Below are 72,089 nucleotides of genomic sequence, written 5' to 3'. Positions count from 1 at the left end.
CTGCAAAAGAAAAAAAGAGTTAGAGAGAAATTTGAGAGGAGTCAGCCGTGAAGTTTAACGGACCACCGTCGGAATCCACCTTCGGAAGAGACTTGTACAAGGATTGAGAGGTTAGTGAGGCCGACGCTCCGTCAAGACCCAAGAACATTTCGCGAGGTAAGGTTATGAACGACATTTCTCAGATCTGAGCTTTTCCTATGTGAATCAAGTCCTAAAATGCTGAAATATTCACCTAGGAACAACTCTATGCACGATCAGTGAAGAAGTTTGGCCAAGACCTCAACCCGAAGGCGGAGATCTGAGAATCGTCTGAGAATGGTGAGTGAACTTTCGACGCTCTTAACTCGTCCGGTAGTCAAGAAAAAATTACAAAAAAAATACTAGGATGTACCCCGTAACATGATCTAGAATTTTGCCTAAGAAATCATATTGATCCGATCTACAGATTGAAAGATATGAAAATCGGAAAAGGGGACTGTGTTACGGATTACATCTCGAGAAAATTCTCGAAACCGAGTACATCTTAGGAGGCATGAAATGGATTACATCTCCAGAAAAAAAAAAAAAAAAAAAAAAAAAAAAAAAAAAGCAAGAACCTCTTAAACCGATTTATGTAATGTTCCATGAACAAGATTTGAACCAAATTTTTTAGTATGAATTTGACACCCAATGGCTCTAGCATTTTCGTGACATCTTTTGGAATATGACCACATTATTTACTCCTCATGAAGTGTTTCTAAGCAGGGTGATTATTCTTACCGATCAACATGAGTTGTTTTTAGCATATTTTGTCTTTACCCACATGTTTGTTAAGAAAATTTCAAGAGGTAGCCAAACATAATATTGTTCGAAACTAAACACGTTTAACTTTTGAGTCTTATGCTTGAAGCACCAAAGTAGGCAACATGATTTTTAGAGATAGTTTTCACTCCTAGGAGCAATTCAAAACAAGTAACTAATGTGACCATATCATTGAAGATGCAAGAAATTGTGGGGGCCATCAGATGCCAAATTTGGATTCCCAAGGTCCAAATTTTAGGTATGAGATTACATCTTAGGAGGCATGTGAGTAAGGAAAAAGCATGCTACAAAAAATGGTGTTGGTTTGTGTGGATAGTTTTCACTCTTATAAGCAATTCAAGATAAGTTGGTAATGTAGGTATGTCATGGTAGATGCAGGGGAACGTCAAGGGTATCAGTTGCTAGTTGCTGAATCCAAATTTGAAATCGTGGTCCAAATCTTAGCAGGGGCATTTGCCATTTCCAAATGGCTTAGTTCCCTTTTTTTTTTCTTTTTCTTAAGATTTTATTCTAAACAATAAAATCAAAAGATTTAATTATGTAGTAAGGGTTGTTTCAGTTGAATAAATTTATGATCCAATTAATTGCGTTAGGTCTAAAAATATCTCAACTCAACCCAGCTAAACTCATGAACAACAAATATCTTAAGACTTGAAAAAAGGAAACATAGCATCATCGATCAAGACCAAATTCTGTTTTTATTTTCTCTCTTTTGTGATTTCTGTTATTTTTTGGCCTTATTTACCATGGATTTGGGCAAATTTTGATGAGTTCTGGTACATTAAACTCCTAGAACATTTAGCTACTTTTGATATTTAATTTTTTTAGGACTATCGACATTTTTCCTATAACTAAACTTGGTCGGGATAAATAGGTAGATAATTCGATATTAAATGTAAATTCCTAAAATACATATTAATACTTGTCACTTAATTTTCTAATCTGAAAGCTAAATTTTAACAAGTCATATCCAAAAGTTGCAACCAAAATTACACCATTGACGAAAAAGATAGATTTAAGGACACGACTTGTTGGATTAGTCACCTCAAATTTTAATTCTTCTTTAACAATAATGATGGATCTGTGCAATATGGGAAGTAGTTAGGAGATTCAATCTAACTCATCCATTCTGTCTAAAAGATTTCTAATGGTAATTGATTTGTTTAGGGTAACTAATTGAAAGAGGAGTTAGATATTTTTGTTGGTTAAAGATTCTTTTCTTGAGTAATGGATTAGTTTTTTTTTTAATAATGGTTGTTACAATTACATTGTCTTATTTCCAATAAAAAACTAGAACAAAAAAACAAGACTTGGAACAATTTTATTATATAAGGTGGTGGTAATAAAAACATTAGGTTGTTCACGACACAAAGTCTCCTTCAAACAGTCGACCATCTTATTTATTTCGAAAAGTACAACAAAAGAAACTCAAAAGAATGAGAGTCAAATGGATAGAGGCGGTCTTCTTTTTTAATTAAGGTTGTCTATTATATTTGAAGTTCTATGGCAATGAACAATCCATTGGACAACATAAGGAGAGGAGCATATCTTGGGGTTCGGTCTTCCTGAAATGATAGGTTTCACATTCGTGCATTGGGAGGAAATAGGACCTTTTATTCCATTGTAAGTGAGGTCAATGTTGCTTACTTTTACATCGTCACATGGTAAGTGACGGCTGCAAATAAGTTTGATTGCCAGCAGAGTTGCAGAACTTCCTCTAATGTTCTTGAAGCTCACTGTACTAATCTTAATTTTTGAAGGAATCTAAAAATTAAAATGAGACAACAAATGGTTTATTTGTTAAGTTATAATGAAAAAAAATGAATGAAAGGTTCGAGAATGCGATCCATACCTGCCGATTGCACTGATTCCACGGACAATACTCTTGGTCTATTAGAATAGGGTTGCTAACATTGACCATTATAATGTCCAAAAAGTGCATATTGGTGGCGGTGCTGCTAGCAGCAGAAGCTGGCCACGTTTTGATCCTAACACCATTAGTGGTGTTAATTAACGTGCAGTTCTTTACGATGACACCTTCAACAAGTTCTTCGTTAGTGTATCTTCCAAGACTTCCGATGCTTATTCCATGTCCTGGTCTGCACGTCACGTTGGTGACTTCAATTAGTTTGCTTCCATCTCCAAGAGAAATGCAATCATCTCCAGTTGCAATTTTGGACTTTGTGATTGTGATCTTATTGGATGGACCGATGTGTATTCCATCAGAGTTTGGACTGTTTTCTGGTGCCATTATATTGATATTATGGAATGTGAGGTTGTTGCAGCTGAGGACGTTGATATGGAAGTTCTTGCTATCAAGTGATGTTATTCTCTTAACGGTTGAATTGGTGATGAAGTTGAACCTCAAACTCTAAACATTTTGTATAATCAAATAATATTTTGTGAGAGTCGGTAATGAAGCTAAAAATTTGAACAGAACCCAATAAAATTGAAAACTCAAAAAAAATTCACTTCTTTACTTGATTGTTTAAAGATTATCCTCTAGAAAATGAAGAACATTTACCAAATCGTAAATGTCAGAACATTAGAGAAGACATGTAAGAGGCCCTTTCAAAAACAACAAGATGCATGAGATTGAGAAGGAAAAGGCATATTACAACAGGGAGTTTGGGCACAATTTATGCTTTGTGGCAATCATTCCTTTTCCAAGCTGCCTTTCCTTGGCCATCAAAAACTCCTTCACCTGATAATGTCAATTTATCAACACGTGCAAAAGTGATCCAATTATCTCCCTGAAGACTTTTTTGTGTCTGCAATGTTCCTCCAAGTTGAAAGTCAATTGGGCTATGACAAGGTCCTTCAAACTTCCCTTGCTTTACTTTAAATATCCCTTTCGGAATAAAAATTGCACTAGAACGATTGGACGTGCATGCATCCTTCCATGCATTTCCTAAAGCCTACATTTCACAAGTAACAAAAACTTATATCAAACAATTGATCAGCTCAACTAGTGATAATATTGATGTTCATATTGTATATTTACCTTCGTGATGTCAGTACCAGACACTATGTTACCATATCTTTTCAAAGGAAAAACAACATCGGCACTAGATTGAGCATCGACGGTAAGAGCTAACAATAGTAACATCAAAATTGTAGCAGCCAAGAAACTCGATTTGATCGTACTCATGAAGCCTGTGCTTTCTTTTCTTTTTTATGTATATGGTTTGAAAACTAGTGAGAGACAATGATATTTCGTTTTAGATTTGGAACTTTTTATTTATTTAATACAAATTGAAAAATAGGAATAAGTTGGGATGGAACTAAAAGAAGTTATGGATCCATTTCCCTCTCTTAATCCAAACATAAATTGATAACTAAACGCTGTTTATTGTTTCTGTAAGTTGTTCATTAATGGGTGTGTTGTAATATCTCTCTCACTAGCCTTTGAATGGTTGAATCTCAAAGAAACTGGGCATTGGCCAAACCCAACGAAGTACTAGCTTTGGGGCCACAAACATTTTTATTTATGACTACATTGGTTAGAGACTGTTTTCAACCTAAAATCGTTAGAAATAAGACTTGTACAAAGGGGGGGAAAAAAAAAGCAAGAACCCGTTAAACCGATTAGTGCAATGTCCCAGGAACAGGATTTGAACCAAATTTTTTAGTATGAATTTGACACCCAGTGGCTCCAGCATTTTTCGACATCTTTTGCACTATGACCACATTATTTATTCCTCATAAAGTGTTTCAAAGAAGAGAGATTATTCTTACCGATCAACCTGAGTTGTTTTTAGCATGTTTTGCTTTACCCACATGTTTGTTAAGAAAATTTCAAGAGGTTGCCAAACATAATATTGTTCCAAACTAAACATGCTTAAAATGGTAGGCATATTATAGGCATATTATAGTAGGCATACGCATAAAATGACTTGTATGACTATAATAAAGCAACAAAATGGCTTGTCTCAAAGTATGGTATGTCCCTCAAATGGTAGGCATATTGAATGGGCTAAAAGAGTCATACTCACCCATGTAAATTAAAGGACAATCTCTCACATGTAGGAGTTCATAACTCACTCAGGATTAAGTTTGAGTCGCATATGATCATAATGTGAAATATTAATCTTCTCAATTAACGGATTTATAAAGAAAGATTAAATATTTCTTAGTTCAGTCGTATACAAACTCATTGTATAGTATACTCCCACTTACATATCTCCATAGGAACGATTTGGATCAAATCATTTGTAACCATTACAAAGTGAGCCATATCAATAGTGTTACCACGATAAAGCACCTAACTTTATTCATATACTATAGACTCTTTAGGTTATTACTTGAACACAATTCTCTTGTATGTCAACCACATACGGTTCAAGATTATATTAATAATGTTGGATTTTGATACCATGGATAACAATTAAATTACAAATAAAATAATAAAAATTATAGTTAAAAAGTAAATTAATTACCGGGCTTTAGGGCATAAATCCCAACAATCTCCCACTTACTCTATACCCAACATGTTCTCTCACTTGCCCTATTGAAGATGGGACATGTCTCGTAATCCTAGACATTCTAGATGACCCTCAAACACTTTAAACCTAGAGAGTCATTTTATATAAAACAAAATAATTATCATTAAAAGTCATTTTGGTCATTACCAATGATGCTTTCTCTCTCAATATCATTCTTTATAGATTGATCTTTTATAATTTCCTTAATATTAGTCTTTGTATCACTATCATCACAATGAGAGTGACAAACTAAATCACATGTGAAACACCTTCCAAATGTTTAAGAAATTATTATAGTCATACCAGTCATTTTGTTGCTTTAAAAGTAAAAAATGTTCCGTATACCATACTTCACAATCTAAGGTAAAATTGATCTTAACCTAAATTTTCTAAATTTATGTAACTAGTGTATCACTTAAAGATCAAATCTTTAACTCCATACACAATAAAAAAATTCTCATTATCCATGGATACTTTGAGAAAACTTTAATTTTTCAGGTCATACATTAGTTTAACTAATATAATTTAATTAACTATATATTTAAGGTTAATTCTCATCTATGCATTAATTATCTCCCACTCAGGAAAAATAATTAATTATACTCTCAACATTTGAGGTTACTTACGATACTCTTCCTCTTACTTTATATTTCAATGATCATTATCATTCTTTGAAGTCTTGCATCAAATATTTGACAATTTTGTCAACATAATATATATGAGACAATATTGACATTTATCCTTAAATCTCTATTTTTAGGAGATACAAAATTATTCCAAATCTATTTATGTTAGAGTGAAAGATCACATCAATTCATAAGGAGTAATATGTCTCCAGCCTAAAAAAAATTGAAAAAATTCACTCATCAATTAGTAATTTTCTTGTTTTCACAAGCTCATTACAATTTATTTAAAGTTAAAGGTTATCAAACCTTCTATTCAAAAATCTATAGGTTAAATTCATTTCATAAATTAACTTTTACTCCTTTAGCAAATATTTTGCTTTTGAATTTTAATAATAAATCCATATAATAATATGTGCAGATGTATCCTCTTAGATTTCTTTTCACAAAAAGAATTCTAAATATTTATTTAACATATCTTATATATACAAAAATGAATTAGAGAATAATAATAGACTCTAGAATTACAATAGGAGAGAAAGTCTACTTCTAGCTACTTTCTCCCATTAAGTTCAACTCTTTGTCATGAGTCTTGTTTTGAAGATCTATATCTTCTTATCTATACATAATTTTCCTTTTGTAGGTCAATTCATATCGTATGAGTTTAACCTCATCAAGAATATCTACAAATCTCTGGATTTTATGACTTTAAAATATTTATCCTTCGTCATCATCCCTCATAACTATTTTGAGGGTAATAAGTCCTTAAATTGGTCATCTAACATGACAATTTGAATTTTAGTAGGATTGAATCATCTCATAATTCCCCCACTACGATGAGACTTATCGAATTAATGACTAGGATCCACTTGACTCTCAAGCGAAATTAAATTGTTAACAACTTGGAACTATTTAATTAACACTATCTTGTTGGATGATGGGACTATGATGGAAGTCCCACATCGACTAATTTAGGGAATGATCATGGGTTTATAAGTGAGGAATACTAACTCCATTGCTATGAGGCCTTTTGGGGAAGCCCAAAGCAAAGCCATGAGAGCTTATGTTCAAAGTGGACAATATCATACCATTGTGGAGAGTCGTGTTCGTCTAACATATCTCACCTTATTATAAGTGAATTTCCACATATCTAGAGTCGCCACTAACGTCTCATGCTCATCTCTAATGCAGAATAAAAATCTAAGCATGCTCACCTTTATTAGCGGAAAAATTTAAAACTTCAGAATACATTAAACATTGGAAAACACTGCCGGACTTACGTGTTTCAAACATCGTGCTGGAGTTCACGATGTCACGATGCCACCGTCAACCGTACATGGGAGCCTTGCCTTTACCTGAAAAACAATATGGCACACGGCCTGAAAATACTCAGTAAGTGACCCCACTATAGGGGCCATGCTAATGCAAACACATGCAAACGATGCCACCGTCAACCGTACATGGGAGCCTTGCCTTTACCTGAAAAACAATATGGCACACGGCCTGAAAATACTCAGTAAGTGACCCCACTATAGGGGCCATGCTAATGCAAACACATGCAATCATGAATAGGGACCTATCTCTAATCATCTTAGGGGTGGCCTCCAGTCTCGGACAAATTGGATGTGTAGTACTTCCCTACACACGACTCACACGTGCGAGTGTGAGTCCCCAGGGCGCTCGCACACCCCCTGGACCCTCTGGTCAAGCTAATTTGTAGCGACGTCCGGAGGTCAGCGGAACCCCATAGTGTCATGCGCCTCATGAACACCCTCATCTGTGTGCTTTTGCACCTGTGCGCATTCGCGCTCATCATAAGGTGCGCGTCCGCACTCATCATCTCTAGGGGAAGTAGCCCTATGCTTATGAACATACAAAATGCATGAGGTCCCTCTAAATCCATCGTAATGTCTCTTCTGACACAACCCTCTAGTCTCATCTCTTTGTTACTCTAGGTAACGCATATCGTGGATATTTATATTAATATCATTTTCATGCTCTTAGTGTTGTGTCCTACATCGATCTAACGACATGATGCAATATGGCACTCATCATCATCTAGCATGCTCAATATGGAAAACATCATCATATTAAGGTAAAAATCATGCAATCATCATGCTCATCATAATGCCATAACGTGCGTCAAACATATTAAGCGTCACTCAACAAAATATGTATAAACTGGCACATATCATCAAGCATCATACAATTTATTTAGCCTATCCTATAGTAAGGCCACTTACCTGGTTGGCCTTAACCGAAGTATTCCCTAATTTAATTAACATAAGCTCCCGTTCCTCGAGAGCTGCTCCAAAGGTTGCTAAGGTTTGATTCTTATCGCATCGTTCGTCACCTTTTGTTAGTATTTCACATTTTAATTAATAATCCAACTAACAGTATAAAATACCTAAACGGCCTCAATAAAATATAGATACAAATATAATAATTTCTCATATCTTCCATTCTCATTCTCTAACTTTATGTTATATTTTAATTCTGTTTACAGTGCCACCTAAACAGTACGTTCTCATATCTATATCTTCCATTCTCATTCTCTAACTTTATGTTATATTTTAATTCTGTTTACAGTCCCACCTGAATAGTACTTGCCATTTTCAAACAGTTCTAATTTTCTTTTCTTTCCTAAAATTTCTCTTTTGTTTTTTTTTTCTTTTAACTCTAATTGTTTTAAGCCGTTCAATTCTACCTCCTTATCTCGTTATTTTAAGCAATTTAAATCTAACTCTTTTAATCAATTTGAGTTTAATTCTATAATTCTTTTATTACTTTCTTGCCAGAAGTTTAACTCTACTCCCATATCTAAATCATCTAAATCGTTTAATTCTCTAAATAGTCTACTCCCATATCTAAATCGTTTAATTCTCTAAATCGTTTAATTCAATCCTGTTGAGCAGTTTATTCTGTTCTCACATATATATATATTTTTTTTGGCTTTACTATTTCCAAATCTAATCTTCTCCTCCTTCCATGTATTGTTTTTATCTTCTTCTCTTCCCATGTATTGTTTTTATTATTATTATTATTGGATCTGTTTTCCTAATCTTCCCCTCTCTCTCTCTTTTTTTTTTTTTTTTTTATTATCCTGTTTTCCAAAACTTCATTTTTTTTTATTTGGATATGTTTTCCAGATCTTCCTTTTCCATCTCTTTTTTCTTATCTATCTCTTTTTTTTCGTGCTAAGGACTCTTACTACATAGATAATTTCTAATTCATATCATTCCAACAGTTAATTTCTAAATTTCTAACCCAGATCTAAATAATTGCTAATATCCTTCATAAAAGTAAAAAGTAAAACTACTAACCTGAAATGACATCTATCTTTGTTTATCTGCCTACCATCTCTCCATTATCTGCCTTCTTCTGATCTCTCCATTATTGTCTAACCATCTATCCGTCATTATTGTCTAACCATCTCTCCATCATATGCATTTGTTTCCTCGAGACAATATTTTCTTTCTGTTTCTGTTTTGTTTGATGAAGTAGGGAGGGGATGAGAGATTAAAGGAGAGGTGGGCAGTTTTTTTTTTTTTTTTTTTTTTCTTTTCCTTATTTTGTTATTTTTATTTTAATATATATATATATATATATATATATATATATATATATATATATATATATATATATATATATATATATATTAAACCATCTTCTCTATTTTGTTATTTTTATTCTAATACATATATATTAAACCTAGCGGGGCGTTACATTATCTACCCCTAAAAAGAACTTTCGTCCTCGAAAATCTCCAACTCTTGTACTAGTTCGGAGAGTTTTTCGCTTATTTCAACCTCACTCTCCCACGTGGTCTCTTTGGTGTGGTGATTTCGCCACAACACCTTAAGGAACGCAATGTTTCTGTTGCGTAATGCTTTTACTTCTCTGGTTAAGATTCTTATTGGGTTTTTTTTTTTTTCCTCGTGACTCAGATCTTTATTAAGTTGGAGTGGTTCATAGTCTATTACGTGGATAGGGTCCATAATGTACTTTCTCAGCATCGACACGTGAAATACATCATGAACTCCTGAGAGGTCGGAGGTAGGGCTAACTTATACGCTACTGGACCAACTCGCTCTAGGATCTCGAATGGTCCAATGACTTTAGGACTTAACTTGCCCTTACGTTCGAACCTCAAGACACCTTTCATAGGTGCCACCTTGAGGAATACTGGGTCCCCTATCTCAAACTCCAGGCTTCTACACCTTACATCGGCGTAGCTTTTCTGTCTACTTTGAGCAATACGCATCCTTGCTCAAATTTTCTAGACAGCCTCATTGGTGAGTCCAACCAGCTCGGGTCCTACTAACTCTCTCTCGCCTACTTCGTCCCAGCATAGTGGGGACCTACACCATTTTTCGTATCAGGCCTCAAACGGTGCCATTCCAATAGTTGCTTGGAAGCTGTTATTATACGAGAATTCCATCCGGTGGAGTTTGGAATCCTAACTTCCCTTAAAATCTAGTATGCAAGCGCGTAGCATGTCCTCTAGAATTTGGTTTAAACGCTCCATTTTTCTATCTGTTTAGGGGTTAAAGGCAGTACTAAATTCGAGGCGGGTACCTAGCGCTTTTTAAAGTCTGCGACAAAATGCTACCGTAAAGTGTGAATCTCGATCCGACACTATAGACACTAGGACTCCACGTAGTCTTACTATTTCTTTCACATACAGTTGTGCCCATTTGTCAACTGTATATGTAGCTTTCCTAGGTAGGAAGTGTGCCGATTTGGTCAACCTATCGACAACTACCCAGATCACTGTATATGCTTTGTGCGTTTTGGGTAATCCTACTATGAACATTGCTATGTTTTCCCACTTCCACTCTAGTATGCTTAGGGGCTACAACAACCCCACTGCCTTTTGTTTAGGAACTTTCACTTGTTGACAAACTAAGCACTCGCTCACAAACTCGGCCATGTCCCTCTTCATGCTCTTCTATCAGAAATGTTGTTTAAAATCTTGGTACATTTTTGTACCTCCTGGGTGCATGGCAAATGGCGAGTTGTGAGCTTTCATTAGTATCTCCTTCCTTAACTTCTCTGGGACACATAGGCATCCCTGATACAATAGTCCTTATCTAAGGACTTCGAGAACCTGTCTACTAGACTTTTGTCTAGCTTGCCCAGGACTTTCTGTAGGCTTGGTTCCTCTCGTTGGGAGGTAACCATTCTTTGCCTAAGTGTAGGTTGCACTGTAAGTCGGCCAGCTGTGCCATGACTCTCTCAGTCGCTACACTATGTTGGCTCCCTCGAATTTTCTTTGTACCCTTACTTCCCTTGTAATGAGGGTCGAAGAGTGGGTCACCTTTCTACTCAAAGCGTCTGCGACCACGTTTGCTTTTCTAGGGTGGTACTGGATATCTACATCGTAGTCATTCACCAATTCTAACCACCTTCTCTGCCTCATATTTGACTCTTTCTGGGTGAAGAAATATTTAAAATCTTGTGGTCGGTTAAACTTTGAATTTTCTCTCCATATAGATAGTGTCACCAAATTTCAGAGTGAACACTACAGCGGCCAACTCCAGGTCGTGGGTAGGGTAATTATCTTCGTTTTCTTTTAGTTGACAGGACGCGTATGCAACAACTTTACGGTGTTGCATTAACACACATCCTAGTCCATTCTTTAACGACGTCACTATAGATTACGTACTCTTCTGAGATCTCGGGTACCGTGAGTACCGAGACGGTTACCAATCTCTCTTTTAGGTTTTGGAAGCTTGCCTCACAAGCATCATTTCATATAAATGGTACCCCTTTTCTCGTTAGCTGTGTCAAAGGCGAGGCTATTCTAGCGAAGTGCTACACGAACCTTCGATAGTATCTTGCTAGTCCCAAGAAACTCTGTACTGGTGTTACCGAAGTTGGGCGTTCCTACTTCGTGACCGCTTTGATCTTAGTAGGATCTACGGATACTCCATCCTTTGTTGCCACGTATCCTAGGAAAGAGACTTATCATAACCAAAATTCACACTGTGAGAACTTGGCATACAACTTGTTCTTTCTTAGGGTGGCTAGGACTTTTCAGAGGTGTTTCTAGTGTTCCAAGTCTATTTTCGAGTACACTAGGATGTCATCAATGAGCACAATCACAAAAGTGTCTAGATAGTCTTTGAACACTCGGTTCATTAACTCCGTTAACACAGTTGGAGCATTGGTGAGGCTAAATGACATACCACGAACTTATAGCGATCATACTTTGTCCTAAATGCTATCTTTGGTGCGTCTTTTTCTTTACTCTTTATTTAATGATAACCTGACCACAGGTCTATCTTAGAAAATATTGTTGCTTCTCTTAGTTGATCGAATAAGTATTCTATTCTAGGTAGAGGGTATTTGTTCTTTATGGTTCTCTTATTTAACTCTCTGTAATCGATGCACAAACGCATCGATCCATCTTTCTTCTGAACAAACAACACTGGCGCACCCTAGGGGAATATGCTAGGTCGAATGAACCCTTTTTCCCGTAGGTCTTGTAGTTGTGCCTTTGAGTTCTTTCAACTCTGCTAGCGCCATGCGATAAGGTGCTTTAGGAATAGGCCTAGTTCCCGGCTCGAGTTCGATGATGAAGTCGACCGCTCGAGAAGGGGGTATTCCTGGTAGGTCATCCGAATACACATTTGGGAACTCATTAACAATGGACATGTTTTCTAGGGTCTTTTCTTTTCCTCTTACATCTACGACACATGTTAATATAGTTCAACCGCCTTGTTGGACTAATCTCGTTGCTTTCATCATCGAGACTACCTTTGGGGTAGCCCCGGCATTTGTGCCTTTAAATTTAAAGCTAGGTCCCACCGATGGTGAGAATATCACTTTTTTTTGTTTTGTTTGTTTTTTTTTTTTTTTTTGCGACATTCTATAATATCATGGGTTGCAGCTAGTCAATCCATGCCTAGTACTACGTCGAAGTCGGTCATCTTTACTACTATTAGGACTACGCTTAGAGTTTGGTCGGCTACTATTGCTTGGTCATTCTTTTCTCTATCCTTAGTTACTACGTCTACCCTCTCAGGGCTGTTTGCCGACCATACATACAATAAGGGTTCTAATTCAAACCCTGTCTCTAATCCCTCTCGAGGTGGGCTCTCTTCAGCCTCACCTCGTCCTCTATCTCTAATAGGAGGTAGTCCCCTTCCTCGTCTTACTCTTTCGCATGGTCTAGGCAGCATGGTTCTAGAAACCAAGATATCATCTCTTAAATTTAAGGCTCATTACCTATGAAATTATGCTATGCATCACATCTACTAAGTTCAAATCATATTGCAAACAAAATCACTCATCATGCAACGCATCACATCATGCTCTTAAATAAATACGTGAAATATCAAAACAATTTCAGTAACATTAACATAAAAATGCATGCGAGTTTGAAAACGTTTCTCTTTTCTTATCTTGTGCAAGACGTACCTGACGGTGACGGGGCATCGACGTTGGGACCATGGAACGTGTCAAGCCTACATTGTAGGCTAGTCTACAGAATCTAAAACCTAGAGCTCTGATACCAACTGTAACGACCCTAAATTTCCACATATCTAGAGTCGCCACTAACGTCTCATGCTCATCTCTAATGCAGAATAAAAATCTAAGCATGCTCACCTTTATTAGCGGAAAAATTTAAAACTTCAGAATACATTAAAACATTGGAAAACACTACCGGACTTACGTGTTTCAAACATCCTGCTGGAGTTCAAAAGACAAAATAAAACGATTACAAATTAATTAATATAAATGAATGAAATGCAAACGCCCTATCCTAACCAAGACTAGGAATTTTAAATATGCAACTATCCTATGCACGCGCCACAGTCTCTGATCACGATGCCACCGTCAACCGTACATGGGAGCCTTGCCTTTACCTGAAAAACAATATGGCACACGGCCTGAAAATACTCAGTAAGTGACCCCACTATAGGGGCCATGCTAATGCAAACACATGCAATCATGAATAGGGACCTATCTCTAATCATCTTAGGGGTGGCCTCCAGTCTCGGACAAATTGGATGTGTAGTACTTCCCTACACACGACTCACACGTGCGAGTGTGAGTCCCCAGGGCGCTCGCACACCCCCTGGACCCTCTGGTCAAGCTAATCTGTAGCGACGTCCGGAGGTCAGCAGAACCCCATAGTGTCATGCGCCTCATGAACACCCTCATATGTGTGCTTTCGCACCTGTGCGCATTCGCGCTCATCATAAGGTGCGCGTCCGCACTCATCATCTCTAGGGGAAGTAGCCCTATGCTTATGAACATACAAAATGCATGAGGTCCCTCTAAATTCATCGTAATGTCTCTTCTGACACAACCCTCTAGTCTCATCTCTTTGTTACTCTAGGTAACGCATATCGTGGATATTTATATTAATATCATTTTCATGCTCTTAGGGTTGTGTCCTACATCGATCTAACGACATGATGCAATATGGCACTCATCATCATCTAGCATGCTCAATATGGAAAACATCATCATATTAAGGTAAAAATCATGCAATCATCATGCTCATCATAATGCCATAACGTGCGTCAAACATATTAAGCGTCACTCAACAAAATATGTATAAACTGGCACATATCATCAAGCATCATACAATTTATTTACCCTATCCTATAGTAAGGCCACTTACCTGGTTGGCCTTAGCCGAAGTATTCCCTAATTTAATTAACATAAGCTCCCGTTCCTCGAGAGCTGCTCCAAAGGTTGCTAAGGTTTGATTCTTATCGCATCGTTCGTCACCTTTTGTTAGTATTTCACATTTTAATTAATAATCCAACTAACAGTATAAAATACCTAAACGGCCTCAATAAAAATCGAGTTCCATGTTTTCATTGTTTCTAAATTATATAGAATAATAAAACTTAAAACTTAAACTAAAGATATGTCAAGATTATTAATATTTCAAGTGGCTTGGATAGTTCAACATTTAATTTTATATCATATAGATACAAATATAATAATTTCTCATATCTTCTATTCTCATTCTCTAACTTTATGTTATATTTTAATTCTGTTTACAGTGCCACCTAAACAGTACGTTCTCATATCTATATCTTCCATTCTCATTCTCTAACTTTATGTTATATTTTAATTCTGTTTACAGTGCCACCTGAATAGTACTTGCCATTTTCAAACAGTTCTAATTTTCTTTTCTTTCCTAAAATTTCTCTTTTGTTTTTTTTTTTCTTTTAACTCTAATTGTTTGAAGCCGTTCAATTCTACCTCCCTATCTCGTTATTTTAAGCAATTTAAATCTAACTCTTTTAATCAATTTGAGTTTAATTCTATAATTCTTTTATTACTTTCTTTCCAGAAGTTTAACTCTACTCCCATATCTAAATCATCTAAATCGTTTAATTCTCTAAATAGTCTACTCCCATATCTAAATAGTTTAATTCTCTAAATCGTTTAATTCAATCCTGTTCAGCAGTTTATTCTGTTCTCACATATATATATTTTTTTTTGGCTTTACTATTTCCAAATCTAATCTTCTCCTCCTTCCATGTATTGTTTTTATCTTCTTCTCTTCCCATGTATTGTTTTTATTATTATTATTATTGGATCTGTTTCCTAATCTTCCCCTCTCTCTCTCTTTTTTTTTTTTTTTTTTATCCTGTTTTTCAAAACTTCATTTTTTTTTATTTGGATATGTTTTCCAGATCTTCCTTTTCCCTATCTTCATCTCTTTTTTCTTGTCTATCTCTTCTTTTTCGTGCTCAGGACTCTTACTACATAGATAATTTCTAATTCAGATCATTCCAACAGTTAATTTCTAAATTTCTAACCCAGATCTAAATAATTGCTAATATCCTTCATAAAAGGAAAAAGTAAAACTACTAACCTGAAATGACATCTATCTTCGTTTATCTGCCTACCATCTCTCCATTATCTGCCTTCTTCTGATCTCTCCATTATTGTCTAACCATCTATCCATTATTGTCTAACCATCTATCCGTCATTATTGTCTAACCATCTCTCCATCATATGCATTTGTTTCCTCTAGACAATATTTTCTTTCCGTTCTCTTTTGTTTGATGAAGTATTGATACAGGATGAGAGAGGTATTTTAGGGGAGGGGATGAGAGATTAAAGGAGAGGTGGGCAGTTTTTTTTTTTTTTTTTTTTTTTTTCTTTTCCTTATTTTATTATTTTTATTTTAATATATATATATATATATATTAAACCATCTTCTCTATTTTGTTATTTTTATTCTAATACATATATATTAAACCTAGCGGGGCGTTACAAAAATACTATTTTGTTTATCTTTAGGAGTAGCCTACACTTAGGCATAATTTTGAACATATTTGTCTTAGCATATATGCTTGATTACAATTATTGAAGTGTTGTACACTAAGTTTACTACATTTCCATAATTCCAAAAATTGTCTCATAGACAATTTTGAAGGCAATCATGTTCACTATGCAATCTCGGTTGCATATCGTAACAAGAGTTCAATAATAGTGTATAATTTTTTTTTAATACGTGACTATATCTAATATAGTATTGTTTTCTCCTCTTACATCACAATTTTACAAAATTGTATTACGTTGAGAGTTGGAAATAAATTCCACCTTCTATCAACTAATTTTAGTACACAATGTTCTCATACTATTGACAGATGTCCTTCTCGTACTATCAACTAAACCTTAAACCCTAAACCCTAATACCTACCACAAATATAAACTAACTAAATCTGAGAATAAAATAAAATATACTACTATTCAAATTTAAAATATCTAATATATATTCCATAACTAATATATTCTTCAAATATTAAATGATTACATATATTCCATAATTAATTCAAACTAGAGAAGTTTGCACTAAATTCTGACATCTACCTCATCAAGTATTTTTCAAGAATTACATATCAAGTGTAATGAAAAACAAATCTTGGTAGTAGATCTTATATCAGCTATAAGGGGTGTCATCTAGTCTCCACAAAAAATCTAGTAAATCATTTAGTTTTTTTTCCATAGAGTAATTTGGAAAATTTCTTTCACTATAAGCTAGGAACTATTTCCTATCAATAGCTTTGGTCATAAAATTTTTCTTAAATTTTATAATACTTAATTTGGAGATCATTTAAATAATTATCTAAATTTAGCTTCTATGGACTTAAACATCTCATATGTTTTTGTCATTTTCTTATCTTTTAGTCATGACATCCAACCTATCAACTAGAAGATATGAACAAAGCTTTCTCATCACCTTTGATTCATCAATCATGTGCTCTTCGAATAATTCGATTTACATTGACAATAGGTCTTGAGAACATTGCAAAATAAAGACAAAAGAAAAAAAAAATCATACACTTCCATCATAGTGCTAATATTATTTTTTCAAGTATTAAAATTTTCTCAATATGACTTATCAGTAGTGAAAATTAAACAATGGAGATGTTGAATATTATATTTGAAATATATAAAATATTATTTAATTACAAACAATCAACTATCCATTCAATTTGAGCATGAGAACAAACAATTTTATAAAATGAACCCTATAAACAATTTCTAATGCTATGGTACTTTAGTGATTTAGAACAAGTGCAGCCGTAGGGTAGGTCAAGTGTTCCTTCACTAAACTGAGACAATCTCAACCAAACATTATATCAGAATAACTCTTATTCCTATAATATTTAATTACCATTAGTTCGGTCAAGAACATCATTAACAACCTTAATGATCTATTCGTAAATGTAACCCATCATTTTAGATCTTGTAATTTTATACCAACAAGTGCCACCGTAGGGTAGGTCAAGTATTGGAAAATTACTATCTTATCCTTCTCAAGAGTTCACCCTGATATTGACCCATGCAAACACCTTCCGCATGGGGACGGTCCAAAAGCCGCCATGAGTCCCCGCATGGATCTCACGTTATGAACCAATGATGGAGACCATAGGATATGTTGACACATTTCCTTCTCTCATTTACTATAAATACTTTCTCAAGATTCACCTTGATATTCACTCATGCAAACACCTTCCGTGGGGGGATGGTCCAAAAGCTGCCACGAGGTCCCGCATGAATCTCACGGTGTGAATCAATAATAGAGAAGGTAGGATATCCTGACATGTGTCCTTAATATCTTTATATTGACAGATGTCCTTCTCCACCTAAGTATTTTGAAATAGGGTTTTCTATTACTCAGAAAAAGTAGACTAATCTCATTTATCTAAGTTTCCAATCTACCCTTTCATAACCCTTATGTTGGGTGGATTGCTTTTAATGTGAATTGCCAAGTTTTTAAACTATTAAAAAAAACTAATCACATCGTGAGCTTGCTTAATGAAATTAAATAAAATTTGACTAATTCAACTCCCAAGTCGGTTCGAGGTATAGGTGTTCCATTTCTGTCAGCTTAAATACCTCAGCCTAGTCAGAACCTTCCTTAGACAGAGTTCCCTTGTAGTCAATTTTTTATTTAAAATTAATTCCTCTTTAATTAACTATTAATTACAAGATTAATGAATGAATTAAACTGTCTTTAGGATCCTATTGAAAACTAATCCCCTTGGGGAATAATCTTAAAAATCTAGCATTTTAAACTCTTTAAAATTAAATTTAATAGATTACTCAAATTCTAATTATATTAGAACAAACCATTATGGTATTAGGTAAATATCATGCATTCAATTTAAGAAATAAATATCCTAATTTAATTTCTAAGCATAACAATTATACTCAAATGCATATAGAAAATACATCCTAATTAAGAAATCATCTTATTTCTATAAGAAAACAACCTAATAAAAAAATTTCAAATATAACATTTATATTTAAAAAAACAATTAAAATGCATGATTATGCTTAACCTATAATAGGATTTTAAACTAAATGACATACCAGATGCATTTAATCAATCAATTTAAAACATAGAATATATGCATAATTACATTTAAAAAAAAAAATCAAAATTGATCGGACATGTCAGGCATATCCTAGAAATTTAAAATGAATTAAATTCCAATAATTTAGATGGAAGACATATCTTGATTTTCAAGATCTTTTATGTTTGGAACAATTCCAAATATAATAAAACTAGATTTTAAGATCTTTCCTATGGTAACCAATTCCAAATCTAATAAAATTAGGATTCGAGATTTTTCTGATTGATGGTGTTAATATAACACATGCGGAAGCAATTTGGATCTTAGGCACTTTTAGAACATCAATTATAGTAAATAACTAGCATGTTCATAAGTATTAAAACTTAATGAGTTTGAATACTAACCTTTTGTAGTTCAAATTTCTTTTTCCTCACGAACCGGTTTCGAACCACCACTAGTGTCTTCTCCACTATCCTACGGCCTTAGAACGGGATTGTGGAATCCGGTGAGTGACTAAACTTGGGAGGGATTTTTTATATATGAAGAGAGTGTTTGTGAGAGGTTTTTTCTCAAGGTTTTTCACCCAGAAGAAGAAGATCTTCCATGTACCATGATCACTCTATTCAAAGAGTCATGTTTGCATGTTCATGCAAATTTGAGATCACCAAATTTTGACACTCAAAATTCCACTCAAATGTTTGGGATTATGTGGCAAGCATGCATATTTGAGTTAACCAAATTTTGACACTCAAAATTCGACTCAAACGTGTGGGGTTTATTTGGCAAGCATGCAAGTCTGGTTAAACCAAATTTTGACACCTCAAAATTCCACTAACATATATTTTTCCATTAAATGAAGTCAACATTTTGACTTTCTTCATTTTAATTTAACAATTAATTTGAATAATTAATTTCAAATTAAAGTAACATTTAAACTATTTAATTAATATTTAATATTAATTCAAATGCCAATCCCAATCAATTCAGACACATAATTGATTAAGATATTTAAATCTTATTTAAATATCTCATATTCTCTCTTTTTTGTTCAATTCGTAAATAAAACAAAAATGCGGTTAAATATATCGTATATATGTAGCGCATATTCCCTAATTTGAATTCGAACACTTCGAACTCACTCGTCATACTGTTCTATGGTTTAGTCCGATATGAGCTAGCAGAGGGACCTAATGGACCTATAGATCATGGGCTCCAACGATCCAAGATTAACCTGTTAAACTCATTAACCTAGTTAACCAACATTCGTTAACTACCAGGACACTCCACTATAGCCTAGTAGTTGCACTCCCCTCAGTATAGATATATTTTTGTCCATTTGATATAACCATGATTAGTAAGTCGATCCTTCACAGGTTGTTCGTAACTAGAGCTGGGTCAATTTACCGTTTTACCCCTAAAGTTACTTCTTATTCTTTATGCCTCACTGATCCTCTAATGAACAATTGGTTTGTGGTCCAACCAGTAAACCGAATCCCTCTCAGGCCAATGAGAGGGTGGGGCCCCTTGTTCAAGACCTAGAGTCAGTGCTTAAGGGAACTACCTCTCTTCTATCCCTAAAAGTGGGTAGGAGTGAATTCCATCTTGCACCCCACGTCCCCAACCATTCACCTAGTCTTACCCCTGAAATGGGAGGCCTATTGAGTCGGCGAACTAGAGCCACTCTCACCCATGCAAATCTAAGGATAATTCCGAATAAACAGGAGTTCATGGTTAGCTCAGGATTAAAACCGAGTTACCTAGGTTATCGAATGAAAAGAAAATCAGTCTCAACAGTAAACGACATTATAAAGTGAGAGTGGTTTTCTTCATGGTCCGATCTTATGCAATACTCTTTGCATAGGACGCCCCCACTCACATGTCTCCACATGTACAATTTAGTGATCACATTGTTTATATCATATACAAAAGTGGGCCGCATCCATAGTGTCCCCAGAATAAAGTACTCAGCCTTATCCTTATACTATAGATCATTTTGACTATATACTTGAACTTGATCCACTCTTATGTCTCTACATATAGTTCAAGTAATCATACTATAGCCAGAGTGTTCTTAGTTTATTGGATTTAGATTAATGATAGTAAAGTTCACTTTATTCAATGACAATCTTTATTGAATAAACAACAATAATAACTTTATTGAAAATAGAATATGTTTTTGTTTACAAACTATGAGTTTTAGGACATAAAACCCAACATCGATATGTAACTATTCCATATGTAATAAAATTAGGGTTTGAGATCTTTCTCGTATGGAACTATTCCATATGTAAAAAAAATTAGGATTATTTCCTGGTTGGAACAATTCCAAATAGAGAACTTTTCCTATTCAAACAATTCTAAATATACATATTTTACTTTTAGAATAATTCTTAAGGTAGATTTTTTTAAAAAAATTTTTTTGGAACAATTCCAAATGTAGTAAAATTAGGCTTTCAAAACTCTAAATTGTACCGCAAATGGATGAACGTCGTCATGGCCACCGCTGTCACTTTTCAATTTACAATGAACCTAACCGTATACATTTGTCTAACAAATCGGTAAATCTAATGCCAAAAACAATCAATTTTACAAAACAATATTACATATATCTTATATATGAGAAATCAAATACCCACTATACTATTTTTAATTCAATATAAAAATCAATAGGCTCTATACCAATGGAAGGGAACGAACTCTTCAATGTTCCCCCAATCTTGTTCACTCGTTACATGAACTAGGCATATTTAAATATACATTTTGATTCTTGCTCCGAGTTTATCACATTGCTTGTAAAGTTTTAAACTCGCACAAATTTTTTTGTAACTGTTTTTTCTGTTAGTTGTTCTTTCATTTTCATGCATTGCATAGTGTATTTGAGTCACTCTCGATCTTTCGATGCCTCAAAATTCGGGGTGTAACAAAATAGGTCTCTTAGGTATGTATTTCATAATACAATTTTTCATACAATGTATATGTATATCCTAGTCGTTTTTCTTTTTTCCTTTCATAAAGTTAACATGGAATCAAAAACCTAAGATATAGTGTTCGAGTATTTGTTTGGTTGTCGTTTTAGTCTTCGATACATATTTATTTCAAGTTGCACTCGTAACTTAGTTGGTTAGAGCACTTGTTTCGCAAGCGAGAGGTCTTGAGTTCAACTCTCAAAAAGAGCACAAATAAATTCAATGTTGTTAGACTGAATTCTAAAAGTTTAGCCTAAAGAGTCATTTTATATAAAACAAAATAATACAATTTTAATATTAGATTGAATTCCAAGAGTTTCATAACATATCTATTTCGTAATACAATTTTATTTGATTTGGGTTTACATTATAAAGACAAATTAGTATTTTGCTTATTTTTCTCATTCCTATAAATATGTCTCTTTGGTTTGTATTTTATGATACAATTCTATGTACAGTGTATTGTAGTAGTCTTTTCCGTTCTCTTCCCTAGTTGCTTGGGTGTTTATTCGTTTTGGCAATTCAAGAATTAGTATGTTTTTAGTTTCAAGTAGCTCTTGTAGCTCAGTTGGTTAGAGCACCCGTTTAGTAAGCGGGAGGTTTTGAGTTCAACTCTCAACAAGAGCATTATTGCCGTCAGGATTATCCAAAATGCTATTTTAAGTGAAAGATAACACATTATTTTAGTCTTCCATACATAGTTTTTCAAAGTCATTTGGTATAAGAGCTTTATGTTCTAGGTAGGCCAGCAAATACAGTATACAAATTATATGTTGCTCAATGGCCATTAGAGACAAAATACTTTTCGAAGTGGCTCTTGTAGCTTAGTTGGTTAGAGCGGTCATTTCGTATCCGAGCTTTAGGTTCTAGGTAGGCCAGCAAATACAGTATACAGTTTTTTAGGAGAACAATATTTTGTATACCAAAGGTACAAATACTTTTCGAAGTGGCTCTTGTAGCTTAGTTGGTTAGAGCGGTCATTTCGTATCCGAGCTTTAGGTTCTAGGTAGGCCAGCAAATACAGTATACAAATTATATGTTGCTCAATGGCCATTAAAGACAAAAAGTGAAGAAAATGAAAAATAAAAAGAAATATTTGTCGTGGGTATAGAGACTAAAAAGAAAAATGATTCTAGATTTTTAGGAGAACAATATTTTGTATACCAAAGGTACAAATACAGAAACTTGGAAGTAAAAGAATTTTCTTTCTAAGGGGAGCACTCAATCTATGTGTATCTACCTTTTCGGTTGAATTCTTGTCGAAAATGAAAATTCTTATTATAAAGCAAGTTTGAATAATTAATTTCAACTCGTGCCAATATCTAACTCATGGAAAAAAATAAGACCAATGGGCTGCATAGGAAGCGGCACTCCCATTTCACTTTTACATCCATGCATGACCTAAAGATAAAAGGGAAGACCACGACAAGATTAAAACAACGGAATGAAAATAATTTTAAGTTTGCATTACAAGGAAATCAATTGAATTCGAGGACGAATCCTCTTGAAGAATGGGAGAATGAACAAATAAGGTGCCTTAATTATGCCACAAAAACTTCTTGGTGGATAATAAGATTGTAGGGTAGGTGTTTAAATTTAGAGATGTTTTATAGTATTTTTTTCACTTTAGAATATTATATTAAAATTCTAAGTTAAAATTAATTAATGGACGTTATGGTCACATTTACAACATTTGAATAGACTATATATTACTTTAAAGGTTTATTTTCAAGGTTATAAATAGTCATTTATGTTATTAGTATGATACAAAGATTTTGGATATTAGAATGAAAGTTGAATAGTATGCTTCTTTACCCATGAACTTGTTCTTTTGCATTTCTTGTGTTTAGATTTACGTGCTGAAGCGATTCGAATCATGAGTTTATAAATGAGTTTTTTTTTTTTTTTCTTTTTACTCTTTATCTTAATCATTGAGGTAATCGGTTCAAAAACTTTCTCTTGGATTGATTGCTTATCGTTTTGTGGTTTCTTGGATAATTTAGATCTAAACATCTTGTTCTTCAACAGTAATATTAGATCGAATTTCAAGAGTTTCATAACATATCTATTTCGTAATACAATTTTATTTGATTTGGGTTTACATTATAAAGACAAATTAGTATTTGGCTTATTTTTCTCATTCATATAAATATGTCTTTTGGTTTGTATTTTATGATACACTAGCTTGGGTGTTTATTCGTTTGGTGATTTAAGAATTGGTATGTTTTTTGTTTCAAGCAGCTCTTGTAGCTCAGTTGGATAGAGCACCCGTTTAGAGCATTATTGCCCTTTAGTACGTATTCTCCATGATTGTGAGCTAATACATTGAATAGAATAGAGAATATTTCTTTCCGTCAACAAAAGAGGATCGTTCCCCAAATGTCCATTTACAACATGAACGTTATATGTCGTAGGTACCTGTTTATATGTTGAATTCTTGTAACAACTTGAACCCCAACAAAAGCTACAATTAACTTTATTATAATATAAGATTAAAGCCATTTTCGATCTTGCTTCTACTATTGGTACAACAATTGGTATCATAGTTTTGTGGTTGTAGCATTTCGGCACACAACAAGTGGTATCAGAGCTTTGAAGGTTGTATTAACTTTATTATAATATAAGATTAAAGCCATTTTCGATCTTGCCTCCACTATTGGTACAACAATTGGTATCATAGTTTTGTGGAGCATTTCGGCACACAACAAGTGGTATCAAAGCGTGGTTGTCGTATTTCGGAAATTCTAAAAGTTTTGACCCCCATCAACCATGAAACGTGCTCACAATCGTGTTATGTAGTATGCCATGTAATGTGGGTCATGTGAGACGCCATGTAATGTAAGAAACATATATGCGATGTTAGCACTACTTATGTAATGTCATGTTAGATATGTTAAGGGACCTCATGATGTATGTCACGTGCATCGGGATTCTTCCCCTTTATGTTACGAAAGAATGAAATACGATATTTATGTTTGTCATGATATCATGCAGGCCCTTTTCTGTTCTGTGGTGTTCGGCTACGTGTAACATGTTGTGCTCGACCAAGTCAGGTCTAGGGGGTATGTTTACGAGCTCGCCTGGTGGGTCCATGTACACGTACATGGGTCGTGTGTGAAGGAGTGCCACACACCCAACCCTACCCAAAATAGGAAAGCGCCCAAGGCTATGAAAAGTTTATGAAAAGTTAAGGTCCCGCTCATAAAATACCTGAAAAGTTAAGGTCCCGCTCATAAAATACCACCCAACCCTACCCAGAATAGGAAAGCGCCCAAGGCTATGAAAAGTTTATGAAAAGTTAAGGTCCCGCTCATCAAATACTACATTTTTTTCAGGTAAATGGATGGCAACAATGTACGGTTGACCAAGCTTGAAGCTGAGAACAACATGTAAGTTGGAGATGGATATTTTTAGGAGTTTACCATTGGACTGTTTGAAGTTACAGTAGTATTGCTTTATTTAGATTCATTTTTAAATTCATTTAGCTTTATTTAGATTCATTTTTAAATTCAGTTATTTGAAGGTGGAGATGGGATATTTTTAGGAGGTAAGCCAATGTACGGTTGAGGAAGCTGAGAACCCATAAAAGTTGGAGATGGGATATTTTTAGGAGTTTACCATTCGATTGTTTTAAGTTACATTGATTTATTTTTAAATTCAGTTATTTGAAACTCTAATTCATTCTTAAATTCAGTTATCTGAAAGTTTATTTTTGGAGATAAGGTTGTTTTGGAGTGGATTCATTTTTAAATTCAGTTATTTGAAAGTTTATTTTTAGAGTTAAGGTTGTTTTAAATTCAGTTATTTGAAAGTCTACATTCATTCTTAAATTCAGTTATCTGAAAGTAGGTTGTTTTGGAGCGGATTCATTTTTAAATTCACTTATTTGAAAGTTTTAGAGATAAGGATGTTTTGGATCTATGAATTATTACGAAATGATGAGCTTACGCTTAATAAGTTATGTATGCATGAGTGACATCACTAATTAGGTTAAAAAAAAAGTTATGTATGCATGAGTGACATCACTAATTAGGTTAAAAGAAAATTAGGGTCGTTACCGTTGTTCTAAAAAAAAGTTAACTCTTAAGGTTAAATTGGTAATCATGTCCACGGATTAAGCAAATTATGAACTTGTTGTAAATTGTTATAAATTTTTTTATTTAATTTAGTTATTAACTCTCATCCCATGTATAGCAGTTTTGGTTAAATAAAAATATTAATTTGGTTATTTAATCTTTAACCATTTTAATTAATATCTTATTTATTTTGGTTATTAATCCTCATTTAGTATATATATAACATTCATATTGTGTGTCACATTGTATTTTGAGTGACATTTTGGAGAAACTTTTTGGTAAGAGACTTTGTAGCGTGAGAGTAAAGTATTCACTTGTAAACACTTTGATTATTAGTGATTGGTGGCTATACGTGGATGTAGGGAAATTTCTTGTCTCTGAACCACATAAATCTTTGTCTTTTTGTTTAAATTTCATTAGTTGGTGTTGTGAGTACATTTGATCTTGCTTCCACTATTGGTACAACAATTGATATCATAGTTTTGTGGTTGTAGCATTTCGGCGCATAACAAATGGTATCAAAGCTTTGAAGGTTGTATCATTTTTGTACAAGTGGTATCAAAGCCTGGTTGTGGTATTTGGGGTATTCTAAAAGTTTTGACCCCATCAACTACAAAACATGCTCACAATCGTGCTTATTTTCTTGAAAATCAATTTTCAAGAATTGTAATTTTCTACTTTCATCCAGATTACTTGTTACAAATGGCAGAGTCATCTGATATTAAATCAGGATGTGGATCGAGAATTTTGAGTTTTAATCTTGAAGTAGAAAAATTTGATGGAATCAATAATTTTGGTGTTTGGCGCAAAGTTACTGATTTGTTGGCCATGCAAGACCTTGGTGCTTCTCTCGTAGCGGAGATGCCTGAAAACATAATGAAAACATGACAAACGCATAATTATGTATGACTCAAATTTGATCTTGGTTATAACATATGTGAAGATGGAAAGCTCAAAGATTGGAATTGAGAAGTTCAATTGATCCAATTTTGGTTTCTAGAAGATGTAGATGGAAGATTTTCTGTACCAGAAAGATCTCCATGAATCTCTATTGGGGTGAAACCGAATATCATAACCACAGAGCAGCGAAAGCTCAAGGATCGGCAGGCCTTAGGGTTGATTTGGTTGACACTGTCCAAAAATGTGGCGTTTCACATTATCAAGGAGAAGATAATGTAAGTTCTATTGAAGGCGCTATTAAATAGGTACGAAAAACCGTTGAGTATGAACAAGGTGTATTTGATTCGAAGATTTTTCAATCTACAAATGTTTGAAGGTAGATCTGTTGTGGATCATATAAATGAATTCAATATGATTTTAAGTCAACTGAGTTCGGTGGAAATTAATTTTGAAGATTAAATTAAAGAACTGATTTTGATGTCCTCTTTACCGTTGTGGGATACTGTTGTTGTCGCGAACAACCGTTCCCAAATATCTAATAAGTTGAAGTTTAATTAAATTTGAAATTTAGTTCTCAGCGAAAGTATTTGAAAACGGAAAATTGGAGATTCTTAAGGCAATGCTCTTAGTGTTGATCAAAGGGGAAAAAGTAAATGAAAGAGCCCAAACAAACAAGGACGATGAAAATCAAAGAACCGAAAAAAATCTCCAAACATGCTAAACGTAACGTGTTGCAATAATTCTTATTGTGGACAGCTCGATTGAATCTTGGATTTTGGATTTAGGCGCATTATTCCATTCTACTCTAAGTAAGAAATTGGTTCAAAATTTCAAATCCGAATTTTTTTTTAAGGTGTATCTTGCCGACAACAAAAATCTTGATGATTGAAATGAATGGAGATGTCTGCAAACAAACTCGAGTAAGAAATCAGGACATTAAAGAAGTTTAGATATATTTCTGGTCTCAAGAAGAATATAATCTCTATGGATTAGTTGGATAGCACATGTTATGCACCAGAATTTGGAAAAAGTTCGTGAAAGATTGTGAAGGGTTCCATGGTCCGCACATGACACAAAATTTGATATATACGTAGAGTGCATAAACATGGTTGTCGTAAAGTGGAATCATGAGGGATGATTAGACGGTGAGAACCTACAACCCTGAACCATGAAAGACTCAAGGAGTCAGGAATTATGAGAGTGGAGACTTGAGTCCCTACCAAGACCGCCTAACCACCCTTGAGACCTAGAAGGCCACCTTAGTACCTCAGGATGTAGAAGAAAGATTTCTAAACCGATAGTAGCTGGTATGGCGTTCAACTAGTTTCCACTCACCTTTCCACTCTTGTACGATACCATCAAGCAAGGTGTTACATTGGTTAGGATTGTGATACTCAGTGGTAGATTGACTATTCTGCATGGTGGGTCCATCCTATGGTAGAACATTGAACACGCAAGTAGTTAGAGGTTAACCTGCACATAAGATTCTTCCTATGGGAGGATGTTGATCATGCAGGTTGTTGGGTTTTATGTCCTAAAACTCATAGTTTGTAAATAAAAACATATTCTATTTTCAATAAAGTTATCATTGATGTTTATTCAGTAAAGATTGTTATTGAATAAATATGTATTTTACTATCGTTAATCTAAATCCAATAAACTAAGAATACTCTATCTATAGTATGATTACTTGAACTATATGTAGAAACATAAGAGTGGATCAAGTTCAAGTATATAGTCAAAATGATCTATAGTACAGGGATAAGGCTGAGTACCTTATCTTGGGGACACTATGGATGCGGCCCACTTTTGTATATGACATAACAATGTGATCACTAAATTGTACATGCGGAGACATGTGAGTGGAGGCGTCCTACGCAATGAGTATTGAATAAGATTGGACCATGAAGAAAATCACTCTCACTTTATAATGTTGTTTACTGTTGAGACTGATTTTCTTTTCATTCAATGACCTAGGTAACTCTATCTTAATCCTGAGCTAACCATGAACTCCTGTTTATTCAAAATTATCCTTAGAATTGCATGGGTGAGAGTGACTCGAGTTCGCCGACTCAATAGGTCTCCCATTTTAGGGGTAACACTAGGTGAATGGCTGGGGCGTGGGGTGCAAGATGGAATTCGCTCCTACCTACTTTTAGGGATAGAAGAGAGGTAGTTCCCTTAGGTACTGACTCTAGGTATTAAACAAGGGGCTCACCCTCGCATTGGCCTGAGAGGGATTCGGTTTACTAGTTGGACCACAAACCAATTGTTCATAAGAGGATCAGTGGGACATAAGAAACAAGAAGTAACTTCAGGGGTAAAACGGTTAATTGACCCAGCTCTAGTTACGAACAACTTGTGAAGGATCGACTTACTAATCATAGTTATATCAAATGGACAAAAATATATCTTTAGTGAGGGGAGTGCAACTACTAGGCTATAGTGGAGTGTCCTAGTAGTTAACGAGTGTTGGTTAACAAGGTTAATGAATTTAACCGGTTAATCTTGGATTGTTGGAGCTCATGATCTATAGGTCCATTAGGTCCCTCTACTAGCTCATATCGAACTAAACCACAGAACAGTGTGACGAGTGGGTTCGAAGTGTTCGAATTCAAATTAGGGAATATGCGCTACATATATACGATATATTTAACCCTTTTTTGTTTTATTTATGAATTAAATAAAAAGAGAGAATCTGAGATATTTAAATAAGATTTAAATATTTTAATGAAATATGTGTCGAAATTGATTGGGATTGGGATTTGAATTAATATTAAATATTAATTAAATGGTTTAATTAATCATTTAATATTACTTAATTTGAAATTAATTATTCAAATTAATTGTTGAATTAAAATGAAGAAAATAAGAAGGTTGGCTTCACTCGATGGAAGAATCCATGTTTGAGTTAGTGGAATTTTGGGATGTCAAAATTTGGTTTAACCAAACTTGCATGCTTGCCAAATAAACCCACAGACAAATTTAAATATTATTTTGAGTGTCAAAATTTGGTGAACTCAAACTTGCATGTTTGCCACATAATCCCAAACATTTGAGTGGAATATTGAGTGTCAAAATTTGGTGATCTCAAATTTGCATCAACATGCAAACATAACTCTATAAATAGAGTGATCAAGGTACATGAACTTCTCCCTTCCAAAAACCATGAGAAAAACTCTCACAAACTCTCTTCATATGTACTAAATCCCTCCCAAGTTTAGTCACTCACCGGATTTCACAATCCCGTTCTAAGGTCGTTGAATAGTGGAGAAGACACTAGTGGTGGTTCGAAACCGATTCGTGAGGAAAAAGGAATTTAAACTACAAAAGGTTAGTACTCAAACATCTTGAGTTTTAATACTTATGAACATGCTAGTTATTTACTATAATTGATGTTATAAGAGTGCCTAAGATCCAAATTGCTTCCTCATGTGTTATATTAACATCATCTATAACTTTTCGAGCTGGCTTGTATCAAAAAGTAGCACGCCCCAACCTTGGGCGATCTCATGGCCTGTGCGACGGGTTTGCCAGTTCACTCCTCCATCGACGACAAGCAGGCTGACACTCACCATGTTCCTCACCTGGTACAAAGTTATATGTCGTAGCGCCTCATCCTTAGATGTCGGATACCGCTATGAAGGTTAAATCTTCTGCCCAAGTGTGTGTACCAAGACTGTGAAACTCTAGAGCCTATAGAGTAAGCTGGTGGTTCCCTACTCTGACATGGATGCGATAAGAGCCTATAAGTATGTTGCTTATTGAATATATTTATACTCATTCCTATTTACATTTCTTTTTCAGGTCCGTGAAGCTACAGATCGTGGCGATAGGGTTCTCGGGAGCTTAGAAGTCACAGAGGAATTGTCGACTTGAGGTGTTTTTGATATGAACCAAGAGACATCAATCATACAATATACTTCAATGTAGCATGAACTGAAACATCTTTTGATAATTTTGACAACCTAAGGCAAGAACACTTGATTGAGATTCGAATCACTCCACAAGCAAGATCGATCATGTCTAGCTTGAATGACTCTTGTTGATCAAATATCTCAAACACTTATTTGAGATTCGAATCACTCCACAAGCAAGATTGATCATGTCGAGCTTGAATGATTCTACATGCAATCTAAACTACATAGAATTGCAAAGAAACTTAGCCATTGGCTAAAGAAAAGCACAAATGCTTCTTTCTATATTTCCCAAGTCTACTTACAAATACAACATACATGGCTTTATATAGCCTCAAAATGAAACTATTAAAGACATTCCAAGAGTTGTAACATTCATACTTAATGGCCATAATTAACCATTATGTAATTGTAACCTAAAGTAAATTAAAAGTCTTAAATAACAATCAAACTTCATTCCTCTTCAATGTGGCATGAATTGCTTGATAATTTTGACAACATTTTCTTCATATCTTCATTGAAGTATATTGTATGATTGATGTCTCTCGGTTCATATCATTCTCTACTTCTTCAAGAGGATTCGTTCTCGAATCTATTTGTGAAACTTTGCTGCAAAAAAAAAAAAAAAAAAAAAGATATGGAAATATAGACGACCTCGCAACACTCTCTCACGTGTATACACTCAAGGAATTTTAGGCCACTCTGTTTGCACTCATTTACACAAATGAAGCTCTCATTCTCACCTCTCAAATTTTTTTAGTAGAGCCCAGATTGGATTTTTTTTATTTTGGGTCGATTAAAAACTATAAAGATAAAAACAAATTGAAAATAAACGCAAAGGAAACATATATCCGATCTTGAGCCTGAAGCTCTTATACCAAATGATATGATAAGGAATCAACTACAAGGGGAGTAAGATTCGGATTACCTTGTTGATCGAATATCTCAAGTCAAGAACACTTTGTTTGAGATTTGAATCACTCCACAAGCAAGATTGATCATGTCTAGCTTTAATGATTCTTGTTGATCAAATATCTCAAGACAAGAACACTTGATTGAGATTCGAATCACTCCACAAGCAAGATTGATCATGTCGAGCTTGAATGATTCTACATGCAACCTAAACTACATAGAGTTGCATAGAATGATATGAACCAAGAGACATCAATCATACAATAACTCTAAATTACTCTAAATTGCAACCCACCCAAAATTTACAACAATCAAACTTCATTCTTCTTCAATGTAGCATGAATTGAAAAATCTTTTGATAATTTTGACAACCTTCTCTTCATATCTTCATTGAAGTATATTGTATGATTGATGTCTCTTGGTTCATATCAGTTTTTCTAGACTACGTACATATAGTTGTCACTTAATACATGTCATATTTGTTGGAATTTATGCCCTAAAGCCTCGTAATTAATTATTTAGTTTTTAACAATAATTTTTATTAGTTTATTTGTAATTTAATTGTTATCCATGGTATGAAAATCCAAGGTTATTAATGTAATCTTGAACCGTATTTGGTTGACATACAAGAGGATCGTGTTCAAGTAATAACCTAAAAAGTCTATAGTATATGGATAAAGTTGGATGCCTTATCTTGGTAACACTATTGATACGACCCACTTTGTAATGGTTACAAATGATTTGATTCAAATCGTTCATATGGAGACATGTAAGTGGGGCTACCCTATACAATGAGTTTGTATAAGACTGGACCAATAAATGTTTAATCTCTCTTTATAAATCCGTTAATTGAGAAGATTAATATTTCACACAATGATCATATGCGAGTCGATCTTAATCCTGAGTGAGTTATGAACTCCTGCCAGTGAGGGCTTGTTCTTTAATTTACATGGGTGAGAATGGCTCTTTAGGCCAATTCAATGTGCCTACAATTTTAAGGACTTGACCAATCAGGGAGTTTGAAACATAATATCATGAGATGAAATTCACTCTTTTCCAGATGAGGAAACTAGATGAGTTGTTCTCTTAAGTACTGATTTCGAGACTTGAACAATGGGGCCCCACCCTCTCTCTGGCCCAAGAGGGACTTGGTTTATGATTGGATCATGAACAAATTGTTTATTAGAGAATCAGTGGTACTTAAGTTGAAAAATGTAATTACAGGGGTAAAACGGACTTTTGACCCAGCTACAATTATGAACAACTCGTGAAGGATGACTTGCTTGTAATGATTATATCAATGGAAATAACTTGTCCTACAGTACATAAGAGTGCAACTCTAGGTCTATAGTGGAGTCACCTATAGTTAATGAATGGAAATTGATTAATTAAAGAGTTTAATTAATTAATTTTGTATCACTGGAGCTTATAATCGGTAGGTCCATAAGGTTTTCTTGCTAGCTCATAGCAACGTTAAAGGTTCAATTTATTTGAAAGAATATTTGAAGTGTTCAAATTGATATTTAAAATAATTAAATATATTAAATATAAAGGGGAAAATAAATTTAATTTGAAGTGTCAAACTAATATTTATATATTAAATATTAAATAAATTGAGAAAATATATTTAATTTGAAGGTTTAAAATTAATATTTAATATATTAAATATATTTAAAAAGAAAATATATTTATTATATATGATACCATTAAATATTAAATTATGATACATTAAATAAAAATATATTTGAAATTTGAATCAAGTTCAAATTAATTAAATATTATAGTTTAGATGAGGTATTATATCCTAATAATATTAAATATGTAAATATATTATTTGCAAACATTCTCACAGTCATAACAGACCAATCTCTCCCCCTTTCTTTGGAGAATGAAATTACATCTGGAGAGATTTTTCCAAACTGATTACATCTTAGGAGACATGAACAGGATTACATCTCGAAAAAAAAAAAAAAAAAAAAAAAAAAAAAAAAAAACAAGAACCCCTTAAACTGATTAGTGTAATGTCCCATGAACAGGATTTGAACCAAATTTTTTAGTATGAATTTGACACCCAATGGCTCCAGCATTTTTCGACATCTTTTGCAATATGACCATATTATTTACTCCTCATGAAGTGTTTCTAAGAAGGTAAATTATTCTTACAGATCAACATGAGTTGTTTTTAGCATATTTTGCTTTACCCACATGTTTGTTAAGACAATTTCCAGAGGTAGCCAAACATAATATTGTTCGAAACTAAACACGCTTAACTTTTGAGTCTTATGATTGAACCACCAAAAGTAGGCAACGTGATTTTTAGAGATAGTTTTCACTCCTAGGAACAATTTAAAACAAGTAACTAATGTGACCATATCATTGAAGATGCAAGGAATTGTGGGGGCCATCAGATGCCAAATTTGGATCCAAATCCTGGTCCAAATTTTAGGCATGAGATTATATCTTAGGAGGCATGTGAGTAAGGAAAAAGCATGCTACAAAAAATGGTGTTGGTTTGTGTGGATAGTTTTCACTCTTATAAGCAATTCAAGATAAGTTGCTAGTTGCTAGTTGCTGAATCCAAATCTTAGCATGGGTACCATTTGCCATTTCCAAATGGCTTAGTTCCCTTTTTTTTTTTTTTTTTTAAGATATTATTCTAACCATAAAAATCAAAAAGATTTAATTATGTAATAAGGGTTGTTTGAGTTGAATAAATTTATGATCCAATTAACTTACTTAGGCCTCAAAGATATCTCAACTCGACCCAGCTAAACTCACGAACAACAAATATCTTAAGACTTGAAAACACAAAACATAGCATCATGGATCGAGACCAAGTTTTGTTTTTATTTTCTCTCTTTTGTGATTTATGTTGTTTTTTTGGCCTTATTTAGCACGGATTTGGGCCAATTTTGATGAGTTCCTGTACATTAAACTCCTAGAACATTTAGCTACTTTTGATATTTAATTTTTCTAGGACTATCGACATTTTTCCTAAAACTAAACTTGGTCGGGATAAATAGGTAGATAATTCAATATTAAATGTAAATTCCTAAAATACATATTAATACTTGTCACTTAATTTTCTAATCTGAAACCTAAATTTTTTCAAGTCATATCTAAAAGTTGCAACGAAAATTACATGATTGACGAAAAAGATAGATTTAAGGACACGACTTGCTAGATTAGTCACCTCTAATGTCAATTCTTCTTTAACGATAATGATGGATGTGTGCCATATGGGACGGATATAGTTAGGAGATTCGATCTAACTTATCGATTCTGTCTAAAAGATTTCTAATGGTAATTGATTTGTTTAGGGTAAACCGAAAGAGGAGTTAGATGTTTTTGTTGGTTAAAGATTCTTTCCTTGAGTTATGGATTAGTTTTTTTTAATAATGGTTGTTACAGTTACATTGTCTTATTTCAAATTCAAATCTAGAACGAAAAATAAGACTGGAACCAGTTTATTATATAAGGTCGAGGTACTAAAAACATTAGGTTGTTCACGACACAAAGTCTCCTTCAAACATTCGACCATCTTATTTATTTCGAAAAGTACAACAAAAGAAACTCAAAAGAATGAGAGTCAAATGGATAGAGGCCGTCTACTTTTTTAATTAAGGCTGTCTATTATTTTGAAGTTCTATGGCAATGAACAATTCATGGGACAACATAAGGAGAGGAGCATATCTTGGGGTTCTGTCTTAATGAAATGATAGGTTTCACATTCGTGCATTGGGAGGAAATAGGACCTTTTATTCCATTGTAAGTGAGGTCAATGTTGCTTACTTTTACATCGTCACATGGTAAGTGACGGCTGCAAATAAGTTTGATTGCGAGCAGAGTTGCAGAACTTCCTCTAATGTTCTTGAAGCTCACTATACTCATCTTAATTTTTTAAGGAATCTGAAAATTAAAATGAGACAACAAATGGTTTATTTGTGAAGTTATAATGAAAAAATGAATCAAAGGTTCGAGAATGCGATCCATACCTACCGATTGCACTGATTCCACGGACAATACTCTTGGTCTATTAGAATAGGGTTGCTAACATTGACCATTATTGTTAAGGATATTTAGTAATAAATTATAGTTTACCATATATATTATATTTGATATTTTATTATAAGGCAAATATCTAATATTTGCCTTATTGTCATAGATATCTTTCCATTTATTGTTATTTCCATTTATTACTATTTCCATATCCTTGTAATTTATTTGATTATAAATAAGATAACTTTCACACCATTTAGGTGTGGTGGATTAATCAAACATTCACATGGTATCATTGCCACTTCGGTTTAACAATCCCAAATCTTTTCTTTTCAATGGCTTTTGAAATCTTCTACTGTTCTTCTCCACCACCCCTGCTGGCTTTGACGCCGCAGGAGCAGTCTTCATGGCTACCGTAGGCGGAGCCGATTAATTACTCTTCGGCTCCACCCTATTGACCTCCAAATCATCCTTCACCATACTCTGTACATACAACCTTACCTTTTCCAAACATAGTCTCTTTCATTCTCTTCTCAATTTTTCCTTTATCCTTCATCCTTCACAGAAACCCTAATCTTAGGATCTTCATCAGCATTTCTTTCGGAAATATACAGAATCTCGATAAGCCTATCGACCTTTTGCAGAGATTCACCTTTGGAATCTAGGCGCCGCACTGGCATCTTCGCCAACAAAGTTGCTGCCGCCCTTCTCGCCAAAATTGGCTCCTTCGCCCCAATGTGGCGACTCTTCCGGCTGCCCTTTTTGCCAAAATTGGCTCCTTCGCCCAATGTGGCGACTCTTCCGGCTTCAACATTGTCTTTGTCCCTTGCTCTAGGTTTCCCCTTCTACTTCTTGGGGTTAGACATATTCTCACCAGAGCCAAGGTAGCATCGTCGCTAAGCGACAATCCCTGTTTATGGGTAGACATATTCTCGTCGAAGCCAAGGCAGCATCGCCGCTGAGCGGCGATCCCTCTGCAATTTTCGATGGCCAAGAAAGTGTTTCTTTACGCCTCCTCTGAACCAGGTTGTTGACATCTTCACGAAAAGTGTTTCTCAACCACTTTGAATTTTTCAGATCCAAGCTTCACGTTTGTTCAAATCCGACGCTCAGCTTGCGGTGGGGTGTTAAGGATATTTAGTAATAAATTATAGTGTACCATATATATTATATTTGATATTTTATTATAAGGCAAATATCTAATATTTGCCTTATTGTCATAGGTATCTTTCCATTTATTGTTATTTCCATTTATTACTATTTCCATATCCTTGTAATTTATTTGATTATAAATAAGATAACTTTCACACCATTTAGGTGTGGTGGATTAATCAAACACTCACAATTATAATGTCCAAAAAGTGCATATTGGTGGCGGTGCCGCTAGCCGCAGAAGCTGGCCACGTTTTGATCCTGATACCATTAGTGGTGTTATTTAACGTGCAGTTCTTTACGATGACACCTTCAATAGGTTCTTCGTTAGTGTATCTTCCAAGACTTCCGATGCTTATTCCATGTCCTGGTCCGCACGTCACATTGGTGACTTCAATTAGTTTGCTTCAATCTCCAAGAGAAATGCAATCATCTCCAATTGCAATTTTGGACTTTGTGATTGTGATCTTATTTGATCGACCGATGTGTATTCCATCAGTGTTGGGATTGTTTTTGGGTGCCATTATATTGATATTATGGAATGTGAGGTTGTTGCAGCCGATGACGTTGATATAGAAGTTCTTGCTATCAAGTGATGTTATTCTCTTAACGGTTGAATTGGTGATGAAGTTGAACCTCAAACTCTAAACATTTTGTATAATCAAATAATATTTTGTGAGAGTCGGTAATGATGCTAAAAATTTGAATAGAACCCAATAAAATTGAAAACTCAAAAAAAATTTACTTTTTCCCTGGATTGTTTAAAGATTATCCTCTAGAAAATGAAGAACGTTGACCAAATCGTAAATGTCAGAACATTAGAGAAGACATGTAAGAGGCTCTTTCAAAAACAACAAGATGCATGAGATTGAGAAGGAAAGCTAAAGGAATATTACTTACAACCGGGAGTTGGGCACAATTTATGCATTTGTGGCAATCGTTCCTTTTCCAAGCTGCCTTTCCTTGGCCATCAAAAACTCCTGCACCTGATAATGTCAATCTATCAACACGTGCAAAAGTGATCCAATTATCTCCCGGAAGACTTTTTAGTGCCTGCAATGTTCCTCCAAGTTGAAAGTCAATTGGGCTATTACAAGGTCCTTCAAACTTCCCTTGCTTTACTCTAAATATCCCTCTTGGAATAAAAATTGCACTAGAACGATTGGACGTGCATGCATCCCTCCATGCATTTGCTAAAGCCTACATTTCACAACTAACAAAAACTTATAGCAAACAATTGATCAGCTCAACTAGTGATAATATTGATGTTCATATTATATATTTACCTTCATGATGTCAGTACCAGACACTATGTTACCATATCTTTTCAAAGAAAAAACAACATCGGCACTAGATTGAGCATCGACGGTAGGAGCTAACAATAGTAACATCAAAATTGTAGCGGCCAAGAAACTCGATCTGATCGTACTCATGAAGCCTTTGCTTTCTTTTCTTTTTTTATGTATATCATTTGAAAACTAGTGAGAGACAATGATATTTCGTTTTAGATTTGGAACTTTTTATGTATTTAATACAAATTGAAAAATAGGAATCAAATTGAGTTGTTTTTAGCATATTTTGTCTTTACCCACATGTTTGTTAAGAAAATTTCAAGAGGACGCCAAACATAATATTGTTCCAAACTAAACACGCTTAAAATCGTAGGCATATTATGGTAGGCATACGCTTAAAATGACTTGTATGACTATAATAAAGCAACAAAATCACTTGTCTCAAAGTATGGTATTGTAACACTCAAAAATGAAAGGAATTAGATCTAACAAGAATAAGCCGCCCATGTAAGACCCAAATGATCAAAAGGGGTGGAATTAAAGGATTAAGGAAGGATGATGATCTCAAGCAAGTCATTTTTATACCCTAACAAGTAATGTTAAGGTGTTTAAGACCTATGGAAAAAGGATTGGAAAGTAAAAGTAAGTGAAAAGGGCAAAAAGGTCATTTTACTAATTATTAAGGACCTTCGCGGATTTTTAATTGCTTATCTAGAAAGAATTTAGAGATGCTCAAGCAAAAATGACCAACATGAGATAAAGGATTTTTAGAAAAATTATGGATTTTTCAGGAAATATAATATTAAAATATTCAGAAAGCGGGAAATGACCCAAATACCCCTGGAAGAATGTATAATTACGAAAATGGCCCTCTGATCAGAAACAGAGCATCTACAGTGACCATCTGAGAAATATCTCACGAAACTCAAATCCCAGCTGTTGGATCTTCCCCAAATTTGGATATGATCTAGAAGATGGATAGATCATCACATCAAACGGCCATTATGCAAAACCAAAGTCGGTGAGGCTCTGACTGGAGTAGATATTTCGGGCGGATTTTCCAAAAAATCTAACTACCAATTCACGACGATTCTGGAGCTTTCAATGTCGGTTTAAGCTCGCCTATAAAGTCTGGAGTATGGGAAACAATATGGAATAAGCCTCGAGCAAGGTCGAGCACCCATTCGAAAGTTATGAGAGTTTAGTTTGTGGGTCTCCTACTCTCGGGTTTCTTCCAAATTTGAGAGAAATTCTCCACCATTCCTCCTTAAACTTATTCCAATAGTTTCCAAACAAGATTACCCACAAGTTATATGAAGGAATTGAGAGCTGAAACGTCGTAGAACAAGATACCCATGATATCGGAAATCTGGCGTTTCGAGTGAGTTGCATACCGAGAACGATTTCTGAAAATTAAGGTTCCACACTCAAAGACATTCCTCCAAATCAATTCCTATAGCTTGATGAAAGGATATTTAAGAGGTTCCATGAAGAAATCGGGCCTTGAAAACCCCTAGAATCGGCTACCCGATAAGAAATCCCCTGTTTTAGCTCTGGCGAGGAAAATAATTTTGGACGAACTTTGGAGGCTAATATCTTAGGCTATGATCCAAGAAAATGTATGAAATCAATCTCAAGCTCTTCCTTGTAATAGGCTAATACCTTAGGCTATGATCCACGAAAAGGTATGAAATCAATCCCAAGCTCTTCCTTGTAATATCATCGTTAAGTTTCATGAAGAAATCGAGGGGATAAACAAAGAGATCGGGGCTGTGGAAGGCCACTTCCAGACGGCGGCGCAAAGGATGCGCGTGTCTTCTTCCAGTCTAGAGGAAGAAGACGATGACGTGGCCGGTTCAGTTGAACCGGCCAAGTAAGCCCAAAATTTGGTCTTCCCTCGGTGTTTTTTAATTTTAACCCCCTTCCAGGCTAGTTCTCATGATATACCTTATGGTTCTAAAAACTAGACACAATAAGGAGTCTATAGAAGGAAAAGTGAAGTAATTCAAATACCGGAAGCTCAAGAACGGAGGTCCTAAACATCAACAATGAGGTAAGTAGCCACCTTGGACTTTTCTTAAGAAATACTTGTAGGAATCACTTGGATTTTCATATGAACCATAAACCAAGTATTACACAAGGATCTATGAAAAAAAAACTCAAAGAACCGTAAGTTAAGGCGCTGAACCGACCAAATTGCTCGGGATTTAAGGAACATTAAAGTAACCTACTAAATGAGCCCTGATGCCTATAAAACTTTAATGATGAGCATATTATAGCATGTTTAGGTTATATGTGAAATTTAGTGGTCAATGGATAAGTATAAATAGGTAAACCAAGAAACGGGGCAAAATGACCATAATGCCCTTAAGGATCTCTACCTACGGTTCATGAGCTAGATGACCTCCAAATACTATGAAACTCTACAGTAGATCTTATTGTATGATGATTGATGAGGTGGTGAAGTTTGAAAGTCACTGGAACTCGTTAAGTACCAAAACCAAGACTTAGGGATAAAATGACCATAATGCCCATAAGGAAGACTACCTACGGGTTAAGTCCTAAATGACCTCCCAACATTATGAAATGTTGTATGAATCTTTATCTCATGATGTTGTATAAGGTAATGAAGTTTGGGAATCATTGGGAAACGTTAGATAGCGAAACCAAGATATTGGAAAAAATGTACATCACGATCCACATGACTTTACCTCCTAGGATGACTAACGAGGTACCCATGAAATAAGAGATTCCCCCATAGGTATCCTTGGTTGCTAATAAGATTCTAAGTGTACAAGGTTCCGTTGGACTATTCCTAAGAAGAACCTTTAGGTTCCAACCTTGACCCAAGACGTTATGCATAAACCTAGGATCCCCAAGAGTACAAGGAAACACCTAGGTTAATGTAGATGGTATGCTTAACAAGTTGCTAGGATCCATGCTCGGAGTAACCATTATCTCCCATCACGAAGTGTACCACGAGATTCCTATTCCTCTTTAGGTGAGATGCCCTGCTATATGTACCACGAGTAGGTTGTCATGATGGACTTATTATTTTCCTCACCTAAATGAGATGCTCTGCAACACGATATGCTAGCAGGATGCCACGTTTGTGATAATGTCACCTATGCACTCATGGGGAGAAAACTAAGGGTTACTTTGAAAGTGTTTTCAGGACTAAAACATGATATATGACATGACAACCTCTAACGATTAGTTCCTGAAAACGAAACAAGAAGTCATATCCTAGCTCAAGGTCTAAATATGCTCCAAATCACCAACCATGTCCTATAAGGTTTATTTTATATGACATGAGAATAAGCTCAAGATTTCAAGTTGGTTGGAGCAAGTTTGGAATATAAGCCAAGATGGAACTTAAAGAAACGCCTAAAGAAAACATGTCAAGATTCAAGACCCTTCTAGAATCCTCTAAGGAGCCCATTATGAACTTATGACCTTCTAGAATAATTCATGCTAGTTATTACGATGGGTTCATATGATCACGAATGTATATAACGACTTACGCCTAAAGAAAATAAGAATCTTAGCAACTTATAAGATTAAGAACCAAGAACAAGTTATACAACCACCAAGACAAGAAGAATGTTAGGTACCACTCAAACATAAGGGACCAAAGTCCACAAGACTCAAAATTCAAGAATGCTAGGTATTACTCTAAGCATGTCTAATTGTGGCCCATAACTCCCACCATGCGGTGCTTTCTAAGGATGATTTTTTCCTCCTCTAGGTGGGATGCCCTGCACCATGTTTGCTCTACAGGATGTCACGTTTGGCCTCATTCCCCTCACCTAGATGAGATGCCCTACGCCATGTTATGATTTGCAGGATGCCATGTTCATGTATGCACCGATCACGCGACCTATATGGTCGATGTTATATTATGCGACCTTTATGGTCTATGCCATGTTCATGCATGCATCGATCACGTGACCTTTATGGTCTATGCCATGTTCATGCATGTATCGATCACGTGACCTTTATGGTATATCATGGGGAGAACCTATGGCCACGATGGAGCAAGAAGAGAGTAAGTTACCCTAGCCATGAATTAAGAATCTCCTAAGACCTCCCATGGTACGTCATGTGTATGACTTAGACTACGTTGCTTGGAACGTAAGAAGCCTTGAGCGTAGGTATTAAGACTGTGTCGCTTGGAATGTATGAAGCCTCAGACACAGGTTGACAAGTTTATGTCTAGTACCGTAAATCATAAGGGGAGTGTCTTGGAGAATGAATTAAGAAACATAACAAGAACTTACAACAAGAACAAGAACAAGAACAAGAAAAACAAAAAGTGTGGTACCCTAGCATATCAAGGACACGATTAAGAGCCTACAAGTAGGCTGCTTACTGAGTCTTGTACTCATTCTTTATTCTCCATTTTTTCAGGAAATAAGAAGCTGGTCAAGGTCGGGAGCGGACTCTGGAGCTGGTGCCATAGACAAACCTCACCCATCGTCCTTCTACCCTTTTGTGTCGTCCCTTAACTTGTGTTTTAACTGTTATGTTGTGTTTTAAAATACTTTGTATAAACTTTATTTTTGTTTGATATGTTTTAAGTTTTGGTTGTTTTATTTTGATGAAAAATTTACCCGTCTTTTTAGAGTCATCGAGTCAGCCCGATCTTTACAGGTATGTCCCTAAAATGGTAGGTATATTGAATCGGCTAAAAGAGTCATTTTCACCCATGTAAACTAAAGGACAAGCTCTCACAAGCAGAAGTTCATAACTCACTCAGGATTAAGATTAAGTCGCATATGATCATCATGTGAAATATTAATCTTCTCAATTAACAGATTTATAAAGAAATTTTAAATATTTTTTGGTTCTGTCTTATACAAACTCATTGTATATGATACCCCCACTTACATATCTCCACATGAACGATTTGGATAAAATCATTTGTAACGATTACAAAGTGAGCCGTATCAATAGTGATACCAGGATAAAGCACCCAACTTTATCCATATACTATAGACTCTTTAGGTTATTACTTGAACACGATTCTCTTGTATGCACCCAACTTTATCCATATACTATAGACTCTTTAGGTTATTACTTGAACACGATTCTCTGCTATGTCAACCACATATTGTTCGAGATTACATTAATAACCTTGATTTTCATACCATGGATAACAATTAAATTACAAATAAAATAATAAAAATTATAGTTAAAAAGTAAATAATTAATTACGAGGCTTTAGAGCATAAATCTTAACAATCTCCCACTTGCTCTATACCCAACACCTTCTCTCACTTGCCCTAGAGAAGATGAGACATGTCTAGTAATCCTAGACATTCTAGATGACCCTCAAACACTTTAGCCTAGAGAGTCATTTTATATAAAACAAAATAATTATCATTAAAAGTCATTTTGGTCACAACCACGATGCTTTCTCTCTCAATTTTTATAGATTGATCTTTTAAATTTCCTTCATATTAATCTTTGTATCACTATCATCACAATGAAAGTGACAAACTAAATCACATGTGAAACACCTTTCAAATGTTTAAGAAATTATTATAGTCATACCAGTCATTTTGTTGCTTTAAAAGTAAAAAATGTTCGGTATACTATACTTCACAATCTAAGGTAAAATTGATCTTAACCTAAATTTTCTAAATTTATGTAACTAGTGTATCACTTAAAGATCAAATCTTTAACTCCATACACAAAATAAAAAAATTCTCATTATCCAGGGATACTTTGAGAAAACTTTAATTTTTCCGATCATACATTAGTTTAACTAATATAATTTAATTAACTATATATTTAAGGTTAATTCTCATCTATGCATTAATTATCTCCCACTCAGGAAAGATAATTAATTATACTCTCAACATTTGAGGTTACTTACGATACTCTTCCTCTTACTTTATATTTCAATGATCATTATCATTCTTTGAAGTCTTGCATCAAATATTTGACAATTTTGTCAACATAATATATATGAGACAATATTGACATCTATCCTTAAATCTCTATTTTTAGGAGATACAAAATTATTCCAAATCTATTTATGTTAGAGTGAAAGATCACATCAATTCATAAGGAGTAATATGTCTCCAGCCTAAAAAAAATTGAAAAAATTCACTCATCAATTAGTAATTTTCTTGTTTTCACAAGCTCATTACAATTTATTTAAAGTTATAGGTTATCAAACCTTCTATTATAGATTAAATTCATTTCAGAAATCAACTTTTACTCCTTTAGCAAATATTTTGCTTTTGAATTTTAATAATAAATCCATATAATAATATGTGCAGATGTATCCTCTTAGATTTCTTTTGACAAAAAGAATTCTAAATATTTATTTAACATATCTCATATATACAAAAATGAATTAGAGAATAATAATAGACTCTAGAATTACAACAGGAGAGAAAGTCTACTTCTAGCTACTTTCTCCTATTAAGTTCAACTCTTTGTCATGAATCCTGTTTTGAAGATCTATATCTTCTTATCTATACATAATTTTTCTTTTGTAGGTCAATTCATATCGTATGAGTTTAACCTCATCAAGAATATCTACAAATCTCTGGATTTTATGACTTTAAAATATTTATCCTTCGTCATCATCCCTCATAACTATTTTGAGGGTAATAAGTCCTTAAATTGGTCATCTAACATGACAATTTGAATTTTAGTAGGATTGAATCATCTCATAATTTCCCCACTACAATGAGACTTATTGAATTAATGACTAGGATCCACTTGACTCTCAAGCGAAATTAAATTGTTAACAACTTTGGTTAACTATTAAGGGCTCCCCTTGGAACTATTTAATTAACACTATCTCACCTTATTATAAGTGTATGTCCTTCTATGAACTTCTTTAGAAAATTACATTTGTCATACCAATATGTTTTTCTATTTAGAATTAAATAAAGGACTATTTTGTTTCTCTTTAGGAGTAGCCTACAGTTAGGCATAATTTTGAACATATTTGTCTTAGCATATATGCTTGATTACAATTATTGAAGTGTTGTAAACTAAGTTTACTACATTTCCGTAATTCCAAAAATTGTCTCATAGACAATTTTGAAGGCAATCATGTTCACTGTGCAATCTCGATTGCATATCCTAACAAGAGTTCAATAATAGTGTATAATTTTTTTTTTTTAATACGTGACTATATCTAATATAGTATTGTTTTCTCCTCTTACATCACAATTTTACAAAATTGTATTATGTTGAGAGTTGGAAATAAATTCCACCTTCTATCAACTAATTTTAGTACACAATATTCTCGGACTATTGACAGATGTCCTTCTCGTACTATCAACTAAACCTTAAGCCCTAAACCCTAATATTAAATGATTACATATATTCCATAACTAATTCAAACTAGAAAAAGAAAATATAAACTAACTAAATCTAGAGAATAAAATAAAATATACTACTCTTCAAATTTAAAATATCTAATATATATTCCCTAACTAATATATTCTTCAAATATTAAATGATTACCTATATTCCATAACTAATTCAAACTAGAAAGAAGTTGGACTAAATTCTAACATCTACATCATCAAGTATTTTTCAAGAATTACATATCAAGTGTAATGAAAAACAAATCTTGGTAGTAGATCTTATATCAGCTATAAGAGGTGTCATCTAGTCTCCACAAAAAATCTAGTAAATCAAATTTACTTTCATTTAGTTTTTTTTTCCATAGAGTAATTTGGAAAATTTCTTTCACTATAAGCTAGGAACTATTTCCTATCAATAGCTTCAGTCATAAAATTTTTCTTGAATTTTATAATACTTAATTTCGAGATTATTTAAATAAAATTTAGCTTCTATGGAGTTAATCATCTCATATGTTTTTTGTCTTTTTCTTATCCTTTAGTCATGACATCCAACATATTAACTAGAAGATATGAACAAAGCTTTCTCATCACCTTTGATTCATCAATCATGTGCTCTTCGAATAATTCGATTCACAATAGGTCTTGAGAACATTTCAAAATAAAGACAAAAAAAAAAAAAAAAAAAAAAATACACTTCCATCATAGTGTTAATATTATTTTTTCAAGTATTAAAATTTTCTCAACACAGTAGTGAAAATTAAACAATGGAGAGATCTTGAACATTATATTTGAAATATATAAAATATTATTTAATTACAAAGTTCAAATATAAAATATTATTTAATTACAAACCATCAACTATCCATTCAATTTGAGCATGAGAACAAACAATTTTATAAAATGAACCCTATAAATCATTTCTAATGCTATATCACAAGTGCAGCCGTAGGGTAGGTCAAGTGTTCCTTCACTAAACTGATACAATCTCAACCAAACATTATATCAGAATAACTCTTATTCCTATAATATTTAATTACCATTAGTTCAATCGAGAACATCATTAACAACCTTAATGATCTATTCGTAAATGTAACCCATCATTTTAGATCTTGTAATTTTATATGCTTGATCCACTCTTATGTCTCTACATATAGTTCAAGTATTCATACTATAGCCAGAGTGTTCTTAGTTTATTGGATTTAGATTAATGATAGTAAAGTTCACTTTATTCAAAAACAATCTTTATTGGTTTGGTCTCGTTTCCTCTTATAGAATCATTTGCAACCAATAGGTTTTACTCCATCTAGTTGATCTACAAGTTCCCAGACTGAATTGAAGTACATTGACTCCATTTCAAGATTCATGGCTTTAATCCACTGATCTCTATCTTCATCATTCATTGCCTGTTTATAGGTCAATGGATCCTCAACGCCAACATCAAGTATGATGACTTGAGTTTCTACCAAACCCAAGTAACGATCGGGTTGAGTTATAACCCTCCCACTACGTCGAGGCATTCTCAACTCTTGAAGAATGTGATTGACCAGAAGTGTCAGCTCCATCAACAACTCTTGTTGAAGGACCAGCTTAATCAACAACTCTTGTTGTTTTATCAGTAGCTTCTTTAGAAATCTCACTTAATACTAGTTTGCTGCAAGGTTGATGATTTCTTACGTGGTCTTTGTAACGACCCTAAATTTCCACATACTCAGAGTCGCTACTAACGTCTCATGCTCATCTATAATGCAGAAATATAACTCTTACATGAACATAGTTGATAACGTTAACTTCAAAAAAAACGTTTAAAACAACTTCTTCTCTGGAAAACTGAAATTTAGAGAAAACAAAAATAAATACAAAATAATTTAAAACAATGAAATGCAAAACAACCTATTCTAACTTAAGACTAGAAATTTAAATATGAATCTACCCTATGCACGTGCCACAGTCTCTGCTCGCGATGCCGCCGTCCTCCGTACAAGTGCGCCTTGCCTTTACCTGAAAAATGATGTGGCACACGGCTTGAGTATTTCAAAGAATACTCAGTAAGTGGCCCCACTATAGGGGCCATGCAAATGCAAACACATGCAATCATGATTTAGGGACCTATCTCTAATCATCTTAGGGGTGGCCTCCAGTCTTGGACAAATTGGATGTGTAGTACTTCCCTACACACGACTCACACGTACGAGTGTGAATCCCTAGGGCGCTCGCACACCCCCTGGACCCTCTGGTCAAGCTAATCTGTAGCGACGTCCGGAGGTCAGCGGAACCCCATAGTGTCATGCACCTCATGAACGCCCTCATCTGTGTGCTTTTGCACCTGTGCGCATACGCGCTCATCATACGGTTCGCGTCCGCACTCATCATCTCTAGGGGAAGTAGCCCTATGCTTATGAACATACAATATGCATGAGGTCCCTCTAAATCCATCATAATGTCTCTTCTGACACAACCCTCTAGTCTCATCTCTTTGTTACTCTAGGTAACACATATTCGTGGATATTTATATTAATATCATTTTCACGCTCTTAGGGTTGTGTCCTATGTCGATCTAACGACATGATGCAATATGGCACTCATCATCATATAGCATGCTCAATATGGAAAACGTCATCATATTAAGGTAAACGTCACGCAATCATCATACTCATCATATTGCCACAAAGTGCATCAAACATATCAAGTACGACATTCATCAAAATATATATATACTGAGCACATCATCAGGTATCATAACCCACACATCATCATAACTCATACATCATCAAAGTCATACATCATACATTATCATAACTCATCTACCGCATCGTACGACATAGTTCATACATCATCGTAACTCATACAATTTTTAGCCTATCCTATAGTAAGGCCACTTACCTGGTTGGCCTCAGCCGAAGTATTCCCTAATTTAATTAACGTAAGCACCCGTTCCTCGAGAGCTGCTCCAAAGGTTGCTGGAGCTCGCTTCATATCCCACCGTTCGTCACATTTTGTTAGTATTTCACATTTTAATTAATAATCCAACTAACAATGTGAAATACAGCTCTAAAACGGTCTCAGTAAAAATCGAATTCCAAGTTTTCATTGTTTCTAAATTTTCTAAAACTCAAATTGAAAATATGTCAATATTATTTCATGCTTCTTTGAATCATTCAATCCAACTATGGTTTGTTATAATATTATATTCTTTGGATGCAAACAATAATAATTTTTCACATCTTCCATTTTCCTTCTCTTATGTTGTACCTTTTGTTCTCTTCTCTCTGTATTTTTTTTTTCTTCCTATAAATGATTATGCAATTATAAAACAAATTTCAATCAGTTCTGTTCTCCTCTCTTTCCACTCTCTAATTAACAGAAAAATATTTTCAATCTATTCTTTTTTCTTCTCTTTCCTACAAACTACTATTATTGCAGTTGGAGGTGTTGGGGAAATATTTGGGGAAGGTGGAGAGAGGGTCGATAACTTTTTTTTTTTTTATAATTATTATTTACTTATTATTATTATTTTCTTTTTTTTTTTTCGGGTCGTTACAGTCTTCCTCTAAGAATGTAGCATTTGTTGATACGAACACTCTATTTTCTTGAGGGTCATAAAACAAACCACCTTTCGTCTCTTTGGGGTATCCTACGAATAGACATAATTTTGAACGACGTTCTAATTTCTTGGGGTTTTGCAACAACACATGTGCTGGACATCCCCAAATTCTTAAGTGACGTAAACTACCTTTACGCCCTTTCCATAACTCATAAGGTGTTTTTGAAACACTCTTAGTAGGAACCATGTTCAAAATGTATGTAGAAGTCTCCACTGCATATCCCCAAAACGGATCGGGTAATTGAGCGAAACTCATCATAGACCGAACCATGTCTAACAGAGTTCTATTTCTCCTTTCTGATACAACATTTTGTTGAGGCATACCAGGGGCTGAGAGTTGAGATCTTATTCCATGTTCTATCATATAGTTCTGAAATCTTAAGTCCATGTACTCTCCTTCTCGATCTGATCGAAGTGTTTTAATAGTTTTACCTAATAGATTCTCAACCTTAGTCTTATACTCTCTAAAATTTTCAAGAGCTTCGAACTTGTGACGCATTAGGTAAAGATAGCCATACCTTGAATAATCATCAATAAAATTGATGAAATATTCATACCCTCCTCGTGCTTTGAAATTCATTGGACCACAGAAATCTGTATGCACGAGTTCTAAGGTTTCTTTGGCTCTATAACCTTTTTCGGAAAACGATCGTTTAGTCATTTTACCCTCAAGACAAGACTCACATGGAGGTAAAGAGTTGTCTTCTAACTCATTTAGAAGTTCTCTTTTAACCAATCTCTCAATCCTATTGAGATTAATGTGGCCTAGTCTTAAGTGCCAAAGATAGGTATTAGGAGAAATCTTTTGTCGTTTATTTTGAGTTTCAGCTGTTTTAAACATCTCGGTATTTAAAATAGCTTTTTTTTCGCTCGGTTTTAACATATATAACTTGTTTTCTAGTTTTGCAGAACAAATATGAATACCTCTTTTGCAAATGAACACTTCATTGATTTCAAAAGATACTTTATACAATTGCTCTAATAAACAAGAGATAGATATTAGATTTCTTTTTATTTCAGGAACAAAAAGTACATTATCTAATATAATGAATCTATCTCCAAAAAAAACAACTTTAAATTTTCTACTGATCTTGCTGAGACAACCTCTCCTGTTCCAACCCTAAGTGTTATCACGCCGTCCGCAAGCATTCTCCAGGAGCTAGTTTCCTGGTAAAAAGAACAAATATGATTAGTCGCCCCTGAATCTAGTATCCAAGTTGAGTTGTCAAACTCTACTAAAAATATTTCTACAACGAGTAAATCATATTTACCTTGTTGTGTCTTTTCGACTTTCTTCTCTGCAAGGTATTTTGGGCAATTTCTCTTCCAGTGCCCATTTTCGTTGCAATGGAAACATTTTCCTTTATCTTCTTTTTGAATCTTGTGTTTGCGGTTAGTAGGAATCTTATTTTTCCCTTTACCCTTCTTCTTCATCAAAACACTTTTAGAAGTTGAAGGTCCAGACTTATTTTTGGAGGACGATCCTCGTAGTAATTTCTTTGAGATAACAACATTTGCTTCTCCTATTTGTTCCTTGTTCGTTAAGAGGGACTGATAAGTCTGTAGCTCATTGAGAAGAGCAGTCAAGTTATATTCTATTTTGTTCATTACCACATTGGTGCAGAACTTGAAGAAGCCCTTCGGAAGAGACATCATGATAAAACTGACTTGAATCTTCTCATCAAAGATAGCTTCATTTTCTTCTACCACATTGAAATGGACCATCATGTCCAGGACATGTTCTCTAATTGAGGTCCCTACTTTTATACGGCAGTTGTAAATGTATTTTATGGCTTCATGTCTAAGGGAGAAGGACGGTTGTCCAAACATCCCTTTTAGAGATTCCATAATCTCTTTAGCAGTACCCATAACATCGTGTTTCTTAGCCAAAACATCAGATATGCTGGCTAGAATGTACACTCGGGCTTTGTCATTTGCCTTTATCCATCTGTCATACGCATCCTGAACTGTTCGGTTTGCATTTGAGCTGGGGTTTGGAGGACACTCCTAAGTTAAAACAAACCTTAAATCATCAATTATCAGTATTGTGTTTAGGTTTGATTTCCAAGTTGCGTAATTGTCGCCGTTTAATTTCTCAGAAGCGAGTAATTGTACTATTGAGTTTGTGATGCTGTGATATAAAGAAAATTCTATTAGTTATTTGACTTAATCCTGTTGAATCCAATCAGTTTTAGCAAATGTAATGTACCCAAAAATTATTAATTTGCAACGATACTTTAGTGAGTTAGAGCAACTGCTACCGAGGGGCAGTCAATCACTCATTCACTAAACCAAGACATTCTTGACTTAAACACTAGTCCCAGAATAACTCTTGTTCCTACAGTGTTTTTAGTTATCATTATTTTGGTCAAGAATATACTAACTCTTAGTAATTCTTCGTAAGTGTGACCCGCCATTTTCAGACCTCAAAGATCGGTCTCAACAATGCTATCGAATGAAAAAGCCAAAGTTGGGAACGGATCTAAGAAATCCTATCCATTTCTGGAGTTTGCGTTGTTTCGACTCCCATGTTACGACCCTCCGAATGGGTAGTTGCTCTAGGGCAACATGCAGGCGGAACATGGGAATCTCACGGTGCAACCTAGTGGTGGAGACCATAGGACGTGTTGATATACTTCCTTCTCCCACTTACTATAAATACTTTCTCTATTCACCTTGTTATTGACTCATGCAAATACCTTTCGAATGGAGAACGCTCCCAGGGCGACACGAGGCCGAGCATGAATCTCACGGTGTGAATTTTTCAGAGAGCGTAAAAAGGAAAACAATGTATCTTATATACCTTTTTCCTCCCACTAAGTATTTTAGACAGTTGGGTATACTCATTACTTAAGTATATTCCGGCTAATTAAATATAACCTAAGTCTAGGTGATTTTTCCAAAACTTACATCACTCAAGCATGCTCATAAAACTGGGCTAACTAAGCTCAAGTACTGGTCCGATCTCTAGGTAGTAGGTGTTCCGTAAACCGTCAACTTAAGTACCTCCAGCCTTAGACAAGATCGTGCCAGGTGAGCTTTCTCGTAACCACAATTTTGTAAGACATCGACCTATTTTAACTTTTAAAATTGATCGTGCTCGGTTCTTAACCCTAAGTGAGCATGCACTTATCTTTATTATAGATTTATTTGCTTATTTTTCTCATTCCTATAAATATGTCTCTTTGGTTTGTATTTTATGATACAATTCTATGTACAGTGTATTGTAGTAGTCTTTTCTGTTCTCTTCCCTAGTTGCTTGGGTGTTTATTTGTTTTGGCAATTCAAGAATTAATATGTTTTTAGTTTCAAGTAGCTCTTGTAGCTTAGTTGGTTAGAGCACCGCTTTAGTAAGCGGGAGGTCTTGAGTTCAACTCTCAACAAGAGTATTATTGCCCTCTAGTATGTTTCCAATAGACCTTGCTCCCCACAATTGTGGGCTATTAGTTGTTTACACATTATTTTAGGCTTCGATACGTAGTTTTTTGAAGTGGTTCTTGTAGCTTAGTTGGTTAGAACACTTGTTTTGTAAGCGAGAGGTCTTGAGTTCAACTCTCATCAAGAGCATAAATTCATTTGTTCTCTTGACTTAGCTTTCTTATTGTTTTTGGGTTATTAGATAATTAAGATCTAAATATCTTATTTTTTAACAATGTTGTTTGATTGAATTCTAAAAGTTTTATAACATTGGGTCATTTCGTATCAAAGCTTTAGGTTCTAGGTAGGCCAGCAAACACAGTATACAAAGTATATGTTGCTCAATGGCCATTAGAGACAAAAAAGTGAAGAAAATGAAAAATAAAAAAAAATATTTGACGCGGATAGAGAGACTAAAAAGAAAGATGATTCTAGTTTTTTAGGAGAACAATGTTTTGTATACAAAAGGTACATATACAGAAACTTGGAAGTAAAAGAATTTTCTTTCTAAGGGGAGCACTCAAACTAAGTGTATCTACCTTTTCGATTGAATTCTTGCAGAAAATTAAAATGCTTATTATAAAGCAAGTTTGAATAATTAATTTCAACTCATGCCAATATCTAACTCATGGAAAAAAATAAGACCAATGGGCTGCAAAGGAAGTGGCACTCCCATTTCACTTTTACATCCATGCATGACCTAAAGATAAAAGGGAAGACCTCGACAAGATTAAAACCACGGAATGAAAATAATTTTAAGTTTGCATTACAAGGAAATCAATTGAATTCGATGACGAATCCTCTTGAAGAATGAGAGAATGAACGAATAATGTGTCTTAATTATGCCACAAAAACTTCTTGGTGGATAATAAGATTGTAGGGTACGTGTTTAAATAGTCAGTCATGTTATTAGTATGGTACAAAGATTTTGGATATTAGAATGAAAGTTGAATAGTATGCTTCTTTACCCATGAACTTGTTCTTTTGCATTTCTTGTGTTTAGATTTACGTGCTAGAGTTATGCAAGTAGTCTTGACCGAGTTATTCTGTGAAGCGATTCGAATCGTGAGTTTATAAATGAGTTTTTTTTCTTTTCTTTTTACTCTTTATCTTGATAATTGAGGTAATCGGTTCAAAAACTTTCTCTTGGATTGATTGCTTATCGTTTTGTGGTTTCTTGGATAATTTAGATCTAAACATCTTGTTCTTCAAAAGTAATATTAGATCGAATTTCAAGAGTTTCATAACATATCTATTTCGTAATACAATTTTATTTGATTTGGGTTTACATTATAAAGACAAATTAATATTTTGCTTATTTTTCTCATTCATATAAATATGTCTTTTGGTTTGTATTTTATGATACACTAGCTTGGGTGTTTATTCATTTGGTGATTTAAGAATTGTTATGTTTTTTGTTTCAAGTAGCTCTAGTAGCTCAGTTGGTTAGAGCACCCGTCTAGAGCATTATTGCCATTTAGTACGTATTCTCCATGATTGTGAGCTAGTACATTAAATAGTATAGAGAATATTTCTTTCCGTCAATAAAAGAGGGTCGTTCCCCAAATGTCCATTTACAACATGAACGTTATATGTCGTAGGTACCTGTTTATATGTTGAATTCTTGTAACAACTTGAACCCCAACAAAAGCCACAATTAACTTTATTATAATATAAGATTAAAGCCATTTTCGATCTTGCTTCCACTATTGGTACAACAATTGGTATCATATTTTTGTGGAGCATTTCGGCACACAACAAGTGGAATCAAAGCGTGGTTGTCGTATTTCGGAAAATCTAAAAGTTTTTGACCCCCATCAACCATGAAACGTGCTCACAATCGTGCTTATCTTCTTGAAAATCAATTTTCAAGAATTGTGTTTTTCTACTTTCATCCAAATTACTTGTTACAAATGGCAGAGTCATCTGATATTAAATCAGAACGTGAATCGAGAATTTTGAGTTCTAATCTTGAAGTAGAAAATTTTGATGGAATCAATAATTTTTGTGTATGGCAAGGCGAAGTTACTGATTTGCTGGCCATGAAAGACCTTCCTGCTTCTCTCGTAGAGGAGATGCCTGAAAACATGACAGACGCATAATTATATATGACTCAAATTTGATCTTGGTTATACCATCTGTGAAGATGAAGCTCAAAGATTAGAATTGAGAAGTTTGATCGATCCGATTTGGTTTCTAGAAGATGCAGATGGAAGATTTTCTGTACCAAAAAGATCTTCATGAATTCCTATTGGGGTGAAACCAAATATCATAACCACAGAGCAGTGAAAGCTCAAGGATCGGCAGGCCTTAGGGTTAATTTGGTTGACACTGTCCAAAAATGTGGCGTTTAACATTATCAAGGAGAAGACAACGTAAGTTCTATTGAAGGCGCTATTGAATAGGTACGAAAAACCGTTGAGTATGAACAAGGTGTATTTGATGAGGAGATTTTTCAATCTATAAATGTCTAAAGGTAGTTCCAGTTGTGGATCATATAATGAATTCAATATGAGTTTAAGTCAACTAAATTCAATGAAAATTAATTTTTGAAGATGAAATTAAAGAACTGATTTTGATGTACTCTTTACCTGATTTGTGGGATACTATTGTTGTCGCAGTTCCCAAATCTCTGATAAGTTGAAGTTTTTTCTCGACCATGGTTTGCTGATTCTCGCTTGTAATTTTTCTCGAACTATATGACAATCTATTTCTATGTGTTTCGTACGTTTATGAAAAACTGGATTGGCTGCTATCTGTAATGATGCTTGATTATCACAATACAATAATGCTGGTTCGGACAGTGGAACTTTCAAGTCTTGAAGAATGTATCTTAACCAAACTAACTCTAAACAAGTATTTGCCACCGCTCGACACTCGGCTTCTGCTGATGATCTGGACACATTGGTTTACTTTTTAGACTTCCAAGGAATAATTGAATTTCCAAGAAAAATGCAGAACCTAGAAATTAATGGTCTGGAAGTTCGACAACCGCCCCAGTCTGAATCGCAATATGCTTGTAATCTTAAGTTGTTTTCAGATGGTAGTACAAGTCCTTGACCAGGAATACCTTTGATGTATCTCAGAACTCGAAGAGTTGCCTCCCAATGTGGTTTTCTTGGTTCATGCATAAATTGACTAAGCACACAAACTGAATACACTATGTCAGGCCTAGTAACGGATAAATATATTAATCTTCCAATCAACCGTCTGTATTTACTTGGATCATTCAACTTCTCCCCTTCTGTTAAAGAAAGTTTCAGATTATGCTCCATAGGAAATCTTTCTGGATGTGCTCTTGTAAGACCTGTGTCTTGAAAAATGTCTAGAGCATACTTCCTTTGAGAGATAAAAATTTCTTTTCTAGACCTAGAAAATTCAATGCCTATAATATATTACAAATTCCCTAAATCTTTGATAAGGAATTTCTCGAGTAAACAAGTCTTGAGATGTTGAATTTCTTTGAAAAATGTCTAGAGCATACTTGCTTGATCCTCTTAATTTCAAGTCCTTGAATCCTTTGGATCTTACATGGGGCGCTTGTTATTTTTGGAGCTAATTTCCTTTATTTTTTTGGGGTGTTACATCATATCTCATCACTTGGCTCCCCAAATAATATTTATCAATCACAATTTTATACATGATCCCAAGATGAATTGGTTAACTCTTTACTAGTCTCTATGTCGTACATCTACGTATCATGAATACATGATCCTAAGATGAATTGGTCCTCTCTTTCTTATAACATTTTCCATACTACACCAAACATAATTATTTCATTCATAAGCATCGTAAACAAAACCTTAAACCAAACCACCACGAAGAGGTCCAGATCAGCTACATAGGGTTCATTTGAAATAGTTCTTACTTTCTTTCATTAAATGACACAACAATATGATAACTATTTGACAAACCCCGTTTATTGTTCTTTATAATCCAAAATGGTTTAGAAATTTTGGAAACTCCTCGTTCTCAATTTGTTTAAAAAAATAATGACCCTTTAAATTGTTATTTTACCGTCTACGATCGAGTTGCGAAATGCCTTCTTAGGGTAAGTCCGTATTTCCCTCCTCTAATATGTCATTTCTCAAGGAAAATGTATATATTATTACCTTATGACATGATGTAAAGTGCCTTTTGTATCATATATTTGTTTTATCATTTCCTTATATGAACCCAACATTTTCTATTAATTTCTCCCAAAGTTGGGAACTTAAATAAATGGGACTCCTACCCCGTGACTGTCTTCTAATAACAATTGGTTGTGAACTTGATTCGATGGACCTCCCTGTACATTGTGTTAGCATTTTCAAATATTGTCACAGTCGTACATTTTCAACCATACAACGTCACGATTTTGTCACACTCATGAAAAATCTTTTTTTTGCCTGACTTTATGGCTACATTAGACTTTAGACAAGGTTGGTCACTAACCCAACATGAGTTATATAGAAACTAAACTTTGTTCAATCATACATGTAACAACTCTAACCGACTTGCCTCTACTCTAGGCCAAGCCTAAGGCTCTACCTCACCTTTACCCTACCTCAAAATCCTTCTAATGCAATGTCCCATCTGATATAGTTGTTTTGATTATCAATCGTGACCAAAATAAGTTAACAAATGTTCATATTATAATTTATGTCGATAGGTAATTAACATCGTTTATATTTCACTCGTACTAATCATGTCAAGCTTTAAAAAAATAATAATAGTAATAATCCTAGATAAACAACATATCAAAAATATTTATTTATTTAAATATTAAAATCAAACTTTCAAATTTATGGATACATGAATTTTTTGCCTGACCAGTTGTAGCAAATATCATAATTATCGGTTTTATAGTTGAACATATAGACATTTTCCTCTTTCATATGCCACGAACATAGAATACTTTCACAATTATCTCTATCTCTCTTATCTATGTAGACATTGAAGTAATGAAACGAGCTAGGCCATTGGAAGGAACAGTAAAACAATGTTGTGCCCCATAAATTTGGACGAAAACTGAAGTCGTAGCTGGCCAAAGGAGTCAGCATGTGGACTCCCAAGTCATCATTGCTTGATTTGCATTGAACAGCGAGCTGATTTTGAGATTTTAGAGCATTTGTTATCTTGACCATAATCTTTGGGTTTTAGAGGAATGATCCTTCGATGGTAGTCACTTGGTTAGCAAAGAGTAATGAAATTAAGAGAGAAAGTGCAAGTGTTGAAAATAAACTCATGTGGTTGAAATGGGAGAGAAAAAGAGATGGGTATGAACACATTTGTTTGTGCATGATTTGTTTCACTCTTTATAGTTGAAAAAGAGTGTAATGGAAGATAACGGTTGATCCGTAATAACCCAAAAATAAATAAATAAATAAACTAACCCATTTGTTTGTATTTCTAAATTCTTTCTTTTCTTTTTTGTAACATATGGTTTTGTGAGAAGAAGTTAATTGAGTATTTTAGGGTGGTAGTGATTGAGAGAGGGAAGGGATTAGTTATTATTAATTAATTCTTTTATTTTTTTTTATTTTCATTTACTGTTGTTAAATAGTTTATAATAAAAATAGAACCGCGATTGATAACTGTTATTTTTTAAATTGAAAAATATATGATTGAAATTGTTATTTCTCTCTAAAATTTTTAATTAAAAAATTAAAACTATAATATGAAAATTAATTTTATGTTATGGTCGTTCGGGTCCTTCACCTAGACTAATTTTCATAGTGTTTCATGACCTAGCCCAACGAGGCTTTTATCTGGTCATCATATGTAAGGACCAGTCTGACTCGATACTCCAAAAAGGTGAGTAAACTTTCACGAAATAAAACAAACAGTATTTAAAACATAACATTATTTAAAACAAAACAGTGTTCATACATGAGTAATTAAAACACAACATAATAGTTAAAACACCGAATAAGGAACGAACACAAAATATTTCAAAACAAATTGGTTGAAGACGACGGGTGAGGCTTGTCTATGACACCTGCTTCGGAGTCCGCTCCCAACCTCGACTAGCTCCTTATTACCTGAAAAAAAAATGCAAAATAAGGAAGGAGTACAAGACTCAGCAAGTAGCCTACTTGTAGGCTCTTTATCGTGTTCTTGATATGCTAGGACACCACACTCTTTCTTTTCTTGTTCTTGTTTCTTTTGTAAGTAATTAGGCCCGTTCTATTTCTGACTTGGAGTTATGTTAAGAATGAGAAATAGAATTGGGACAGAAAGTTACATCTTCATTAATATTCACAATGTTTAAATAGGATACAAGCTACGACGAATACCTAAAATTAAGGGAAAATATTAACTAACTAAATCTTGAGAGTCAAATAAAATATACTACTAATCAAATCATAAAGTAAAAAAAATATTAATTAAGAATGTATAAGATATATTCCAACACTAATTATTATAATATATTCTCCTAATATTATATCTTAATACTCCCCCTCAAGTTGGAGAGTGGCTGTCAATCACACCGAACTTGTCTTTCAAAAAATCGAACTGACGTCTTCCCAAATTTTTAGTGAAAATATCCGCCAATTGCATTTTAGTCGAAACATAACATGGTTTGATGATTCTAGCTTGTAATTTTTCTCGAACTATATGACAATCTATTTCTATGTGTTTCGTACTTTCATGAATAACATGGTTTGATGATACTCAGCTTCTGCTGATGATCTGGACACATTGATTTGTTTTTTAGACTTCCAATGAATAATTGAATTTCCAAGGAAAATGCAGAACCAAGAAATTGATCATCTGGAAGTTCGACAACCGCCTCAGTCTGAATCACAATATGCTTGTAATCTTAAGTTGTTTTCAGATGGTAGTACAAGTTCTTGACTAGGAGTACCTTTGATGTATCTCAGAACTCGAAGAGCTACCTCCCAATGTGGTTTTCTTGGTTCATGCATAAATTGACTAAGCATACGAACTGAATACACTATGTCAGGCCTAGCAACTGATAAATATGTTAATCTGCCAATCAACCGTTTGTATTTACTTGGATCATTCAATTTCTCCCCTTTTGTTAAAGAAAGTTTCAGATTTTGCTCCATAGGAAATCTTTCTGGACGTGCTCCTGTTAGACCTGTGTCTTGAAAAATGTCTAGAGCATACTTCCTTTGGGAGATAAAAATTTCTTTTCTAGACCTAGAAGATTCAATGCCTAGAAAATATTTCAAATTCCCTAAATATTTGATAAGGAATTTCTCGAGTAAACTAGTATTGAGATGTTGAATTTCTTTGAGACCGAGTATGATTACGTTCCAAGGCTGCAATTTCATCATTTATAGCCTGCTGCCATAATGGGTCGCCAACTGCCTCATCATAGGTTTTAGGTTCTGTCTGGGCTGTAATAAGAGCTAGAAAACCACGTTGAGTAGGAGAAAAACGAGAGAATGAAAAGTAATCATGAAAGGGATACCTGGTGCCAGTGTTCAGACTTGAGCTAGAGGTTAAATGATTGGCTCCAGAAGACATCTCATTATCATGATAACAAGATGGAGGCTGTTTTGTACGAGTAGAACGTTAGAGTGGAACTGATGTATCAGGTGGGATAAGATTAGAATTAGTGGGTGTATCTGGAGAAGGAATAGAAGGCGGAGGAGACAACGAGATAGTAGGTGAAGGAATAGAAGGTGGGGGAGGACTAGAATGGATGTTTGAGTAGGATGAATCATGAAGTGGTAAAATGGGAGTTGAAGGAGCTAACGTCAAAGTTTGTGAAGCTGATGAAAAAGGAAAATCATCGTCACAAAATTGAACATCACGACTGATAAAAAAAAATCTTAGATTGCATGTCACACAACTTGTAACCTTTGTGACCGCAAGAATATCCTACAAAACACAAGGAATTGCCCAAGGTTCAAATTTTTGCTTAGGGTGTGTACTACAGTTGCATAACACTTACAACCAAAAACTTTAAGATGGTGAAATGTATGTGGTTCTTTGTATTGTGCCTCAAAGGTGTCTTGTTGGATAACAATGGTGATGGTGTTCTATTTATAAGATAAACAGCAGTTAAAATTGTGTTCTATGTAGAGTGCATCTAACTTTAACTCGGCCTGATATTTCTTCTGCAGTTGGGGTTATGAGTCGGTACATGCAAAGTCCAAAGAAGCCTCATTTGGATGCAGCTCGACGGATCTTGAGATATGTCAAAGGTACAATCGACTATGATCTTTTGTACAAAAGAAAAAAAGGCTGCAAGCTAGTTACATAATTGCCCTGCCACCGAACCTTGCCGTCGTGCACAATGTGTTTCACGTATCCATGCTGCAAAAGTACACTCCAGACCATACTCATGTAATCGAGCATGAGATGCTTCCCCTTCATGAAGATCTATTTTACGAGGAGAAGCCTAGCAGAATTTTTGCTTGAGACACTAGGCGGTTGTGCAACAAAGATATTCCCTTGGTAAAGGTCTCATGGGGTAACTGTCGTGAGGAAGAGGCAACTTGGGAACGAGAAGAGGTTGTGAGGAAAGCTTATCCCGAACTCTTCCAAGAGATAGCTACTTTCGGGGACGAAAGTTACTAAGGAGGGGAGAGTTTGTAACACAAAGAAAAAAAAAAGGGGGGGGGGGGGGGCTAAGTCAACTGAGGGGCAAAAATGTCATTTTGCCCCTCCAGCCCTAATAGGGGTCCAAGGAGAACCCCGTCACACCCCCTGCAAAAGAAAAAAAAGAGTTAGAGAGAAATTTGAGAGGAGTCAGCCGTGAAGTTTAACGGACCACCTTCGGAAGAGACTTGTACAAGGATTGAGAGGTTAGTGAGGCCGACGCTCCGTCAAGACCCAAGAACATTTCGCGAGGTAAGGTTATGAACGACATTTCTCAGATCTGAGCTTTTCCTATGTGAATTGAGTCCTAAAATGCTGAAATATTCACCTAGGAACAACTCTATGCACGATCAGTGAAGAAGTTTGGCCAAGACCTCAACCCGAAGGCGGAGATCCGAGAATCGTCTGAGAACGGTGAGTGAACTTTCGACGCTCTTAACTCATCCGGTAGTCAAGAAAAAATTACAAAAAAATACTAGGATGTACCCCGTAACATGATCTAGAATTTTGCCTAAGAAATCATATTGATCCGATCTACAGATTGAAAGATATGAAAATCGGAAAAGGGGACTGTGTTACGGATTTCAGAGGACAGAGAAGAAAAAGAAAAAAAAAAAAAAGAGGTCGGTCGGCGAGTGGCGAAGGGTGGCGTGACAGGCACCGGACACGCGTCGACCATTGGCTGGAGCAACGCAGCTCCAGCGAGGCGACAACACATGTCCCTTGCAAAGCCGAGCCAAACCGCAAACGTGAGCCGAGCCGAGCCGAACCGGACCGGCCGACCCTGTTAAGTTAAGATTCGAAGAGAGCCTACAAGTAGGTGTCTTACTGAGTATAATTTTTATACTCATCCTTGCTATATTTTCCTTTTTCAGGAGCGCGAGGTGTCGATCAAGGGCGGGCGTGATGGAGACGGGGATTGTCACAGAGGAACGGGTTGTCCCGGGGCGTCAATCTAGTCTTTATTTTGTGTTTGGATACTTTCAAACTTTATTTCCAAACTGTCATGTGTTTTGTTGTTTGTCGTCCAAAAACTTTATTGGAATTTAAGGATTTTCTTTATTTCATATTTAAATCACTTTGTGCATTTGTGCGTTGTCGTAAGTCACGGTCCGTAGTAAAATACGGGGTTGCGACAGCATACAAACTACAATAAGAAATCAAGACATTAAAGAAGTTTAGATGTATTTCTGGTCTCAAGAAGAATATAAACTCTATTGATTAGTTGGATAGCACATGTTATGCACCAAATTTTGGAAAAAGTTCGTGAAAGATTGTGAAGGGTTCCATGGTAGTAGCACATGACACAAAATATGAAATTTATACGCAGAGTGCATAAACATGGTTGTTGTTAAGTGGAATCATGAGGGATGATTAGACGGTGAGAACCTACAACCCCGAACCATGAAAGATTCAAGGAGTCAGGAATTATGAGAGTGGAGACTTGAGTCCCTACCAAGACCGCCTAACCACCCTTGAGACCTAGAAGGCCACCTTAGTACCTTGGGATGTAGAAGAAAGATTTCTAAACTGATAGTAGCTGGTATGGCGTTCAAGTAGTTTCCACTCACCTTTCCACTCTTGTACAATACCATCAAGCGAGGTGTTACATTGGTTAGGATTGTGATACAAAGTGATAGATTGACTATTCTGCATGTGGGTCCATCCTATGTTGATCATGCGGGTTGTTGGGTTTTATGTCCTAAAACTCATAGTTTGTAAATAAAAACATATTCTATTTTCAATAAAGTTATCATTGATGTTTATTCAGTAAAGATTGTTATTGACTAAAGTATATTTTACGATCGTTAATCTAAATCCAATAAACTAAGAATACTCTGGCTATAGTATGAGTACTTGAACTATATGTAGAGACATAAGAGTGGATCAAGTTCAAGTATATAGTCAAAATGATCTATAGTACAGGGATAAGGCTGAGTACCTTATCTTGGGGACACTATGGATGCGGTCCACTTTTGTATATGACATAAACAATGTGATCACTAAATTGTACATGCGGAGACATGTGAGTGGGGGCGTCCTATGCAATGAGTATTGCATAAGATCGGACCATGAAGAAAATCACTCTCACTTTATAATGTCGTTTATTGTTGAGACTGATTTTCTTTTCATTCAATGACCTAGGTAACTCGATCTTAATTCGAAGCTAACCTTGAACTCCTGTTTATTCGAAATTATCCTTAGATTGGCATGGGTGAGAGTGGCTCGAGTTCGCCAACTCAATAGGCTGGGGACGTGGGGTGCAAGATGGAATTCGCTCCTACCCACTTTTGGGGATAGAAGAGAGGTAGTTCCCTTAAGTACTAACTCCAGGTCTTAAACAAGGGGCCCCACCCTCTCATTGGCGTGAGAGGGATTCGGTGGTTGGATCATAAACCAATTTTTCATTAGAGGATCAATGAGACATAAGGAACAAGAAGTAACTTCAGGGGTAAAACGGTTAATTGACCCAGCTCTAGTTACCAACAACCTGTGAAGGATCGACTTACTAATCATGGCTATATCAAATGGACAGAAATATATATATAGTGAGGGGAGTGCAACTACTAGGCTATAGTGGAGTGTCCTAGTAGTTAACGAGTGTTGGTTAACAAGGTTAATGAATTTAACCAGTTAATCTTGGATCGTTGGAGTCCATGATTTATATGTCCATTAGGTCCCTCTGCTAGCTCATATCGGACTAAACCATAGAACAGGTGACGAGTGGGTTCGAAGTGTTCGAATTCAAATTAGGGAATATACGCTACATATATACGATATATTTAACCGCATTTTTGTTTTATTTACGAATTAAACAAAAAGAGAGAATCTGAGATATTTAAATAAGATTTAAATATTTTAATGAAATATGCGTCGTAATTGATTGGGATTGGGATCGGCATTTGAATTAATAATAAATATTAATTAAATAGTTTAATTAATCCTTTAATATAATAATTTCAAATTAGTTATCGAATTAAAATAAAGAAAGTCAAAATGTTGTCTTCACTAATGGAAAAATCCATGTTTGAGTCAATGGAATTTTGAGGTGTCAAAATTTGGTTTAACCAAACTTGCATGCTTGCCAAATAAACCCCACAAATTTTAGTGTTATTTTTAGTGTCAAAATTTGGTGAGCTCAAACTTGCATGCTTGCCACATAATCCCAAACATTTGAGTGGAATATTGAGTGTCAAATTTGGCGATCTCAAATTTACATGAACATGCAAACATAACTCTATAAACAGAGTGATCAAGGTACATGGAACTTCTCCCTTCGAAAAACCTTGAGAAAAACTCTCACAAACTCTCTCTTCATATATACTAAATCACTCCCAAGTTTAGTCACTCATCGGATTACACAATTTCATTCTAAGGCCGGAGAATAGTGGAGAAGACACTAGTGGTGGTTCGAAACCGATTCGTGAGGAAAAAGGAATTTGAACTACAAAAGGTTAGTACTCAAATACCTTGAGTTTTAATACTTATGAACAAGCTAGTTATTTACTATAATTGATGTTCTAAGAGTTCCTAAGATCCAAATTGCTTCCGCATGTTTTATATTAACACCATCAATAACTTGTCGAGCTGGCTTGTATCGAAAAGTAGCACGCCCCAACCTTGGGCGATCTCATGGCCTGTGCGACGGGTTCGCCAGTTCACTCCTCCATGGACGACGAGCAGGCTGGCACTCACCATGTTCCTCACCTGGTACAAAGTTATATGTCGTAGCGCCTCATACTTAGACGTCGAATATCGCTACGAAGGTTAAATCTTCTGCCCAGGTGTGTGTACCAAGATTGTTGAAACTCTAGAGCCTATAGAGTAAGTTGGTGGTTCCCTACTATGACATGGATGCGATAAGAGCCTATAAGTATGTTGCTTACTGAATATATTTATACTCATTCTTATTTACATTTCTTTTTCAGGTCTGTGAAGCTACCGATCGTGGCGATAGGGTTCTCGGGAGCTTAGAAGTCAGAGAGGAATTGTCGACTTAAGGCGTTTTTCTAGACTACGTACATATAGTTGTCACTTAATACATGTCATATTTGTTGGGATTTATGCCTTAAAGCCTCGTAATTAATTATTTAGGTTTTTAACAATAATTTTTATTATTTTATTTATAATTTAATTGTTATTCATGGTATGAAAATCCAAGGTTATTAATGTAATCTTGAACAGTATTTGGTTGACATACAAGAGAATCGTGTTCAAGTAATAACCTAAAGAGTCTATAGTATATGGATAAAGTTGGATGTCTTATCATGGTAACACTATTGATACGACACACTTTGTAATTGTTACAAATGATTTGATTCAAATCGTTCATGTGGAGACATGTAAGTGGGGGTACCCTATACAATGAGTTTGTATAAGACTGAACCAAGAAATGATTAATCTCTCTTTATAATTCCGTTAATTGAGAAGATTAATATTTCACACGATGATTATGTGCGAGTCGATCTTAATCCTGAGTGAGTTATGAACTCCTGCCTGTGAGGGCTTGTCCTTTAATTTACATGGGTGAGAATTGCCCTTTAGGCCGATTCAATATGCCTACCATTTTAGGGACTTGACCAAATAGGGAGTTTGGAACATAATATCATGAGATGAAATTCACTCCTTCCTATACTAGGAAACTAGATGAGTTGTTCTCTTAAGTACTTATTTCGGGACTTGAACAATGGGGCCCCACCCTCTCACTGGTCCGAGAGGGACTTGGTTTATGATTGGATCATAAACAAATTGTTTATTAGAGAATCAGTGGTATTTAAGTTGAAAAATGTAATTACAGGGGTAAAACAGACTTTTGACCCTGCTGTAGTTATGAACAACTCGTGAAGGATCGACTTGCTTGTAATGATTATATCAATGGACATAACTTGTCCTACAGTGCATAAGAGTGCAACTCTAGGTTTATAGTGGAGTGACCTACCGTTAATGAATGGAAATTGATTAATTAAAAAGTTTAATTAATTAATTTTGTATCATTGGAGCTTGTAATCGGTAGGTCCATAGGGTTTCCTTGCTAGCTCATAGTAACGCTAAAGGTTCAATTTATTTGAAAGAAAATTTGAAGGGTTGAAATTGGTATTTAATATATTAGATATATTAAATATAAAGGAGAAAATAAATTTAATTTGAAATGTCAAACTAATATTGAATATATTAGATATATTAAATAAATTGAGAAAATATATTTAATTTGAAGGTTTCAAATTAATATTTAATATATTAAATATATAAAAAAAGAAAAATATATTTATTGTATGAGATACAATTAAATATTAAATCAATTAATGTATGATACATTAAATAAAAATATATTTAAAATTTGAATGAGATTTAAATTAATTAAATATATATTAGGATATCTTATAATATTTAAATATAGTTTGTTTAAGGTATTATATCCTAGTAATATTAAATATGTAAATATATTGTTGGCAAAAATTCTTGAAGAGTCTCTATAAATAGACTCTCCGGTTGAGCCAAACACACCAATCTCTCTCTCTTTCTCTCAAAAATGAAATTACATCTCGAGAAAATTCTCGAAACCGAGTACATCTTAGGAGGCATGAAACGGATTACATCTCCAGAAAAAAAAAAAAAAAAAAAAAAGCAAGAACCTCTTAAACGGATTTATGTAATGTTCCATGAACAAGATTTGAACCAAATTTTTTAGTATGAATTTGACACCCAATGGCTCTAGCATTTTCCTGACATCTTTTGTAATATGACCACATTATTTACTCCTCATGAAGTGTTTCTAAGCAGGGAGATTATTCTTACCGATCAACATGAGTTGTTTTTAGCATATTTTGTCTTTACCCACATGTTTGTTAAGAAAATTTCAAGAGGTAGCAAAACTTAATATTGTTTGAAACTAAACACGCTTAACTTTTGAGTCTTATGCTTGAAGCACCAAAGTAGGCAACATGATTTTTAGAGATAGTTTTCACTCCTAATGTGACCATATCATTGAAGATGCAAGAAATTGTGGAGGCCATCAGATGCCAAATTTGGATTCCCAAGGTCCAAATTTTAGGTATGAGATTACATCTTAGGAGGCATGTGAGTAAGGAAAAAGCATGCTACAAAAAAGATAGATTTAACAAGTCATATCCAAAAGTTGCAACCAAAATTACACCATTGACGAAAAAGATAGATTTAAGGACACGACTTGTTGGATTAGTCACCTCAAATTTTAATTCTTCTTTAACAATAATGATGGATCTGTGCAATATGGGAAGTAGTTAGGAGATTCAATCTAACTCATCCATTCTGTCTAAAAGATTTCTAATGGTAATTGATTTGTTTAGGGTAACTAATTGAAAGAGGAGTTAGATATTTTTGTTGGTTAAAGATTCTTTTCTTGAGTAATGGATTAGTTTTTTTTTAATAATGGTTGTTACAATTACATTGTCTTATTTCGAATTCAAAACTTGAACGAGAAAAAAAAAAAAAAAAAAAAAAAAAACAAGACTTGGAACAATTTTATTATATAAGGTGGATAGAGGCGGTCTTCTTTTTTAATTAAGGTTGTCTATTATATTTGAAGTTCTATGGCAATGAACAATCCATTGGACAACATAAGGAGAGGAGCATATCTTGGGGTTCAGTCTTCCTGAAATGATAGGTTTCACATTCGTGCATTGGGAGGAAATAGGACCTTTTATTCCATTGTAAGTGAGGTCAATGTTGCTTACTTTTACATCGTCACATGGTAAGTGACGGCTGCAAATAAGTTTGTTTGCCTGCAGAGTTGCAGAACTTCCTCTAATGTTCTTGAAGCTCACTGTACTAATCTTAATTTTTGAAGGAATCTGAAAATTAAAATGAGACAACAAATGGTTTATTTGTTAAGTTATAATGAAAAAATGAATGAAAGGTTCGAGAATGCGATCCATACCTGCCGATTGCACTGATTCCACGGACAATACTCTTGGTCTATTAGAATAGGGTTGCTAACATTGACCATTATAATGTCCAAAAAGTGCATATTGGTGGCGGTGCTGCTAGCAGCAGAAGTTGGCCACGTTTTGATCCTAACACCATTAGTGGTGTTAATTAACGTGCAGTTCTTTACGATGACACCTTCAACAAGTTCTTCGTTAGTGTATCTTCCAAGACTTCCGATGCTTATTCCATGTCCTAGTTTGCACGTCATGTTGGTGACTTCAATTAGTTTGCTTTCATCTCCAAGAGAAATGCAATCATCTCCCGTTGCAATTTTGGACTTTGTGATTGTGATCTTATTTGATGGACCGATGTGTATTCCATCAGAGTTTGGACTATTTTCTGGTGCCATTATATTGATATTATGGAATGTGAGGTTGTTGCAGCTGAGGACGTTGATATGGAAGTTCTTGCTATCAAGTGATGTTATTCTCTTAACGGTTGAATTGGTGATGAAGTTGAACCTCAAACTCTAAACATTTTGTATAATCAAATAATATTTTGTGACCGTCGGTAATGAAACTAAAAATTTGAAAAGAACCCAATAAAATTCAAAACTAAAAAAAAAATTCACTTCTTCACTTGATTGTTTAAAGATTATCCTCTAGAAAATGAAGAACATTTACCAAATCGTAAATGTCAGAACATTAGAGAAGACATGTAAGAGGCCCTTTCAAAAACAACAAGATGCATGAGATTGAGAAGGAAAGCTAAAGGCATATTACTTACAAGAGGGAGTTTGGGCACAATTTATGCTTTGTGGCAATCATTCCTTTTCCAAGCTGCCTTTCCTTAGCCATCAAAAACTCCTTCACCTGATAATGTCAATCTATCAACACGTGCAAAAGTGATCCAATTATCTCCCTGAAGACTTTTTTGTGTCTGCAATGTTCCTCCAAGTTGAAAGTCAATTGGGCTATTACAAGGTCCTTCAAACTTCCCTTGCTTTACTTTAAATATCCCTTTCAGAATAAAACTTGCACTAGAACGATTGGACGTGCATGCATCCTTCCATGCATTTCCTAAAGCCTACATTTCACAAGTAACAAAAACTTATATCAAACAATTGATCAGCTCAACTAGTGATAATATTGATGTTCATATTGTATATTTACCTTCGTGATGTCAGTACCAGACACTATGTTACCATATCTTTTCAAAGGAAAAACAACATCGGCACTAGATTGAGCATCGACGGTAAGAGCTAACAATAGTAACATCAAAATTGTAGCAGCCAAGAAACTCGATTTGATCGTACTCATGAAGCCTGTGCTTTCTTTTCTTTTTTATGTATATGGTTTGAAAACTAGTGAGAGACAACGATATTTCGTTTTAGATTTGGAACTTTTTATTTATTTTATAAAAATTGAAAAATAGGAATAAGTTGGGATGGAACTAAAAGAAGTTATGGATCCATTTCCCTCTCTTAATCCAAACATAAATTGATAACTAAACGTTGTTTATCGTTTCTGTAAGTTGTTCATTAATGGGTGTGTTGTAATATCTCTCTCACTAGCCTTTGAATGGTTGAATCTCAAAGAAACTAGGCATTGGCCAAACCCAACGAAGTACTAGCTTTGGGGCCACAAACATTTTTATTTATGACTACATTGGTTAGAGACTGTTTTCAACCTAAAATAGTTAGAAATAAGACTTGTACAAAAGGGGGAAAAAAAAAAGCAAGAACCCGTTAAACCGATTAGTGCAATGTCCCAGGAACAGGATATGAACCAAATTTTTTAGTATGAATTTGACACCCAGTGGCTCCAGCATTTTCCGACATCTTTTGCACTATGACCACATTATTTATTCCTCATAAAGTGTTTCAAAGAAGAGAGATTATTCTTACCAATCAACCTGAGTTGTTTTTAGCATGTTTTGCTTTACCCACATGTTTGTTAAGAAAATTTCAAGAGGTTGCCAAACATAATATTGTTCCAAACTAAACATGCTTAAAATGGTAGGCATATTATAGGCATATTATGGTAGGCATACGCATAAAATGACTTGTATGACTATAATAAAGCAACAAAATGGCTTGTCTCAAAGTATGGTATGTCTCTCAAATGGTAGGCATATTGAATGGGCTAAAAGAGTCATTCTCACCCATGTAAATTAAAGGATAAGCTCCCACATGTAGGAGTTCATAACTCACTCAGGATTAAGTTTGAGTCGCATATGATCATAATGTGAAATATTAATCTTCTAAATTAACGGATTTATATAGAAAGATTAAATATTTCTTGGTTCAGTCTTATACAAACTCATTGTATAGTATACTCCCACTTACATATCTCCACATGAACGATTTGGATCAAATCATTTGTAACCATTACAAAGTGAGCCATATCAATAGTGTTACCACGATAAAGCACCTAACTTTATTCATATACTATAGACTCTTTAGGTTATTACTTGAACACAATTCTCTTGTATGTCAACCACATACGGTTCAAGATTATATTAATAATGTTGGATTTTGATACCATGGATAACAATTAAATTACAAATAAAATAATAAAAATTATAGTTAAAAAGTAAATTAATTACCGGGCTTTAGGGCATAAATCCCAACAATCTCCCACTTACTCTATACCCAACATGTTCTCTCACTTGCCCTATTGAAGATGGGACATGTCTCGTAATTCTAGACATTCTAGATGACTCTCAAACACTTTAAACCTAGAGAGTCATTTTATATAAAACAAAATAATTATCATTAAAAGTCATTTTGGTCATTACCAATGATGCTTTCTCTCTCAATATCATTTTTTATAGATTGATCTTTTATAATTTCCTTAATATTAGTCTTTGTATCACTATCATCACAATGAGAGTGACAAACTAAATCACATGTAAAACACCTTCCAAATGTTTAAGAAATTATTATAGTCATACCAGTCATTTTGTTGCTTTAAAAGTAAAAATTGTTCCGTATACCATACTTCACAATCTAAGGTAAAATTGATCTTAACCTAAATTTTCTAAATTTATGTAACTAGTGTATCACTTAAAGATCAAATCTTTAACTCCAAACACAATAAAAAAAAAAAAAAACTAATCACATCGTGAGCTTGCTTAATGAAATTAAATAAAATTTGACTAATTCAACTCTCAAGTCGGTTCCGAGGTATAGGTGTTCCATTTCTGTCAGCTTAAATACCTCAGCCTAGTCAGAACCTTCCTTAGACAGAGTTCCCTTGTAGTCAATTTTTTATTTAAAATTCATTCCTCTTTAATTAACTATTAATTACAAGATTAATGAATGAATTAAACTGTCTTTAGGATCCTATTGAAAACTAATTCCCTTTGAGAATAATCTTAAAAATCTAGCATTTTAAACCCTTTAAAATTAAATTTAATAGATTACTCAAATTCTAATTATATTAGAACAAACCATAATGGTATTAGGTAAATATCATGCATTCAATTTAAGAAATAAATATCCTAATTTAATTTCCAAACATAACAATTATACTCAAATGCATATGGAAAATATATCCTAACTTATTTCTATAAGAAAACAACCTAATAAAAAAATTTCAAATATAACATTTATATTTAAAAAAACAATTAAAATGCAGGATTATGCTTAACCTATAATAGGATTTTAAACTAAATGACATTCCAGATGCATTTAATCAATCAATTTAAAACATAGAATATATGCATAATTACATTTAAAAAAAAATCAAAATTGATCGGACATGTCAGGCATATCCTAGAAATTGAAAATGAATTAAATTCCAATAATTTAGATGGAAGACATATCTTGATTTTCAAGATCTTTTATGTTTGGAACAATTCCAAATATAATAAAACTAGATTTTAAGATCTTTCCTATGGTAACCAATTCCAAATCTAATAAAATTAGGATTCGAGATTTTTCCGATTGATGGTGTTAATATAACACATGCGGAAGCAATTTGAATCTTAGGCACTTTTAGAACATCAATTATAGTAAATAACTAGCATGTTCATAAGTATTAAAACTTAATGAGTTTGAATACTAACCTTTTGTAGTTCAAATTCCTTTTTCCTCACGAACCGGTTTCGAACCACCACTAGTGTCTTCTCCACTATCCTACGGCCTTAGAACGGGATTGTGGAATCCGGTGAGTGACTAAACTTGGGAGGGATTTTTTATATATGAAGAGAGTGTTTGTGAGAGGTTTTTTCTCAAGGTTTTTCACCTAGAAGAAGAAGATCTTCCATGTACCATGATCACTCTATTTAAAGAGT

At 34.4% G+C, this 72,089-nt stretch overlaps 1 non-coding gene and 2 pseudogenes across 1 annotated transcript; 1 reads left to right on the top strand and 2 right to left on the bottom strand.

The window, feature by feature from the left end:
- Window positions 1-22,275: 22,275 nt before the first annotated feature.
- On the top strand, window positions 22,276-22,349 carry TRNAT-AGU (transfer RNA threonine (anticodon AGU)). Its single transcript has one exon. It is a non-coding gene; the product is annotated as a tRNA-Thr (tRNA).
- A 12,841-nt stretch (window positions 22,350-35,190) lies between these two features.
- LOC147789966 (exopolygalacturonase-like) lies at window positions 35,191-38,111 on the bottom strand (annotated as a pseudogene).
- Window positions 38,112-67,506: 29,395 nt separating this feature from the next.
- On the bottom strand, window positions 67,507-68,199 carry LOC147789965 (exopolygalacturonase pseudogene; annotated as a pseudogene).
- Between the last annotated feature and the right edge of the window lie 3,890 nt (window positions 68,200-72,089).

The sequence above is a fragment of the Cucurbita pepo genome, chromosome 12, assembly GCF_057944985.1.
Source record: "Cucurbita pepo subsp. pepo isolate OVF chromosome 12, ASM5794498v1, whole genome shotgun sequence".
NCBI classification, from domain to species: domain Eukaryota; kingdom Viridiplantae; phylum Streptophyta; class Magnoliopsida; order Cucurbitales; family Cucurbitaceae; genus Cucurbita; species Cucurbita pepo.
Note: the sequence above shows the minus strand (reverse complement) of the source record. Positions and strands in the feature narration are given on the sequence as shown.